General features: G+C 34.5%; 1 protein-coding gene across 1 annotated transcript; it reads right to left on the bottom strand.

Annotated features, from left to right (window-relative positions):
- Positions 1–14,533: 14,533 nt before the first annotated feature.
- On the bottom strand, positions 14,534–50,520 carry LOC128996660 (procathepsin L-like). Its single transcript, XM_054422090.1, has 7 exons — positions 50,456–50,520; positions 42,427–42,527; positions 41,861–42,013; positions 40,740–40,925; positions 29,496–29,687; positions 23,506–23,671; positions 14,534–14,882 (listed from the first exon to the last, which is right to left on the bottom strand). Exons 2-7 carry the CDS (start codon positions 42,520–42,522, stop codon positions 14,665–14,667), a joined length of 1,011 nt encoding a protein of 336 aa, XP_054278065.1. The 5' UTR covers positions 42,523–42,527; positions 50,456–50,520; the 3' UTR covers positions 14,534–14,664.
- Between the last annotated feature and the right edge of the window lie 21,569 nt (positions 50,521–72,089).

Raw genomic sequence — 72,089 nt, 5'->3', positions numbered from 1 at the left:
TCAATTGCCCGTGCTTCCGCCAGAATCCTTTCTGAAAGCTCTTGTAAGTTTTCTGGTCGATTTACATACTCTTTACTCTTAAGATATCCCCATAAAAATAATCCAAAGGGGACAAATCGGGAGATCTTGCAGGCCATTCTATGGAACCCCTTCTACCTATCCACTGATCTGGAAAAGTCTGGTCCAAATAGTCCCTTACATTTACAGCGAAGTGGGGTGGAGCGCCATCTTGCTGAAACCAAATACTTTCATCCACGGCATGCTCTTCATCCTCAGGAGGAAACTCTCTTGAAATAGCGGGTACAATAGACTCGCGCAACAGGTCCAGATAACGATCACCATTTAAATTACCTTCAATTATAAAAGGTCCAATTACCCTATATCCAACTATTCCTGCCCAAACGTTAATCTTCTGAGGGTTTTGTGTATGGCATTCTTGAGCCCAATGTGGATTTTCATCAGACCAGTACCTCGAGTTTTGTCTATTGACGTGTCCATTGAGGCTGAATGAGGCTTCATCAGAAAATACTATTTTTGTTTTAAATAACGGATCTTGGATACACCGCTGCATCATTTCTTCACAAAATTGAATTCGACGATCAAAATCATCCTCGTTCAATTCATGAATTAGCTGTACCTTATAAGGATGAAATTTTTCGGCTTTCAGAGCTTTATGAACCGAAGTGTGACTTAAACCTAGATTACTACCGAGCTGACGAGTAGATGTAATGGGATTTTCTTGAATACTCAAAAGCACATTCAGTTTCATGTCTTCTGTTACAACTGATTTACGTCGACCAGTTTTAGCTTTATTTGCTACATCACCTGTTTCCAAGAACTTAGTACAGATCTTACTTACCGTAGATCGGTTTATTTGATGATCTGGGTACAGTTCATTAAATAACTAAAAGTTTCTTGATATGTACGTGACCTATCCCCATACCCAACAATGCGGAGAATGTCAATTTTTTGCTGTGTACTTAAAAGAACCATTGGTAAACAAAACTACAGAAGCACTTGAATACACCTCTCTCTACAAAATTAACTAAACCAGAATGAGTAGATGAAACATTATCGAAAGAATATCCTTTAGAAACCCAAACAGCTACTGATAAGAAAGGGTAAATGGGAAATCCCAAGTTAGAAACCGTTTTTAAACTACGTTGTGCATCTGCATTTCGAAGGAGCTGAGATAACCAAAGCTACTTAAATTATTTCTAAAATTTCAATTTACTATTTCATAATTTCCTCTCTTACTTAATTACTATAATAATTTTTATAAAATGTCTTTTTATAATTTTATTACATAATTATAAACATAATTAATTGACATTTGGTTCTTGACCACCATTTATTTTAGGATAAACGGATTTTTTATCATTCTGCACGGGGCTGGGGCAAAATTTTGAATACGATAAAAACATCCACTTTTCAATCTAATAATGGTATCTGGAGTTCGGCTTACCCAATGTAACCCATTTAAAAGGTAAATTATGGGTATCCACACTGGATTTCGTTTGCCCATCTCGAAATTTAAAATGGCCGCCATTCTGGTTAGGGGAAAGATATCGACCTCAGGTTTACGGCATTGTATTTCTTTTGACAAACCCTTCAAAATGAGAGGTCACTCAATAGGGGTTGCTATTTAAAAAACTAAGTTACCCCCTACCCCTACCCCCCCCGAGGGGGTGAACAATTTTTTCTGATGCAAAAAATTGCGGAACCTTGGTTAACAGTCGATGCCACAAACCAAATATTTCTATCTAGTTTGGTTTAAAAAATACAGATTTGTTTCCATACTTAATTTACACACATATGAATTTGTTAATGATACCAAAATTAATACTTTACTATTAGTTTTCTACAGGAATAGCATACATATATATGCTACATATATACTGCATATATACACACATATATATATATATATATCGTTTCTTTCAATTTTATCTACTAAAAACTATTTTTACTGTGGCACATTTTGTTCTGTAAAACAGCACAAGAATAATTGTTAACAATCAATTAACTTAAACCAACCACTAACTAGACATTGCAGATTTGAATTTGTTACACCATCATTGAAGGTAAAATAAAAATGGATTTTAAAACACTCTTTGACAGGTTTTTTTGTGAACTAGAGGACTCTGAGGAGGAATAAAATTAATAATAAAGGAAATACCAAACTTAATAATGGTGTTCAAACTTTAATAAAACTATTAGGGCTGCTAGATTAGTTTCGCCGCAGGGCCAAATTAAAGTTTAACACATGCCATGGGTTTTGAAGATATAAGGACCATAATTAGGTAGGCCTACTTCAGCATTAAAAGAAATAAATAGCATTGCATTATTGTACTGTCTTTTTTCTCGAATGTTTTTAAACGTTCCATAATTTCCATTCAACAGTCAATAATTTCCCTCAAAGTTGTATTTGGTGTTTATTTATTTTTCCATCATAGGAACACAAGATTTATGTTAACAGCCGTTTCTAAAAAAATTTAATTTAAAAAAGACACTTAAAAAAAACTTAATTAGTTCTCTAAATTATAAAATTTTTCCGGTTACAGTAAGTAAGCAGACTATATGTAACAATTTACTGTTTTGAGAAAGGACAAATTAAAGGTTTTATTTGTTTCTTAACCTTTATTTAGTTTAATTCTGTAACTTTATCTGACGTCATAGACACATTAAAAGCTCACACAGAGGGGAGGTTCATCTAAGAGCCTTGTCATTGGCTGATTAGCTCAGCAGATTGCAGTTTGCTGTATCTGTCATTGACTTTCCACTATATCATCCCTCCAATCTCATCCATCTCATTGGTTATCGTTTAGTAGAATGATTAATATTGTATGGTAAAAGCTGATTCACAATTAATTCCAGGTACATATATTTCAAATAGTGGATAATCAATTTATATTACCGGACCATACTGGACCAGCAAATAAGTAGGTAAAACGCAATAATCAAACCATTAAAATCTACCGATCTCCACTGACCTACCTATATTTCCAAAGTGTTACAACTACAACGAATAGTAGTTATATTTGTTACAAATAATCTTATTTTGAGTAAAAATCTACCGATATCCATACTTTATGAGCCTGGAAGAATTATAATTTGAACACGTTCATTAATAAACGTCAAATTTCCATTGGTTTTACGACTGTGGATAGCTATAACATTAATTCACACTAAAATAGCCTCATGTTTTACAATATTTCGTGGAAATTATGTGCATATTTAAAAAATCTGATTGTTTTACTTGTATGACTTTGTTAAAAGTAATAGTGGCCAAACTTGTCAGGGAAAGGACAATTTAGTGAGTTTTCTGGCGAATATTTAATCATCCTCACTTACGCGAAGCCTTACTGATTATTTTCTCAGGGACAAGACAAACAATAAAAATATTATGGTAAATATATATTAACAAACCATTTAAAACATATACCTTGCTTTTTCATGGCTTGCTGGACCCCGCTGATCCTGATCATTGGGCTTTTAATAAATAATTCTGGCTAAAACAGCTGGTTAGTGGAAAAGCTACACAGTCTGATAATAAATATTAAAACAAAACAAAAAATAATCACTTACTACAAATCTATTTCATCAATACGATTTGTTAATTCTCGTATAATTTTTTTTGGAGTGTGTCACTTTACATTTTATCACGGCAATTATTTTGTATGATTAATAGTATTTCAAAGATCAATTATATTCACTTAAACTTTTGTTGGATGTTTAGTATATTCCTCTAAGTTGTAATACAATGTGTTTAAATCTATAAAAAGACTGACATAAAAAATTAGTGGTAAGCAAAAATGAAAAACGACAGTGATAAAAGTGACATAAAAATTGCCCTTATTCAAGCAAATCGTCGTGCGAGATGAAATAATTCCGGGGTTAAACTATGGCCTTTTTTGTCGATTGTGGAAATCATTGTTTTTGTAGCGAACATGAAAAATTAGAATTTTTACTCATAAAGCTGTTTAATTTCGATTTACAAAATAAACCTACCGTTTGAAATCTCAGTTACCAGTCATTATATTATTTAATATATTCTTATAGAATATAAAGTTTCAACACTTGGTTATGTTATCTACACTAAGTATGTTATCGTCGTATATTAGATACACCGTGCTTTGGACATTCTTGATTATCTCATTCACAAGTAATTTTATGATGCAATAGTTTTTTAGTGAAACGTATTAATTAACTGTTGTCTACTATTAAACAAATCTATATTAAATCGCATTTCACACAGTCGAATTACTTACATCAGTGTCATATTAAAACACAAATACTTGATAATGAATCAAAAATAACAAATGTTGAATTAACCTTGGTAGATTATATAAGGTAAAAAGTCAAATTTAGTCTGACGAAAATACTTTATAACATAAAATTAACTTTTTATCTTTTTCAGTTTGTAAAGCTACGCCACCAAAAACCTTTTTTATATTTTTTGGGTTTAATGAAAGAGCATAAACTGCTTGAATGGTGGTAAATATACCCGTTATTTATTTTACTTTGGTCAATCCATCAAACTGTCATGGCCTGATAGTGAAGGCTGTTACTGCAGTAGATGCCGTGTTGTGGGAGGAAGTAATACACCTTGATTTTGTGAATATAATGCATGAAAATGCTAGTTATTTCGTTGCTCTACTTGCGATTGTTCTCCCATTATCTTTAAGGGTGTTTGGTAAAAAATTTGATGTCTTATTTTTTGTTATCGTTCAATTGTACTAAAAATTAGAGATACAAATATATAAGACAAAATTTTCTATTTTGAGTAATAAGCGAGGTATGGAGCTTGAAAATAGTAAATTATTCATCTTTGATACCAATTTACAGGGAGAATGGGTAATGCGATTCTCACCAAAATTGGCATTCAGGTGTGGGAAAATAAGATAATAATCACTAGCTATTAAAAATTATAACATTTTTTAAAATTTAGTTTTTTATACAAATATTTTTAAAATTTAATTTTTTTATAGCTGTTTGTTTTTGGAGAAAACTTATCTGTACTGTATGTTGGAATTTAAAAAAATGTGAAATGTTAACTCGTTTGGGCTGTGAATTTGTACCTTTGATGCCTTCCGCTGTCGGAGCACTACTCGTGGAGAGTGTGTACACTAACACCGGGTCATTAGAATACAATGATAAACGTATTATTTTAATGTTAAAGATGTTAATAATTACGTGATGTTAAGGTATTCTACAGACCCGGTGTTAGTGTACAAACTCTCAACGAGTAGTGCTCCGACAGCGCAATGCATCAAAGGTACAAATTCACCACCCAAACGAGTTGACATATCACATTTTTTTAAACTCAAAGATAAAAATAAAATTTAAAAAAAATTTTTAAAAAAATCAAATTTTTAATTTTCAATAGTTAGTGATTACTGATTAAAATCTTATTTTTCCACACCTGAATGCAAATTTTTGTGAGAATCGCATTGCCCATTCTCCCTGTGAATTGGTGCCAAAGATGACAAATTTATTACTTTCAAGCTCTATATCTCGCTTAATATTCAAAATAAAAAAAATCTTATATATTTGTATCTCTAATTTTTAGTACAACAAAAAAAAAAATCAGACAGGAAAATTTTCGACCAAACACCCTTAAGAATTACAGAAATTGAATTGATAAAAGAATCAAACCATTCTAGTGGGTAGCAACAGTGACCAATCAAATCCCAGAGGATCCAGTTTTGTTTTGCAGTATTTGAGATAAGGTTCAGTTTAGTGTAAGCCTGTTTGTTTGTAGTTTAAAACAATTTCGAAGGATTTACTTATTTTTAGCGAATTTCCCATATAGGGAATAAGCTATTACCGTAGTACTCATGGTAAGATCTGGACGCGGGACCGATTTTTTTTTCGTTTTGAGGTCCCTAGAGGTCAAAAACACCATCCGTTCAAATTCATATATATATATATATATATTTTATATATTTATATATATATATTTTATATATTTATATATATATGTGTCCGTCAGCACGATAACTCGAGCAAAAATGATCCGATTTGGATGAAATTTGGTACAAACGTGTAAACGTACGTTTATTCGAACGAGTTCGCGATCCAGCATGATCGGACCATGGGAACGGGGGTTTACGGGGGGTTTTATGGGGTAAAAATAGGTTTTTCCTATTTTTGACCCAAAAAACATAAAATTTAGCAATTTCTTTCCAAACCATTTTGTAGAGCTTCAAAAAACAAATAATTTAGTATATTGAAGCGTTATTATGCGCCTAATAGTTACGGAGAAAATTCCAAAAAATTGTATATTTAAAATTCCCATGTTATTCTTATGGAGAATAAGTAAACTGTTGTAGTTTGCTTGTTTGTGAACATATTTTGATCAAATTTGGAAAATGTTTTTATTTCTCACTACCCATTCACATTTTACAAAAAAAAAAGTTTTACCCTCCCTGATGCAGCAAACCTAAGTACTTGTTAAACTAATTCTATTTAAATCAAGAATAAATGTTATATTTTTAAGTAGACATTTCAGTGTAAATCCAATCAGTCAAATGGAAATTCGCTTAGTCTGCAGGTTTGCTGCGGCGGGGGTATTTTTAACGTTAAATTAGTAATATGAGTGTTGACGTACGTTGGTTGCATCTTGTTAAGCTTTGATTTTTATATTTTTATTACATACCTTTTAAAAGATTTATACTCTGTCTTATTCATTTAATTATTAATCACCATCTCTATTGACCGGTATAAAAAATGAACGGAATAGAGCATTAACGTAATGACTAGTTAACCGCCCGTGCTCCGCCACGGGAATATTGTCAGCAATAAAACACACTATGATTAACAAATACTGTTTATCTTTGTATTTTATTTAGGGGCTGCTTAATTTTTTATATGAAATAGAACAGGTTTTTTGCCTGTGTAAACTATTTTATGTTAATCAAACCGATATATTAATTAAACCAAATGAATGTTTTATATTAATTCGAGTTACGTTTCAAAAATAAATAGTATACGAACTGCGCAATGCTGATAACCTAATAAGCAGCTACTTATGCTAAGGAGATAATTTGTTGAAGTATATTCCTGTATTCGTTGTTTTATTTAGCGAATTTCCCTATAGGGAAGTAGCTATTACCGTAGGTGGCACGGTAATACCTAGACCCGGGACCGATTTACTTTTTCATTTTGATGTCCCCAGAGGCCAAAAACATATATATATACGTCCGTGAACGCGATAACTTGAGTATTTTTTTCCGATTTTGATGAAATTTGGAATATATATATACGTCCGTGAACGCGACAACTTGAGTAATTTTTGTCCGATTTTGATGAAATTTGGTTTAAAGGTGTAAAGCGGGATAAACTTGAATGAGTTCGCGAACCAGCATGATCGGACCATGGGAACGGGGCTTTACAGGGGGTTTTATGGGGTAAAAATTGGTTTTTCTCACTTTTGACCCTCAAAACACAAAATTTTCCAATTTCTCTTTAGACCTTTTTAAAGAGCAAAAAAACAAATAATTTAGTATATAAAATTATTTTTGTTCGGTTATTAGAAACGGAGAAAATTAAAAAAATTTTAAATTTAAAATTCCCATGTTATTCTTATGGAGAATATTGTCAAATGTTGTAGTTTGCTTGTTTATGCACATATTTTGATCAAACTTGGCAAATTTATATATTTTGTACTAAGCTATCAATATTTTACTCAAAAACACACTTTATTAGTTTCCTTGTAGCAGCAAACTTAGGTGCTCGTTAAACCTAATGTTATTAAAATATATTTAACTGAAAATCAATTCAGACAAATGGAAATTCGCTTAGTCGGCAGGTTTGCTGCGGTGGGGGTATTTTTCATTGTATAAGTTGTTAAGGAATGATGATAGTCACTTACATGTAAATCACGCATCAGCAGTCGGTCGCATTTCACGAATCTATGACCCATTCTGTGTGTAACAGCTGTGTTTACACCATATATTTAAAGTTGGGTATCTTTGTTCAATGTTAGAGGGTATTAACGGTCCAATCCGATTTATAGACTAACACTACCAGAAATATGTTGATTAAAGTGAGACTTAGAACTCGCCATTTCAAATGCAGATTTGTATGATATTATTAGTTTTTTTGTTTCTTTTGACCCTTAATACTTTTTTATAGTCGCTGTAGCCCTGTTGATAAGATTTTCCATAAGCTCAAAATGTTGATAAGGAGCTAATTTTACCTTCCCCTTGTGACAATATATGGATAATATATTTGTGTCCCTGTTGATCTGTTCTGACTATAAATTCATAGATTAGCAGTAGTGAAAAATCCAGTTTAACGACCCCAATTCAAAAGAGTAAGTGATTTTTGTAAGAACTTCCAGAGCCCATTTAACACTATCACTATTATTTACATTTTAGTACGATGGCTCTCAACGTGTTTTGATTGTACTGGTTGTCTCTTTACGCACAGTTAATGAATGACTTTTCACCTTTTCTTTTTCTTTTTGTACTTTTTACACCCTGGGGATTATGATAAAATTTTATAACTCTGTAATGACCCGAGTCAACATTGGCATTAAATATGAAGTCGCACACTTCTTCGCCAGAACCTAAATCGTAAGTCACAGTTTCTCAAGCAACTTTTCTGTGTACTCGAAAAAAATAGTTACAGTAAAGGGTATTAGGCCACTGATAAATTGTAGTTCCACATATCCAGAGTATTCGCCATCTCGAGAAGGTAAAGTTTGGTACTGCTGAACGTCAAACAGTGGTCTTGAGTAAGATTCATCCACTATGATAAAATGTTTGTAGGTTTCCCACTCATTAGCAATTTTCTATACAACGTGTAGGCGGATTTTTCTATGATTATTCTGGTGGCCGTAGAGAAGAAATTATGTTGATCGGAACAAACAGTTTCCGTTACTATAGGTATTATTTCACGTTCCGATCCATATTCCAACTTAAACTCAATTACCACTTTCCTTTGGATCACTTCGCAGGAAAAGTAACACATTTTTCGAAAATACAAAATATACATTGTTGTTCCACGTATCCAGCGTTCTCACCGTCTCTAGAAAATAAAGATTTGCTCTGCTGAATATAAAACACTGATCTTGAGTAAGATTAATCCCCTATTGTAACATGTTTGTATGTTTCCAACTCATTAGTAATTTTCTGTAGGCTACAACATGCAAGCAGATTTCCCTATGATGGCAATAGAGAATAAATGTTATTGATTGAAACAATAAGTTTCCGTCCCCTACTATGGGTATGATTTCACATTCCAAGCTTAAATATTTAAACTCACCAATTACCTCTTTCCTTCAGATCACTTCGCAGTAAAACTAACACTTTATTCGGAAATAAAATCTACATCAAAACATAGGCTCCAAATAATGTTCAAATACATTTATAAATAATACATTGTGGTATAAAAAGTTAACAAATTCACTTTCCTTAGTTCTAAATCGTGTTATTTTTATTTATTTTTTTTTTTTTTACAAGAACTCCTAGATTATAATTACATACTGAAAGTGAGGTTATAAAAATAATAACAAATATTAACCAGCTGACGAATAATTTATAAACTGGGTATACTCTTCAATAAGAATTGTATTGACTCAACCTTTGAAGGGCTGTAGGTCGTAGCCATTAGAAAAAAACATAAAATCTAAGGAAGTTCGGCAAATCTACGCACTATTAACTTTAATTTGAGCAATAAATCTTTTAGATCGGTCCAGTAATGACTAAGAAAACAGACTAACAACTGTGTATTAAATATATAGATTTAAAAATTAACTGCTGTTTTATGAAAAAATATTATTCACATGGCCAAAATGTAAACAAATCTATGGAGGGATCTTTTAAAGGCTTCTGGGGCCTTAAAGGAATTTACTTCGTTTGTCTTTTGATAACTCATCTACAGACCAAGACCTTTCTTTGGATACCTCGACCACAGACAATGGAATAAACCATTAAAGTATTATATTGTCTGTGCCTCGACCATGTTTCTACGCCCAGTCGTTTTCTTAAATTAGTGGAGACAAAGTTTCCAATTAAATATTTGGATCCCCCATGTTTATGGGATAAATTAATAATAATAATAATAATAATAATAATAATAATAATAATAATAATAATAATAATAATAATAATAATAATAATAATAATAATAATAATAATAATAATAATAATAATAATAATAATAATAATAATAATAATAATAATAATAATAATAATAATAATAATAATAATAATAATAATAATAATAATAATAATAATAATAATAATAATAATAATAATAATAATAATAATAATAATAATAATAATAATTAATAAAATAATCTTATGGGAGAAATTCCAACTTTGATGGAATATTCAGCCCGAACTAATGAAAAAAAAGAAAAACGCTTTGCAAAACTATAGATTAGGGCCATTCTTTTGACACTTTAATCATCAAAATCGGTCTAAAAATTAGGGAGGAGTTCTGTTCACAAAAATACGGCTTAGAGATGTTATATTTAACAAATATATATATTATACATATATTCGTTTTTTTTTGTGTTTTTCGTGTTTGTGTACATGTTCTTAGTGTAATGACGAATCTAACCAAATTGGTTAGATGACTTATTGACGTTTTTGTTCAACCTGAAGATGGACTTTTTAAGTCCGAAACTATAGTAGTGTACTACTGAAGCAGGATCACTTGACGAAGCCAGGTAACATAAACCATTTAGCTTAAATTTAGTGATCCAGAGGCTACCTCATCATGGAATTGTCTTTTGAATTAAGCTCTTTGTAATGAATACCTGTTAATCGCCACCACTGACAATCGCTGCCAACTCAAATTTTGTGACAATCGCTACCAGTCTCTACCTGCGGCCGTGGGTCACCACCCTCACCGCTACGTGACGACATACCTTAACATACTCCCCTCCCTTCACTAACCAAACCACCCTATTGGGAATGGCCACTGAAGTAATACCTATAGTGCTACAATTCATTCTATGTTACAAACGGTTCATTAACGGTTCTTTGTTTACGGTACTATAGTTCATACTACTGTTGTTCGAAACAGAGGTCGACGCTGATTTTTTAATTACATTTTTAGCTGTTGTAGTTTGGTTGTAATGTAACTTATACAGCATTGTACGATAGGGGCTTCCTGCCGCGCCACACCATGCGGATTCTGCCTCTAATCTCACTTTTAATAAAGTTTAGACATTCAAGTTTGGAGGTGTACAGAAAAGTTCCTAAACTACTTAGAAAAACACGGAATACATTTAAATGTTCATAGTTTTATTCTTTGTATTCATCTAAAAATAAATATTGTTAGCTATTTTATACAAATCAATATGGCAGTCAGAATATAAAGGAGCGTTGTTTTAAGAGTTTCAAAAACGATCTTGTGACTTGATAATTCGTATATTGTAAACAAAAAGTCAGAACGTTAGCAAATGTTAATAAAATATTGATACATATTTTAAATTAATTTATATGTTTTCAGAATTTTTTTACGCCGAAAAGTTTTTGTTGTTAATGATGTAAACTAACTTTTTCTAAGAAGGTTTGGATGTTGGCTGTTGAATATTTGCATCATTGAATCATGCTCCTTCTCCTGGGTAAATTTTGACGTACTGTATATCTTTTTTTTAATAACACGCTAGTTATTATTGCAGAATATAATGTCACAAGACAATTTTAATATCCTATTGACCAATCCATTCTGTTGATGCATTGCAATGAGTTAATCCCAAGCTTCTGATCTTTTTGATAGCATAGGCGGGCAGTGTGTTAGTGAACAAAACCACGTGTACTGACTAAAAACAAATAGGGTAAGAATCAATATAAAAAATACATCAATATATATTGTGACGTTAACTTTCGAAATTGACTGTCCTTTGGATTTATCGCTAACTCTCCTTTGGATCGGAACTAGCTAATTCTGGTACGGTACTATGAAGAAGCCGTGATCATAGTATGACACACCCTCCCCCCCCCTCTTTCCAAGAACGGGCCGGACTGGTAGCGATTGTCACTGGTAGCGAATATCACTGGTGGCGATTTACAGGACACCCTTCGTAATATAATCACCTGAAAACTTGTGTACGTTTCAATCCTATACAAATCTACCTCTGTATTAACTTTGATTATATATTGTTGTCTTCCTGTTTCTCATCCTCTACTTACTTCGCAAGACGAATTATTAATTTCTTTGTTTCTGTTGCATACGTTTACATACAGTCTTTAAGTTTACGTTTTAGTAAAAATTATCTAAAAAAAATTATAAAATTCATTGGTCTTTCCTAATTTATTTATTAATACGCAAGCAGTTTTCTTTTCACAGTCATAACTCAATAACGGCTAGATGGATTTTAAAGTTTGAGGTGGCAAATTAAAGGTATTTCCACGTAGATGTGCAAATACGTCTCAGAATATTTAGAAAGGGAACCACTTAAGTACACTAAAGGGCTAAAGTTTGGAAGGCAGCGCTATCTGTTGACATTTGATCAAACTCATTTCCCTTTGTTTACAAATAACATATGGACTGTAGTTTGAAATAGTTTTTAAGGTTTAACCACAGACTGCAGGACTTAAAACTTCCAGAGCAAAGCTGGAATTTATAATATTTTGTTTCAATCTGTTAACTAAGTCAGGTTCTGGTTCATAATGAAGAGTTTAAGAATAAATATTTAATACATATTTTATTCCTTTTGTGAATGGTTAATTTGATTTACCCTACATCGTATTTTACTGATTATCATGTTACAGTTCGATTTGATGAAGTGAATGTTTAAAAGTGATTATTCGCAGGGCAGTTATCCGTTACATTACCATATTATAATATAATTTACAATGTGTATCAAAATACCAATTCCTTTATAGTGTTTTCTGTTGTTTGGTTAACTTCCTTATTTCATTTTAATTTAAAATCAAATGCCACCAGTACGACGAAGAACTGTGAGTGGCTGGAGGGAACGCGAACATGACCGCTTGCATCAACCTCTCAATTGAACATTTGATGGGTACATAGTGGTAGCACCACCGTTGTGATAGTCCAATCTCGGACAAATGGACATTAAATGTTTACATTGTAGTAGCTTACATATTTTTAAGCAAGAAAAGACTGACCGAGACACTTAAGTTTTTACTCTTTGTTGTCATAAATGAAAGGTTTGTTTACCTCATTTGTGCAATTCACAATACCTTCAGGTTCTTATTGGAAACTACCAATCTGAAAATAGGAATGTGAGACTTATATACAGAAATTATTCGGATAAAGTTCGTCAATTCAATTCTGCCTTTACCATGGTCATCTCCGAAGCTCATTAAGATGAGAAAGTTCCACAGGGGATCTACAATTTTAAGATCCGTGACACGTTTTACCACCGATTGGGTCCTCTAATTCCTCAAGAAGGTGATGATCCTGAATACGCACAGATATATAAGTAAGTACAACAATGTCATTAGAACCCAAAAGAGAACTAAGCACAATTCAAACAAAAAATGAAAAATATGTGGGAAATAGGGTCACAATGCCAACCCATTTGCAAATCTTTGAAGACTGTGGCAGACATTATGTAGGGACGAGAGCTCCGAGGAATCAAGTGAGATTTGTATGTACATAATAAGAGACATAAGAAGTGTCTTCCCTCGCTACAATGGTGCTACCTGTGTAGATGTCGCAGCAATTTTTAAAGCTAAAAACAAAGCGATACCTAGCCAAATAAATCGTATAGTTTTTTCCAATACTAATAATGTCAAACGCGTATCCATTCTAGATCTGTCGTTAGATCCAACTGCTTACCCTCTTCATGTCCCCAACCGGAGACTTGGGTTGGGAACCCTTATTTAAACACGCCTAAAACAGAACACATCAAAGAAATAATTTAACAATGCTAGAATAAGAGTAGCGATGGTTGGCGTCAAGAGAGGAATTTAGCTACATTAGGTCAAAAGCTCACTTTACAGGGTGTGGTTATCATCTACGTGCTCATAGAGTGCACCCGCCTACTATATATAAGAGATAGGTAACCAAACAAGTATGAGAGTGAATGTACATTTAAATATTGTAGATTACTTTTATATTTTTTACATCATAATATTTTTATATTTCTATAATCAGTCATATAAATTATTTTAGAGCGACTCTTTGATTAAGGTCTTACTGTTTATGTTTTTTGTTTATTTTTTACATACAAGTTTCAGTTTTGCTCGATTTCAAGCAACGTGTCTTAGTTAAGACTGAATACAAATAACATGAGCTAATAACGCTAGACGTCAGATAACGTAAGATTTACACACGGCATCAGAATAATATAGTTTAATAATTAGTTTGTTACACTTCTAAGCTCAAGAAGAAACTGTATATAACAGTGGCAAAGAATTCATACGACAGAACAGCAGAAAAAGTTGACTAAGTTGTATTTAGTCATCGTATTCAAAAACTAAAAATAATCTTAATAATATTTTAGTTTTGTAATATGGTTGATCAAATGGTTTTTGACATAAGCCTGTTCATATGAGATGTGTAGTATTGGAATGTAGGGTAAAATGTATGCATCCAATTAGAAATTACACTTTACTAATAAGTTATACTTAACTTATTATTAACAAAGTAAAGATGTTAAGGTAGCCATGATAAAGTGATGGTCTAGACTGTTGGGTGACTGGCCATTGGTTATCTTGAATTGAGGGTCTAGACTTTAGGGTAGATGGCGTGGGTGGCAATACCACACATGCCCATGTGGTGCTTGTAGTTCCTGGGCATAATCAAGTATCCATTCAATCCCCATTTGGTCCCCCAGGAGTTCTTTACCAACCAGTAGTCTCTTCCCTGTTTGTCAGTTCCGTACCCAACAGCCAACACATCGTGGGACATATGATAGGTGGTGCAATTAGGATCATGGAGCAGTCCTGGAACCACAATATTACACATTTAACATATTCAACTTTGTATATTCTGTGTTTTAGAAGCTAGCAAGGAGTTATAATCGTAGTCTTCATGATACAACCCAATTCCACAGCCACTGTTATAGTCCGTTTGATGGAACCTGTCTCCTGACCATTTGTCTACCTGGAACTGGTAGACCCCAGATCCCACGTACTAGAGGTTGAGGTGACAGGTTGCATCATACAGACTACAAATAAGTCTCATACTTACTACAATGCTATATATAACCAGCGGCAAGGCTCTGTACACGGTAGAGTGATTCTCCTCACAACACACTCGGCATGAAGTCGTCTATGTCTTGGCGCACCGCAAGAAATACAAGCTGCAGTGCAGAAGAGAGAAAATTGACAAGGACATCTGCGTAGTTGAAGCCATTGCGAACTCCCGCTAAGCGGATGAAACGTGTTCTGCAATGCTTCAAGCCTGCCTTTTTCACAAATGCTACCTATAGGGTAACCACACGGGACTGGCGTAATCTACAAGCTGTCCCACCATAGCACAGTATAGCGTTCTTAGAGCATCAGGGTTGTTAATCCCAAGGGTATATCTTGAGATGAAGCTCGACATCTTGTTGTCCTGTTTACAAATCCCATCAACGTGGTTGGAGAGGCCCATGTCGTGATGGAAGAAAACGCCCAGATCCTTTATTCCAGTAACTATTGGGATATGAACATGTGAAATTGAGTAAGATTTCAAGAGGGGATGCTTGCTGCGATGAAAGGACACACTTAAACACTTTTCAGGGGTAATCTGTATGTTGTTACTGATGCAGCTGATATGAAAATCTTCGAGTCTTAGTGGCAATGGGTCGTATATTAGGAACTACAATTACTGAACAATTTTGGAGATACATCAGCCGATAGTAAGCTACATATAGAAAGTGGTGGTCTAGGTCCTCCAAAAGATACGACAACATGAGAGTGATACTTCATGAGATCATGGCCGAGTAATACATCTGCACATAACTGAGGCAAAATTGACAACTTAAAACCATTGTACGTATGACCTTGAATATGTAAGTCTACTAATACGTAGCCTAATACTTTAGATGTTAAAGTTGTTTTAGCCATAGAAACCTGTCCACTTCCAGGTATTACTGTACTTTAATTCCGTGTTTTAAAACAAAATCATGGTTTATGTAGCTATCAGAACTACCAGTATCAATTATTAAAGAGTTAGCATGTCTACCATTTACTCTGGCTGAGACGACAGCTTTTGACAAGCAAGCAGGTCCAGCGGCAGTAATATTAGCTGTGGTATTTTCAGACGAATCTGAAAAAGCGGAAACTTTATTGTTTTGACTAAAATCTCTGTTGATAGCTTTGGATTTACATACCTTTGAGAAGTGACCTTTTTTACCACAACAATGGCAAGTGAAATCTTTTTCTGGACATACGGAACGTGGATGATACTGATGGTCACAGAAGAAGCACCTAGACTGTGCAGCAGCTAACATTTTTGAAGTTTCTGACTGAATTACATTTTCTTCCTCCTTAATACTCTGACTAGCCTTAGGAATTACATTTAGTACTTCACTAGTAGAATGATTTATGTATTTATCATAAGCCATTTCTAGAGCCAGAGATTAATTAATAGTATCTTGAAGTTCTAATTGTTTGTTTTCCAAGAGCCTGAGCCGTGACTTGTCCACCAAGCGTCCCACCAATGTCACGCCTCAGTGTTTTTTTTTTTTTTTTTTTTTTTTTTTTTTTTTTTTTAGTGCGAGTGCTGGCCTTGCGCCGGAACTCGGTCGGTTTGGGTCTGGCTGCAGACCTGCAGACTCCAGGTTTTCGGCAGAAGGCGAGCGACTGTCATTTTAACCTGTCAAACTTTGTCGTTTTCTGAAGGCAATTTTTTTCACTTCAGACAATTAATTTATTTCTACGCCAGCTAAATTTGAACATGGTTTAAGAGCGTGCCAGTCGTAAGATGAGGTCCCGGATGGGAGGCTTGGTTCTGCTGCTGTCTTCGGAGAGGGTCGCCCGGGGGAACATACCATCTTCTTCCTCCTCGGGCTGCCAATGGCCCAGCTTCTCCGGGGACCATTAGGCCACCATCCGCCTTCTACCACCACCGCTTGCCACCAACAAGGACTACTGTGTATTGTGCCGCCAAGAACCGCAAGTGTTTTGGACTGATTAAAATTTTTAAAGATTCCTATTTAAAAAGGGGGCCCCAAAATGATTTATCACTATAGGCTAGCTATTTATCAAAAATAGTTATTACACCGTTATTTATCTTTATAGTATTTTTATTATTTATTTATTGTTAATCTATTTAAAGTTTAAAACTGATCAGTTACCATCCTTTAATTGTTAGGCCTAACTTTTTCCCAGTTACCAGAAAGTATTATGTAAGTTCAGAGGGATAGACATAAATTCTTTTTATTTAAATATTTAAGAAAAGAGATTATTTAAAAGTAAATTCTTTGGATGGTTACCTTGTTTTGTTGATTGTTTTTGTTGAATTTTTGATACATTATAGGCTTAGTTCACAATTTGTTTGTTTGTTGTTCACCCACGGCCTTTCACATTTTAGTTAGGGATGTGGGGCGACCACTCGCACTGTCACTATGGGGGGGCATGCTTCCACTAGTTGCTCGTCTGGGGACGGTGCGAGGGGTCGGCTCAAGCCGTTGTCGAATGTCAGCAGATAGTAAACCATTTATTTATAAATGCATCTCGTATGTAATCTTATCGGTTTTGTTCTGAAGTTACAGATTTGAATTCACAGTCTTTGCTTAATTATTTCAAAGCTTGGACATATTGTTGAATGTTTTCATTTGAATTCTGTTTTCTCGTAGCTAGTTTGTGTCTTGCAAAAATTACGTTAATAGCTTTGCAATATATCTCTTTTAATGTCTTGATAGCTGCTTCGTATGTTGAACATTCTTCAATGAATTCAAATGTCTTATAAGACACAGCATTGATAAGTACTTTAAAAACATCTTCATTTGAGACTTTAGCAATGTCAACAAAGTTTTGGAAAGTCTATATCCAGTGAAAAAATTCTTTTTTTGCAGTTGGAGAATCCGGATTGATATCTAGAAGTTTTGGTTTCAGTATTTTCTCCATTTGATTTGTTTTCACTCAAATAAATTGTTGAGATAATGAATAAACCTTTTACAAATTCTAAGGCTTTATTTGAGTAAAAACCAATATTACAGAATAACACAAATAAACTAGTTAAATTTGCCTAGTAACCAGGACAGCTGATCAAAGTGTAATATGACGGATATTAGAAATCATCACAGCACCATCGACTGATTCCATCCAGGCTTTTTGCACCATGTGGCAGTCTTCTACTGGGGAAATTTCGGTGAAGATTTTTAGATCATCGGCAAACAATAGAGCATTAGTTTCCACAGCGTCTACAAGATCATTGATAAAGATGTTAAACATTCATGGGCCTAATATGGAGCCCTTAGGGACGCCAGAAGATTGAGTAAACTCTCCAGATCTCTTAGACCCAATATTTACTAACAGTACTTGGAGTTTTTGCTTTGCGTAGTTTTCAATCACCCTGATGGAACCAAATCAGTCGAAGACAGGAAAGGTATTGTCGGGTACAATCGTGGATGCGGGAGAGAATACTGAGCTGAGATAAGATGAGAAGAGATTGCATTTGTCCTCAGCACCTCTTGCCTGTCTGACGTTTAGGTGAATCAGTTAAGGGATGGTCAGTGACTTCTTCTTAGCACCTAAAAACCCTTCTCTCATACAACCCCATATAACCCAAAAATTTGGGGTTCTCTTCTTTCATATAACCCCAAAAACCCGGGGATTGGAGGAGATGTTGTTCTCAAAATTTGATAAATATTCCTGGTAGCATGCTGTTCATAGGTTACGACACATATCTCTCAGACGAGCGAACTGGTGATAATGTGCGGAGTTATGGCTGCCCTTAAATCTTTTTTGTGATTTTTTTTAGAGAGGAATATCGGATTTAGTGCTTAGCAAAAGACTCTGAATTAGGTTTGCGTCGTGGGATTTTGCTACATCACCTTTTGCATCTTTTGCGGCCTCTTTGAGTTCGAAGACGATGACGTTTTTGCTTCATCTTTGACGCTCCTTGAGCTCGGACAAAGTTTCATCAGTAGAGTGTGACTCAGTTGCAGAATGCGTATCTTTACGTTTTGGTAGCTTCAACGATGGTAAGACGGGACTCAATTTTTTTTTTAATTTTGGTGGACACATTTTTTAATTCATTTGTATGGTCTCGATGCCATAAGTTACAATCTTCAGTTAATTTTTGGCTGCTAGGGTAGAAATTTTATCTAGGATTACATCTAATTTTCTGTTAACGGGAGAAACACCCATGTCGCAATTGACTCTGCTACAGAACCATGGCTTACTGACATCGTTTACTTACGTATTATAGGTAGCTGTAGACATGGAGATACAATTTTGTGGAACCGACGATTGCATTTACTGTTGCACTAGTAGTGGCAATATGGCGGTTTTACCTCACTTTAGGCACGTTTTTCCCATAAGAATAACATGGGGATCATTTTTAGCCACTTTTTAAAAAATCCAGCTCTCGGCCTATACAAGCCTATATAAATGTTCAATACCATTGTACAACTCCATTACTATTTGAATTCCACATCCATTCACATGTATATTCTCAAAATCGGGCGAGGTTTGTACGCGAACTCGGGCGCGCTCCCGGCTCATGGCGCAGGCATGCTCCCGATCGATGGTCGGGCTCCTGCTTCTTGCCTCTAGTGGCGGGCTGTGAAATGGTATCTTTTGCGGAAATCCATGAGTTCTGGCTACTTGGTAACCCAAGCCATTTGACATACAATAAATCACCCTTTCTCCTAATTATCTTCTCTACCAAATACATGTCTTTAACAACTCCTCTGTATAGAATCCTCCTCTGATTATATTACCTTTTTCATCTTTCAAGATACAAGTCACAGGCTTTGTATTCTTAACTTCTGCTATTATAAATAGCTCCCCTGTTGAATTCGGGGTATATCCTTTACTAAAAACATGTTTATTCTTGGAAATGCTTATGCTATCACCTACCTTATATCTTGGCTTTTTAACTTGCACTACTTTAGAAGTCAACCTCTCATGCACATATTTACTATTCTTAATACTCACTTGGTTAGGCTTTATTCCTATAGATCTATGCACCTTATTATTATATTTTCGAATTAACTCGATTTTCGAATTTAATAACCAATTCTTTAAGGTTCTCTGAAACCTCTCTACAATTGTAGTCTTAGTTGTAGAAAAAGTGTGATAGAGATTAATATTTAGTTTGCTGAAATATTGATTAAAAAATTATTTTCCATTGTCAGATTGAATGTTTTTTAACCCCCTTTGGTAGAATGGTTTTAATGGCTTCTGTAACTACTAACCCTGTCTTATTCTTTGGTGGAGCAGCATGAGCTTTTTTAGAAAATGTATCTATTAAAGTTAAGATATATTTAATGCTGGACTTTTAACCATTTTGCCATATCTCAAAAAGTTTTCAAGATATAAGTAAAAAAATATTTTCCATTGTCAGATTGAATGTTTCTAACCCCCTTTAGTAGAATGGGTTTAATGGCTTCTGTAACTACTAACCCTGTCTTATTCTTTGTTGGAGCAGCATAAGCTTTTTTTAGAAAATGTATCTGTTTCGGTGTTGTTGTATGTTTCGGTGTTAAAACACCATCGTCAGCTTCAGGTACATATGTATAGTTGATCAGTAGTTAACATCGTCAGAAGATAAACATTGAACGAACTCGAATAAATACATAAAGTAATTAAACATTTAGGAAACAGGCCTGTTGTAACAAAGTATGACCGACCACACAAGGGCCAGACAAGACCAGCTTATGTTTATTAATTGTGTGTGAGAGAAAGGAATTTTGGAAAAGGATCAGCTGTTGTAAGATGGACGGAGCTATTGATAAGTGAATTAAAAATGGAGTAGGAACTGAACTGCAGTTTTTCGTTTAATATGGTCCCACAGGTACTAACGTTGTTAAAACTTTTGTATTTTTCATACTCCTCTAGAGTGTCGGCCTTTTTCGCTTTTTTGCAAATGTGTTGAATTTCCAAGCTGTCGTCAATATTTCCCATAGTATGATTGGAGTCTATTAAATGTTGTGCGACGGTGGATTTTTGTTTGGTTATGCTGTAAACTGGCCAGTGCTCTTTAAACCTTGTTTTGAAACTTCGTCCTGTTTGGTCAACATATATACTAGAACATTCAGCACATTTCAGTTTATAAATGCCAGTTTTACAATGTATGTCCTTTGCGGTCGGTTTTGAGCCTAATATATTTTTTAATCTGTTGTTAGTATTGAAGGTCAACTTTATGTTATTTTTCTTTAATTCTTTCCCTAAGCAATCATGTATGGTCTGAGAATAATCAACTATGCGTTGATTATTCTCAGACCATACATGATTGCTCTAAGTTTTGCCTAATATTTAGATTTTCCGGCAATGTGGTCCTTCATATGTCTAGGAATATTGTTTTTATACTTTCACAATATCAAAAGAAGGTACAGTTTGGTGAGTCTTTATTAATATTAAACCCTCTATATTAAACCCACTTTCAAAGTAGCCAAGCATTTGGAAACTTTTTTAGTGTCCCTAGTTAACCTTGAGAGTAGTTAAAGCCTCAAAAACTCTTTTGAACTAAGTAAAAACATGGCAAATATTGAGGTAAAGACACACCACACAGTAGCTTCTTTTGATATTGTGAATATTTACACAAATGTTCCTGTCGAAGAGACAATAAAGTGCATGACCATCTAAAGAGCCCCTGCCTACCAACTTACGCAATCAATGAGTTTTTGTTATTACAGTACTTAAGGAGGTATTAAAGCAAAACTATTTCTTATTTGATAGTAAAATGTATCACCAAACTGACGGATTGGCTATGGGTTCTCCCTTAGCAGGCATTATATCCTACATTTATCTAAATCACTTAGAAAATAAATACATCATGTCAAGCACAAAAAAATATAGGAGCTAGATTTTGTTTTATAGATGATAATATGTTGATGATACTACTGTATTATTCAACGGCAATTTAAGGCAGCTAATCTTACTCCTTAACTATTTCAATAGTCTGAAGCCCAACTTAAAATTCGCCCTTAAAAAAATTTAAGATAGCAACAAACTGAATCTTTTAGATTTTACAATTAAATAAACACAAAAATTATATTAATTAATTTAAGACAACAATAGATTTAACTTTGAAATTTTCTTCAAACTGACGACTACTGACCAAACAATTCACACTACTTATTATAACCCATATTCCCAAAAGATGGGTGTTTACAACGGTATGGTCCATAAACTACTGACTGTACCACTGAACAATGAACATTACCAACGTGAAGTAGCTATTATTAAACATATAGCCTTAGCAAATGGTTTTAAAAGTAATATTATGGACGGACTAATCCAAAAACATAAAAATAAAAACAATACTACTAGACATATTAAGGACAACATTGCCGAAAAACCTAAATGCATATGTGTTGATTAATCTCAGGACATGATTGCTTGGGAAAAGAATTCAAGAACATAAAGTTGACCTTCAACACTAATAACAGATTAAAAAATATATTAGCCTCAAAAACGACAGCAAAGGACATACATTGTAAAACTGGCATTTATAAACTGAAATGCGCTTAATGTTCTAGTATGTATGATGGCCAAACAGTACGAAGTTTTATACAAGGTTTAAAGAGCACACACAGACTAGTTTCCAGCATAAACAAACAAAAATCCACCTTCGCATAACATTAATAGGATTCAATCATACAATGGAAAATATTGACGACAGCTTGAAAATTCTACACAATTGCAGAAAAGGAATAAAGATGGACCAGTTCCCACTCCAATTTTAATTCACTTATCAATAACTCCATCCATCCTACAACAGCTGATCCTTGCCAAATATCTCTTTCTCTCTCACGCAATTGATAAGCATAAGGTGGTCAGTCTGTCCATTGCTACCTGGCCCTTGTGTGGTCGGTCATACTTTGTTAGAACAGGCCTGTTTCTTAAATGTTTAATTTTTTTTGTATTTATTCGTGTTCGTACTGTGATTTATCTACTGACGATGTTAAATACTGATCAACTCTACATAAGTACTTGAAGCTGACAATAGTGTTTTAAACACCAAAATATGTTCTGAATCGACATATTTTATTGAGAAGTGACGGGATTACGTACTTAATTCAGTCTTGCATTATGTCCATCAGCACAGGGGCTACATACATGGTTTTTAAGATTAATAAACATAATAATTAAGATCGAGTTTCAAAATTAGTGTAACCGAGCGGTCAGACAAGTTCAAAGCCGATGTTTGTTTTCAAGTGGGCCTACGAGGACTGTTTTCCACAGTAGCTCGGACTCATTAGAATGTTAGTAGTCTGACGTCCAATCTGTAGTAAATTACAACTTTGATACTTAGTTTGATCTACTCCAATAGTGTTGGTATTATTGTTACTGCTATTTTTGGGTAAAGTACTGATTAAGAAACTTATTACCTGTAATAACTCTATAACTCATTATGTACAAACTCAAATGAATATCAATGAAAAGTATTTATAATTATTAACGTTACCACCCGTGTAATGTTGGAAGGCTGGGAAACGGGCGTCAACGCTGACAGAAATGGGTCCAATCTTAGCCACTGCCTGCTTTAAAGCCTTCTCCTTTCCACACACATCCACGTGGCCAGAGCAACTAGCACCCTTGTTCTTAGCATTGTATCTGCAATCTTGCTTTATCTGTAAAGTAAATATTTATATGTGTAACTAGTGAGCAAAGTTGCACTTTGCTGCACACGAGAGCAATGTTTACAATGTTGTCGGAATGATCTCGAGTGCAGCAAAGACCTTTTGCACTCGTGTTATACATTATATTTTTCCTACAGTCACTATAAAGCATATAAATAATTATTCTTTCAAACACTATACAACACGTTTAGAGGTTCAGCTGGCAACACAAATAGGTGCCCTAGAGAAAGTAGTCACCGGTCCGTATCACTCCGCTATTTTTCCTTGGCAAGCAATGTGCTCCGCGACTTGAGAAAATAGTTCCGTATGTTTTTGTAATTTTAAGTGGTTTCCGCCGTACGCGCCTAAAAATGTGCTTTAAAGGTATTTTCTTGTTTATTAAGATCGTAGTAATGTGTTAAAAACGTTTAAAAGAAAAGTCCAGAAAGTTCAGAAACACTGAAACAATAAACACGAAATGACAGGTTAAGTCGTTGTTGTAATAGTCAATCAGCTGCTCATAGTATTATTATCTTTCAGTGTTGCCAACCTATTTCCAAGCTTACACGGATTACGTGCATAATAGACCCACGCTGTTTTGTGTTGTTTCGTTAGAATCCTGATGTGTGCCAAAGTATAAATCGTACGACAAAGTATAAATATGCAGTAATTAGTTGCTTTCTGTACTATAAACAGTACAAGGAAGCCAACTTTGTCGGGTGACTGTAGGAAAAGTTACATTAATATTACTAATGTTTGGTGTTTTACGTCATACATATGAGTATAATACGAAAGTAATTTTCGGTACGAAATTTAGCTTTGTGTGTATAGTATCTTGACGGTTTTTGAAACAAGGCGTAAAATAAAGTTAAACGCATTAGCTAAAAATAGTTTTTCAGCATTTTCTAATGTTTATATAAAGTCGGGACCACGAAAGTTTTCAGTTGGTGGCAGCCAATCACAAGACAAGGCTGGTGCGACGTTGCCACATCGCCCGTTGACAACACTAATTAATATTTTCAAATCTGCTGGTTTTATTAGATTTGGCAACATCACACGGTTCTCATTGGTACATTCAAAACCAAATGGTAAATAGGCTCCTCCCTCAACTGCAATTTTTCGTGGTCCCTACTGTAGAACTTGTGTCAAGAAAAACACTTTAGGCAATAGTGACAAAATATAGGTCTACTCTAAATGCATCCAACCAGTCTTGGTATCTATACATATAAAAGGCAAAGCCCTCACTGACTCACTCACTCACTCACCCATCACTAATTCTCCCACATCCCATTTACCTAGGAGGCTGAAATTCGGTACACCAATTCTTTGGGCATTAAATAGGAAAACTAAGTAGTTTTTATTCTGAGTGGGCTTTCGGGCTCCGCCCCAGTGGCTCCTGGAGTCAACCCTATGATTTTTCATATTTAAAAGGAACTAGTTAACCGCCCGTGCTCCGCCACGGGAATATTGTCAGCAATAAAAGAAATAATAATTAACAAATACTGTTTATCTTTGTATTTTATTTAGGGGTTGTTTAATTTTGTACATGAAATAGAACTGATAGTTTGCCTGTATAAACTATTTTATGTTAATCAAACCGATATATTATTTTAGCCAACTGAATGTTTTATATTAATTCGAGTTGCATTTGAAAAATAAATAGTATACGAACTGGGCAATGCTGATAACCTAATAAGCAGCTATTTATGATATTTAGATAATTTGCTCAAGTATATTCCTATATTTGTTGTTTTTTTTTCATTACATTTGTTGTATGGAATAAAGATAGTCACTTAGCCTACATGTAAATCACGCATCAGCAGTTGGTCGCATTTCACGAATCTTTGACCCATACTGTGAGTAAAAGCTGTGTTTACGTCGTATTTATAAAGTTGGGCACACTTTGTTAAATGTTAGAGGGTATTAACGGTCCAATTTGATGGAAAAGGAGTCGTGGATTTTAAAACTATGTAGACTACCACTACCAGAAAGATGTTGATTCAAGTGAGACTTAGAACTGGCCATTTCAAATGCAGAATCTGACTTGTATTATATTCTACTCAAATAGTTTTTTGTCTCTTTTGACCCTTAATACTTTTTTTATAGTCGCTGTTGATAAGATTTTCCATAAACTCAAAATGTTGATAAGGAGTTCATTTTACCTTCCCCTTGTGGACAACATAAGGAAAAAATATTTGTGTCCCAGTTAGTCTGTTCTGACTCAAAATTCATAGATTTGCAGTACTAAAAAATCCAATCTAACGACCCCAATTCAAGAAAATTGGTAATTTTTAGAAGGGACTTCCAGAGCACATTTAACACCATCACTGCTCTTTACCTTTTTGGTTCGATGGTTCTCTACATGTTTTTTTCGTTCTGTATGTCTCTTTACGCCCGGTTAATGATTACCTTTTCTTTTTCTTTTTGTACTTTTCACATCCTGGGGTTAATGATAAAGTTTAATAACGCTATAATGACCCGAGTCAACATTGCCATTAAATATCAAGTCAGATACTTCTTCGCCAGAACCGAAATCGTAAGCCACAGTTTCTCAAGCAACTTCCCTGTGTAGGCCTACTCGAACAAATATAGTTAGGGTATAGTTCACTGATAAATTGTAGTTCCAAATATCCCAGCGTACTCGCCATCTCGAGAAGGTAAAATTTGGACGTCGAACACTGATCTTGAGTAAGATTAATCACTTACGATAAAATGTTTGTATGTATACCAATCATTAGCAATTACCTGTACAAATTGCAAGCGGATTTCCCTATGATTGTTCTGGTGGCTATAGAGAATAAATTATATTGATCAAAACAATACCCTAGTAGCACAAATATATATTAAATACATATGAATAAATATATTTAAAATCTGTTTTATACATCTCAAGTGTGTATTAATGTCAATTTTATATAATATTTAAAATATATTATATATATATATAAAATATGTTTTTCCCTAATTCGTTTCTTAAACGGCCGCCAGTCGCTAGCACCCTTTCCTAGCCAATCATTAGAGATTTCTATGATCACATTCATTGTAACATATTGCAATTTACCAAATAAAACCCATCAACACTTTTTTTCGTTTGACCCAAATGTAGCTGCCGAACATGTATACTGCCTCTTAACCATATGTGTAATTTTTTCTTTACGTGCATGAGGGAGTGACACCATTCAGAGTACGTATTATTATTAACTTAATTTTAACGCTTTCACAATAGCAATTATTATATAAAAAATGCTTGTATAAATTGATAGACACTATAAAAAACAAAAAGATGCAAATAATTTATTTGCTAATTATAAAAGATTATAGGCTATAGCCTATATTCTACAAATATATTATTATTTTATTAATAAAAATAAATGACGTGTTTCAAAATATATTTATAAATACTTTAAATATATAATATAGTTTCAAAAATATTTTATATATATATCTAAAATATTCTCAACACATAATTTTTTTAAATATTTAATAGGAAAAATATACATATAAAATATGTATATTATAGATTTTAAACTTATTTGATCAATATATATTATTAATCTATTTTATATATTCAAAACTTATATTTAATTTATATTTTGCATTGCTTTATGGTAATATTTAAAATATATATTTGAATATATCAAACTGTTATTAAAGATATATTATTTATATATTTTATTCAAGGTTCTATGAAATACAACTTTAAATATATAAAATATTTATAAAATACATATTTGTGCTACTAGGGTAAGTTTCCGTCCCCTACTATGGGTATTATTTCACATTCCATACTCATACTTAAACTCAATTACCACTTTCCTTCAGATCACTAAGCAGGAAAACTAAAACATTTTTGTGTCCCAGTTAGTCTGTTCTGACTCGAAATTCATAGATTTGAAGTAGTGACAAATCCAATCCAACGACCCCAATTCAAAAGAGTTGGTATTTTTTGTAGGGACTTCCAGAGCACATTTAACACCAACACTGCTCTTTACCTTGTTAGTTCGATGGTTCACTACATTTTTTTCGTTCGGTATGTCTCTTTACGCCCGGTTAATGATTACCTTTTCTTTTTCTTTTTGTACTTTTCACAACCTGGGGTTAATGATAAAGTTTTATAACGCTATAATGACCCAAGTCAACATTGCCATTAAACATTAAGTCACATACTTCTTCGCCAGAACCGAATGGTAAGTCACAGTTTCTCAAGCAACTTCCCTGTGTACTTGAAAAAAAATTCGCTGATATATTGTAGTTGCACGTATCCCAGCGTACTCGCCATCTCTAGAAGGTAAAGTTTAGTACCACTGAACGTCTAACACTGATCTTGAGTAAGATTCGTCACCTACTATAAAATGTTTGTATGTTTCCCACTCATTAGCAATTATATGTACACCTTGCAAGCGGATTTCCCCATGATTATTCTGGTGGCCGTAGAGAATAAATTATATTGATCAAAACAATAAGTTTCCGTCCCCTACTATGGGTATTATTTCACATTACTCAAACTTAAACTCAATTACCACTTTCCTTCAGATCACTTTGCAGGAAAACTAAAACATTTCAAAAATAAGTTAACAAATACACTTTCCATGACCAAAATCGTGTGTTTATAAACAGAAACTCCAAGTTTAATAATTGCATACTGAAAGTGAGGTTATAAAAATAATAACAAATGTCTGACAAACATTAAACAGCTGACGAATAATTTATAAACTGTGTATTATATTCTTCAATAAGAATTGTATTGACTCGACCTTTAAAGGGCTGTAGGTCGTAGCCCTTAGAAAAAACGTAAATTCTGAGGAAGTTCGGCAAATCTACGCACTATCCCCTTTAATTCGAGACATAAATCTTGTAGATCAGTCCAGTAATTACTGAGAAAACAGTGTTACAACTGTGTATTAAATATATAGATTAATGAATCTTAACAGCTGTTTAAATTACCTAAACAAGTTGGTTGTGTTCTATGATTTTCAATAGCATTAAAGTTAAAAGGATTACCAACAGTGTGCAGCACTATTATTTTTTTATGTATTTATGACAACAGCTAATTTGCAACCAAAAGGTGAGTGAGCGTAGTGAACGAACTTCAACCTGGAGGCAAGTTAGCGTAGCGAACGAGTTAACCTGAAGGCAAGTGAGCGCAGCGAACGAGCTCCAACTTAAAGGTGAGTGAGCGTAGCGAACGAACTTCAACCAGGACGTGATTGAGCCATGCGAACGAGCTCATCTTGAAAATTAGAAGTTAAGCGGGACAAAGCCCGCCGGTACAGCTAGTTTATATATATTGTGTTGGTATGGTTTAAAAAATTTTTATTCGAAAACATGATTTATCATTATTTTCAATGAGTCTAAAGACAAGAACAATTTCAACCAGAACATTAGGTAAGCTAATCTAGTAGCATATCTCAAGACCTCTGTTTCCGGGGTCTCAGGTTAAATTCACTCGAATTAACAATTACTTTTAGCGATGCTAAAGTGTCATGTCCTACAACTAGCCTAAAGTAAAGTATAAAACGATATCTGGCTAGTACTAGTGTCCTAGCATGTAAAGGTAGAACATGAACACTATCTAGGGGACCATTAACTGTTACTGCACCCACCAAACAGTTGGTGAGTCGGTGGCTCAGTCGGTAGCGTCGCGGACTTCGGGCCCAAGGCAGTAGTGTCGTGGGTTCGGATCCTGGTCACTGCCACAAACTTTTATCAGTACAGTTCACCTTTGTACTGTACCGGCTCACCCCTTGCTTTGCTTGATCTGTAGTCTATGTGGACGGGCAAATGCAAGGTTAAAAGAGGCCATCAACCTCTTAAAAAAAAAAAAAAATCAGCTTACCTTTCCCGTGTAGGGGTAGGAAGCCTCGGTGTCGATTCCCTGGTTTTCCTTGATGTATCTGAATGCGGCATCCGTATTACCTCCTTCACATCCTGTATTACCTTGAAGCCAGCTGCAGTCAACCAGATTCTGTTCACTCAAAGACACCAGCTTCTTGGTCTTCAGGTAGGTCAGTCCTTCCAAACTTCCGATCTGAAACGATAGAATGCATTTCGTCAGAATTTTAGGAAGAAATTGGTTTAAAAGTAGACTCTAATATTTTCTTGTTATTCATTGTGACCCTTGGTTGGAATATATAATTGATAAAATGGAAGAATTACCTTATCCAACCACAGTTGCTAGTATGACAACTAGTTTCGTTCCTTAGAACATCGTCAGGTCATTGTATGCAACCACATCATCAATGTATTAATACATTGTGGTATGTCAAAAGATTCTTTAAAACACTGTCAGAATCACAATAGTAAAAACTAGCCATGTTGATCAAATTATTAAAATTGAATAAAAAGTGATAAAACTGGTTAAAACTGTAAAGGCTGGCCAGCACTCTCTTATCACTGTCACTGACTAAATAAAACTGACTGAATCATGAGGTGTCTTCATCTCCATCTCTCTAGTGCCACCTGTATTTCAGTTTGTTTTGTTCTTCTTATTTGATACTACTTTGATTGTAGCTTGTCAATATATGTATCAAATATAATATTTGACTGGAAGGAAGTCTGATAATTTAAAATGTTGAATGAGTCGAGTTTTTTAGCTTTGTAGATGGTGAATTCTTCTTTGACATCAAGCTTAAAACTTTTTGGTAATACTTCAACTAATCCCATGTTCTTATCAATAGATGTGTAGTTGTGTAATGTTCGGCATAACTGGATAGCTGATGTTGTGATCTTTTAGGTATATGTTCTTTAAATCTTTGTTTGTCAAATCTTCCAGTTTGGCCGATGTAGTACTTTGGACAGTCGTCACAGTTAATTCTATAAATGCCTGATTTTTCATAGTTGTTTGTGGCAACAGGCTTGGGGTGGAAAAACTTTTGGAGTGTATTGTTTACGGAATGTGCGACAGTCGTATTGTTTCTATCAAATATTTTGGTGATGGCGTTGTTGATTTGTCCATAGTACTGTATTTTAATGTATTTCTTCTCTGACTTTTCTTTGTTGATGTTCATGTTCCGCTTTTTCTTTTGTATTATGGAATCAATCATTTGAGGTTTGTAACCGTTTACTCTGGCGATATGCTTGATAGTGAAGTATTCCTTGTTATAAGCTTCTTGGCTCAAAGGTTATGATAATGGTATGATATGGTATGGATATGATAATAGTAACAATCTACTTTTAATAATTTGTTCAACATGACTAGTTTTTAATATTGTGATTCTGACAGTGTTTAAAGAATCTTTTGACATACCACAATGTATTAATACATTGATGATGTGGTTGCATACAATGACCTGACGATGTTCTAAGGAACGAAACTAGCTGTCATACTGGCAACTGTGGTTGGATAAGGTAATTCTTCCATTTCATCTAATATTTTCGTTTATTGAGGTAAAAGGTATATTATTTGGGAGGCTACTGCCGGCATTTTTATTTTCCGAAAATAAGTTTTCACTTGTCCTTGTTTCACACTTACATAATTAATATCATGCACTGGTCAAATTTACCTAAAATTATACTAATCAAAAACACACACTTAATAAGTAATGCTTCTCTGGCATTACGTCATCATAGATGACTGCAATGACGCAATGTTCCCTGTTTGAGATCAGCTTCTTATTTTAATCTTTTCTTGGAGATCAAAAATTGTAACTATAAAAAACATTATTTTACGTCATTGCCGTCGTATATGATGACCTCGTGCCAGAGGAGCATTACGGCCTGTACTAATGCACAATTAGGTTGACAGCTTACGAAAGAAAACCTTAAGGCTCTATACTACTACGATTTGACATAATGTTAAGGCTTGTGCCTTATATAAATATACTAACACAAAATAAGTGGTGGCAATATAGCGGTTTAAAGCCACCTCAAAAACTTTTTGGCCCAGAACTTTTAAAATTTTTGGCGAAAAAAATGTCCAAAGCCCCAGGAGCTTTTTTGGCCAATTTTTTAAAGACCCAGCTCTCACACCCCTATATAAATTTTCTACTTTTAGCGAATTTCCCTATAGGGAAGTAGCTATTACCGTAGGTCTCATTGTAAGACCTAGCCCAGGACCGATTTACTTTTTCATTGTGATATCCCCAGAGGCCAAAAACACCATTCGTAAAAATTTATATATATATATATATATATATATATGTGTGTGTGTGTGTGTGTCCATCCGCACGATAATTTGAGTAATTTTTGTCCGATTTTGATAATATTTGGTTTGAAGGTGTAAGACGGAATAAACTTGAATGTGTTCGCGAACCAGCATGATCGGACTATGGGAACGGGGATTTATGGGGGGTTTTATGGGGTAAAAATAGGTTTTTCCCATTTTTGACCCTAAAAAGATAAAATTTCTAAATTTTTTTCTAAACCATTTTGTAGAGCTTATAAAAATAAATAATTTAGTATATTGGAGCGCTGTTGTATGCCTAACGGTCACGGAGAAAATGCAAAAATAGCGTAATTTGAAATTCCCATGTTATTCTTAGGGAGAAAATAAAAACTGTTGTAGTTTGCTTGTTTATGAACATATTTTAATCAAATTTGGAAAATGCATTTATTTCATACTAAACTATTACATTTTACAAAAAAAAAAATACCTTTTCACCTTCCCTGTTGCAGCAAACCTAAGTACTCGCTAAACTAATTCTGTTTAAATAGGGAACAAATGTGATATTTTTAAGGAGACATTTTAGTGTAAATCCAATCAGGCAAATGGAAATTCGCTAAGTCTGCAGATTTGCTGTGGCGGGGGTATTTTAATTCTGAAAAACATGTCTGGAATATGGCTCTATTTTGCCACTTTTTTTAAGACCCGGCTCTCGTCCAATACAAGCCTATATTAATGTTCAATACCATTGTACAACTTCATTACTATTTCAAATCCACATCCATTCACATGTATATTCTCAAAATCGAGCAAGGTTAGTACGCGAACTCGGGCGCGCTCCCGGCTCATGGCGCGCTCCCTTGGCCATCCTTAGTGGAAATCCATGAGTTCTGGCTACTTGGGAATCCAAGCCATTTGACATACAATAAATCACCTTTTCTCCTAATTACCTTTTTTATCAAATACATGTCTTTATACTTGGTCTTTAACAACTCCCCTGTATAGAAGCCTCCCCTGATTATATTGCCATTTTTATCTTTCAAGATATAAGTCACAGGCTTTGTATTCTTTACTTCTGCTATTGTAAATAGCTCCCCTTTCCAATTCGGAGTATAACCTTTATAAAAACATGTTTATACTTGGAAATCCTCACACTATCACCTACCTTATATCTTGGCTTTTTAACTTGCACTACTTTAGAAGACATCCTCTCATGCATATATTTACTGTTCTTAACACTCACTTGGTTGGGCTTCATTCCTATAGATCTATGCACTTTATTATTATATTTTCGAGTTAACTTTGGTAGTAAATCCAACCATTTATAACTCCCCTGGGCACTAAATTCCCTATATAACCGATTCTTTAAAGTTCTCTGAAACCTCTCCACAATTGCAGCCTTAGTTGTAGAAAATGTGTGATAGTGATTAATTTTTAATTTTTTATTAGTTTGCTAAAATATTGATTAAAAAATTCTTTTCCATTGTCAGATTGAATGTTTTTAACCCCCTTTGGTAGAATGGTTTTAATGATTTCTGTAACCACCAATCCTGTCTTATTTTTTAGTGGAGCAGCATAAGCTTTTTTAGAAAATGTATCTAGGCTATTAACGTTAAAATATATTTATTGCCAGAATTCTCTCTAGCATAGTTTTGTATATCAATTTAATCTATTTGTATGGTTTCGTTTATACCCAATACTTTAACCGGACCTTCTAATGAAATTCTTTATTGCAGGCTTATGAAGTTTGTATGCAATTTCATTCATTTTTTATAACATCACTCTTTCCTTTAACTGTAAATATATTAACATTAACCCCAATCAATAGATTATCTTCCATTCTTTTAAATACATAGTTTTCTGGTATATATGGTCTATTATATGTATACTTAAATCCAGTCAAAGATGTGGGGTCAGCAACTAACAAATCAGGAATGTATTCCATAAAATATTTTTTTTTTCCATACACAAATTTCGATCCATCATAATGCATAGCTTTTGACATTAGACAAATATCATCCGAATGTTCCCCCTCTGGTAGATTCCTTATAAATAATTTTTGGCATCCCAACAATTATGTTTTTTATTAAAAATTATAGTCTGTTCTTTTGTAACACAGTCAGTGTCATCAATGGCAGGTTTAACACGTACTAGCCGTTTATTATTAAAATCCCAATAGCCTGCTTCCATTTTTGGAACTTGTGAAACATTTACAGCATCTTTACTATCTGTACCTTCCATCAAATCGCTAAGTTTCTGTTTCTTAGCATTCCAAACACCATTCTCTGATTCTAAAAATTTATAATTATTATCGTCTTGTACAAATTTTCCATCTTTTCGTATTAAAGTCTGTTGTAAAGTGGGCACATCATTTAAACTTTCACCTTTTTCCACATTAGTAATTTTCTGTTTTTTAGCATTCCAATTTTTATTCTTAGATTCTAAAAACTCATATTTAGTTTTACCTTGTAAAAAGACATCACCTTTTCTAGTTAATGTCTGTCCCAAAGTTGATACATCATCTACAAACTCCCCATCTTTACCAATACATTACCAATTTTACGGTTTAAACAATTCCAACTATCATCTTGTAAATTTAAAGTAGGTTCACTACTAGCCCTGGGTTCTGCAGGCTTATCATATGGATTATATAAACGATAAAATTTATCCATAAACATATTTTTATTTAATAAATAATTCCACTTTCTCTCAATTCCTCAATAATGGAATCTATTTCATTATCCACTCCTGAGTTACCGGCTTGGCGACTTAGCCAAAGAAGTCTTAACCTATCTACAAGCTCATTAGGATCATCCGAATAAATTTAGTCAATTTTATTACCTCACTTGTCACAAACCTTCACCAACAGATTTATATAGAGGTTTAATTATATTACGATATTTAGTATGTCTATTACTTGAAATTGGTGCACCATCTTTGTAACTCTTTAAATGTCCGTTTGAAGCTTCCAAAATCTCTTTATAATTTTGCAAATCAGCCGGAGTATAATCCTCAGGTTCTTTTAAAGTTAACAATTCCCACAAACCTTTTATCCCCTTGTAGGTTTTATTTGCAACTGTAACATCATCATTGGCAATATCAACTTCCTTATTTCCAATAAAAAATGTATTTGCTTCTCGTCTAATATCAGATGTAGTGTCTGTCATACTACTTTTGCTGAGGTAATTTCCTATATAGTCTGATGCTAAAGGACCAAAATATAATTTCTGTGGGGTGGATGTAATATGTGGTTGTAATGGTTGTAATCTATCTACCAAATACATGTCTTTATACTTGGTCTTTAACAACTCCTCTGTATAGAAAACCAGCCTCCCCTGATTATATTGCCATTTTCATCTTTCAAGATATAAGTCACAGGCTTTGTATTCTTAACGTCTGCTATTTTAAATAACTCCTGTGCCCAATTTGGGGTATAACCTTTACTAAACACATGTTTATACTTGGAAATCCTTACGCTATCACCTACCTTATATTTTGGCTTTTTAACTTGCACTTTAAAAGTCAACCTCTCATGCACATATTTACTATTCTTAACACTCACTTGGTTAGGCTTCATTCCTGTAGATCTATGCACTTTATTATTATATTTTCGAATTAACTTTGGAAGTAAATCCAACCATTTATAACTCCCCTGAGCACTAAATCCCGTATATAACCAATTCTTTAAAGTTCTCTGGAACCTCCCCACAATTGCAGCCTTAGTTGTAGAAAACGTGTGATAGTGATTAATATTATTTAGTTTTTTCATTAGCTTGCTAAAATATTGATTAAAAAATTCTTTTCCATTGTCAGATTGAATTTTTTTAACTCCCTTTGGTAAAATGGTTTTAATGGCTTCTGTAACCACTAACCCTGTCTTCTTCTTTAGTGGAGCAGCATAAGCTTTTTTGAAAATGGATCTATTCACGTTAAAATATATTTATTGCCAGAATTCTCTCTAGCATAATTTACAATAGTTACTCACTTAAAATATTTATCATTGTTATTGTTATTAAGTTATTATTCTAATAAAAATATTTGTCATGGTGTTTGCTATTTTTGTTTTTTATTGTTTTCTAGGTCGGTCCATGTGCCATTTATTGTATAACTTTTATCAAACCTGGCAAATGTATTTATTTTATCTTTCCCAACAAGCATAACCCACTACACTAAAGGCTATGTGCTTCCAAAAAATGACGGTAAATAACAAAAAGAAGATATTGGACAGTAATAAGACCCCTATTAATATTCGGTGCACCGAAACTCCCCCGCTAGGATGGCAGGTACCTGAGCCCACCAGGTTTGTCATACTGCGTAATGACTCACGAATTCCACCCTCCACCCTCTACCCCCCTTCCTAGCACCAATGATGCAGGGTGTCTATTGGTCAACTACATAACAAATAATAGTGAACTACAAAATACTTTACGCCATACTTCGTTATTTTGACGAACTTCCCAAGCAAGGATTTAGTCCAGAAAACAGCTGTTTGCCACCAGCTTATTCAAATGGGGTTTCATTGCGTACTACCATAGATAAAACATACTCCCGTACTACTATACTGCAATGAGTTTTACCGGACACCAATCAGCTGATTATACTGTATTTAGTTGGCAGTGAGTGGTTATAAACAAAAACATGACTAGTGATTTTTAGACCTTTAGTTGGTGGAAAATAATAAGGATTTGTGCGGATTTAGTAGTATGGCAAACTATCGTACGTAACTCGTCCAAAATGTGTGTACCGGACTCGTATGGTAATCCCGTACTCGACTTCGACTCGCACGGGAACGACCACACTCGTCCGGTAAACACTTATTTTCAGGACTAGTAACGTAATATACTATTACCCCAAAATATGTTTTTCAGTTTTGCTTAGGTTTTCTAACCGAGTAGTACTCAGTGATTCTGTGCGATAGTTTTATTGCTTAGTTAAGTCGTTCGTTCAGCAAAGTTAGCTATGCAACAGGTTATTTGTGAGCGAGGGCAAGTAGACTTGGTGAAAGACAATTATGATTTTATTCTTGAAGAGTTTTGAAGAGTGGAGAAGAAAGGTGGCATTGTAGCCAAAAGAATTGTAAGGCATACCTTGGATTATGGAAAACTATTTTCCAGAAGAAAAGTTACAACAAAGTAATGTTCAGAAATTATGAACTAACAATTAAATATCAGTTGGTGCACCAAAACTCAAGAAAAACACAATACAATTTTTAAAAACAAGTTACAATGTTTTAAGAAGTTAAATAGCTTGTTGTAATGGGTATTACAGTCCAAGAACCTTGTATTACCGTATTACTTAAGAGGGGTGTCTTGCTTAAAATCCGGTAGTTCTAAATATTTGTAAACTTATTCGGGATATCGGCCAAATTAATAATCTAGGTTTGTGTCCGCGTGCGAAGACCGCAACCTTAACGTAAGTCAAAACAATCGCAAAATTTACGACTTGCTGTAATTCTTTGATGATTTATTTTGAAGACGTTGTTTCACTCTATGTAAAATGTTTCTTAAAAAAAAATATTTCTAGTTTATGTTGTTATCTCAGGTTCTCAACGAGACACAAAAGTTGTTTTGATCCATTCACAAAACCGTTTACACTTGGCGCATTATACAGTATCTTGACCCGTGGCCTACTCCAATGCCGCGGAATCAGAAAAATCAATTATTGGGGACAGTAAATAAAGTGTAAAACAATTTGAACAAAATGTCAATTTATAACAATATAATAAAGATTTAAATTTACTTATAACTGGTAAACTTCTTTTTATATGTTAGGCTAGTACAATCTGTGGATCAGCTGTATTATTCTTATACGAATTTCACCATACACTCCAAATTGCTTATTGGGTTTCAGCAAAATCTGATTCTAATCACTATACAAAACTGTAATAAATAAATGTAAAGTTTTTAAAATTAAATTTAATTTGTAAATGAAATCCTCTATTGAGTATACAAATCCTGTTATTTCTAACCTTAATGTTATGATAGCCACTTTACGCTTTCTTTTGAGGTAATTTTAGTTTGTGTTCCTTAAAGCTACACAATGAAAAAAAATAAAGTTGTCCTGGTCTTATAATACCAGGTAGGGTAATAAATCTTTCCCTAATAATAATAGATAATAACAGTGGAATCCGATTATAAAATGAGTCTTATCGCAAGCGGACGCATATTTTCTAGTTTCTAGACATGTTCCATTCCTGAAATAAAATGTATTCATAATTGCCTCCAGGATTGAATATTGACAATATAAAATAGGTTTAAATACCTTAATCACGTCATCAATCCTAAATTTGTCTGGACGACTAGTTTCGAAACCAAGGTTTCATCGTCAAGCCTGTTTCTTCATTAAATCATTGGAACACAATGTCATCGTCAATACACAAATAGTCAACACATAGCACACACGAACACGGGTACCATATGAATAGGAATACATTTACATAAAATAATCCAGACGACAGGGGATTACAGTGGCAACAATAAGGTATTTAACCTCTAGAAAAATAACTCTAGTTCAGAACTACTTCACATTTAATGGAAAGTATTATCTACAAGAAGACAGTCTCGCCATGGGCTCGCCATTGTCCAGTATACTCTCTGAAATAAACCTTTACAACTTTAAAAATACAAATAACCTCTCTGCCAACAAAAGATTTTCAAAGAACATCTTATTTTATAATAGATACGTTGATGACACCTTTTTGATTTTTAATGGTAATTCTAGGCAGCTACAACTTTTGAATAATTACTTAAACTGTATCTCACAAAACATCATATTCACAATTGAAATTGAGAATAACAACTCTTTAAACTTCCTAGATCTCACTTTGAACAAAAGCAACGTCAGCATCGTCTACAAAATATACAGAAAGCCTACAACCACAGATCATACCATCCACGCATCCTCTAACCATCCGCAATCGCACAAGATGGGCGCTTACACTTTTAAAAATTCCCATGTCCCAGACTGACTACGACAACGAATATGCATTATTAAAATACATAGCCGTCACCAATGGCTACAATAGTAATATCATTGACAATATCATACGTAAACAAAAGAACAGAAAACAACTGCAAGAACCCAACCAAAACTTCGTCTCCATGGAATATGGTAGCAATTTGCACTACACCCTAAAAACGAATTGAAGAAACACAATATTATCTTGGCCAGCAAAACTACCAATAAATTAGAAAGTTTTTAAAATCAACCTACTTCAAAATTAACCGATTCTAACAGCCAAGATGACACCAGAGTCTACAAATTATCATGCAGCGACTGCCCAAAAATGTACTTAGGACAAACAGGTCGTTCATTCAAGAAAAGGTTTAACGAACACCTCCCCAAACCTAAACTGCGAACTCAACATTCTAAGTTCGCTGAACACCTGAACAACGAAAACCACAACGTTAAAATGGCTGTAGCAATAACCTAAATATATTACACAGATGCACGAAAGGCTCCCCAATGAATGTCCTAGAAAGCTACGAAATTTACAAATCAACCAAACACCATCCCCACGACATTCTAAACGAATAATCAAATTTTGGCCGTAATATAATATTTGACAGGATTGAGGATATCGATAACGGCAGAGCTCGTAATCAGCTGATCCATCCCCCCCAAGGTCAATGTCACCAGCGCCTTGACCAGACGACAGGAGTCGGGTAGTTGCATCGAGTCCGTCACCGCGCGTGTTATGGCCGGCCACGCATTATTTTATGTAAATGTATTCCTATTCATATGGTACCCGTGTTCGTGTGTGCTATGTGTTGACTATTTGTGTATTGACAACGACATTGTGTTCCAATGATTTAATGAAGCAACAGGCTTGACGATGAAACCTTGGTTTCGAAACTAGTCGCCAAGAAAAAAAAAATTAGGATTGATGACGTAATTAAGGTATGTAAACTTATTTTATATTGAAATAAAATGTCTTTACAAAATCCAAAACAGGTTTTTTTATGAAAAAAGAGGTATTTTCATGATGATTGCATCAGTAGTATTTTTGTTATGAAATGTTAAAGTCTCCTGTTTTTAGGAAAACGCCGAAAACCCTGTATATTTTCATTCAACCCGCTGAAAGGTTAAGTTGAAGCTGCATAAACTATTTTAAATCAAGACACATAATCTGAGAAATAAATTTGTAAAAATATGATGTACAGTAACTTGTATCTTTCTAAGTGTACTGGTTACTTTGCAATAAAAGCTCAAACTTGAGTAACTATACTTTTTGACTAGACAGCAGGCACTCTCTCTCCTGAGAGATGTATGAAGGGTTTTGGGAGAATCTCCGCATTCTAAAATGACAACGAAAAATCTCTCCCCGCTATTGCCTCCCCTTGGATTCCAGGAAGGACAGCGGGGGAATATCGGTGCGTCGCTGGGGTGGCGGGATTACGGGTCGCGGCGGAGTTTCGGTGTCTACCTGGATTTTGCGGGGGAGTTTCGGTGCGTTCTTAATATTATAGAGTTGTTTTTCTACTTTCCTCGTCTTTTATTATTTTGTTAAACTGGTATTACAGGAATTTAGTAACGAATAAATAGCACTTTTAAGTCATAACCTTTTGTTTTATTTTTTTTTAATTATGGATCGAACCCATCTTGCACCGAAGTCTGGTACGCTATCCACAGGTTAAGTCTGACAACGCACCAACAGTATCTGGATCGGAATTTTTATTAAATCTGAAGGTCGCTGGACTAATAAAAATTAAAACCGTTTATGAAGCAAGAACCATTTTTATTTGGCCAAGGAAACGGATGTTTTAATAAAGGGTGACATTACTCAATAACAAGACCAGGGATTGGACCATTCCGTTTTGACAAAAGTATAAAAAAGTGCCCTTTCCCCCAGTCCTCCTCCCATGCTTTCCTCCCCCCCCCCATCAGTAGTTTCTTTTTTTTGACAGAGCGTATACAAAAGTTATATTTTATCTGTTAGTTATACACTCAACTTACTACACACCAGGTAGTACCACTTACCGCACTGAAGGCCCAGCAAGCTCCACAAAGGCCTTGGTCCTTGACAGGGGTTACGGCTCCCTGCTTCCTCCAGTCAACATTCTGGGGAAGTTTCAGATCCTCATCGAACTCAAACTTATCTCCACTTTTCTTGTAGTCCTTGGGCAGCCTGGATTTGTTCATCGTCTTGCTGAACTCGTCGTTGGTCTAAACGCAATTTAGTAGTTTTAAAATGCCATTGACTTTTGAATAGTGAAGTAGAAATTCAATTGATATGGTGTAGCTGAAGGCTTTGGATGGTAATATTTGTTTTGGGGCCACTTAGAAATCCAAAAAGTTGGTTTTTGAAGTGATTTATGTGTGTTTTTTTATATTCAGTTCAATCGGTTCAAAAATCTTTATTTAAATAATACCTAATACAATTTGATAACCAACCATGTGTTAAATCTAAAATATCTTATTAACATTTTTAATACAGTTACAAAGTGCACGGAAAGTCTTAATATTTTGTTACTTTTATCCATAAATTTCCTCAATACCAAATTGGTTTGTACTGTTGTGAGCTTAAGCGGTCACAATAAATACTTAACTTATAGTCTATTACTATCATATCACCACATATGTCCATATAGCAAACCATTCCCATACTGTGATACCGTAGTCATAATGTAACAAAAATAGTATTAATATACTTTAATCCTAAGTTTAAGGATAAATATATGCCACATTACACTGTTTTAACGAACTTCCCACGCAAGGATTAAGTCCGGAAAACAGCTGTATGCCGCCAGCGTAATCAAATGGGGTCTCATTACTTACACTGTAATGAGCTTCTATCGGACACCAACCAGCTGATTATATTTGGCAAAGAGTGATTGAAAAACATAACCTCTCTTAGATGATATGAGTAGTGATTGATAGTCAGTGGTAATACGTAAAGATTTGTAAAATTTTTTTTATTGTTCAGTTAGCTTAGTGTAGTATATGCACAAAATATTGTACATCACTCGTCCAAAACTTTTTACTAAACTCGAATAGCAATTCTGGACTTGACTCATCTCGCACGAGAACGACCACACTCGTCGGGTAACCACCTATTTTCAGGACTAGTAAAAGTAATATAGGCTACTATTACATCTCACCATGTCAGCGAACTGGTTGACTCCTACGGTGAAGGTAACTTCTCCTCGCTCGTACTTCTTGTTATGTTCACGGAAGAAGTTGAGGTTCTTCATGAAGATTTCCTTTCTAGTCTGCTCCTCTTTCTCATCTCTGTACACTCGCTCATATGCGATCTGATATGGAAAATTATTTACTTCCCCGATGTATTATTATACTTATGTTGATATAATGAAAGGTAAAAGTTGCCATAAAATTTCATTGAATGAGTTTATGCGATATCAATTAGGTAATATCAGCAACTTTAAGAACTAGATAAATCCAATTGGTGTTACTTACATAAGCTTTATTTAGTTTTAAAAGTGGTTTTTGGCATTGCATCAACAACTCCAATCAACTTTTCTTACATACCTAATAACATCCATGACGTAAACACTAACAAAACGAAAAAACTAATTTTAAGTTGAAATAATTGATGTAAAAGTTGGTCATTTAGTGGCAATCTAAAATCACCAAAAAACCCCAAAAAATACCCTCCCAAATTTTGTTTTTGGCCGTACTTTGATCAAGAAATATGAAGGTGCCTTACCTTGAAGAGCTCCCATTGGTACTCGTCCTCCTCAGAGTATGTGATGTGTTGGGAGTAACCCAAAGCAACAATTGCGAACAACAGTAACAGCTTCATCTTGACTAAAAAGCAACATTGATATAATCTACGAATATTTAAAAAGTTGTGGTTAAAGTAACCCACTGACAGATTTTGCTGATGTGAATTAGTAATTTATGTCCAATATGAAAAGTTTTAAGCCAATTAAAGCTAAAATGACGACTTGCTGTTCACTATAGCATATTCTGTGTCTCGTCGACCATCCTAGTAGAAAAAAAACAAGCAAACAAACAATCTTACATTTACTTAATCGTACTGTCCATATGAATAACATAGGCCTAATAATGTTTTATCTAAATTTTTTTTGTATTTCCTCCTTAATCATTGTTATAACCATAAACATGTCATATCTATTTTTTATTTAAATAATATTAGTTTCACGAGTACTGTATATAGGTTTGCTAAAAAGGAAAGTTATGAAATCTATTTTTGAAATGAAATGAAAATGCTTCTTTATTGAGGCGAACTTAGGACCACATGGTCCTTTCTAACCTCTAAATGTTAACCTCTAAAAAACTAATAATAACAACAAAATAATAACAAAAAATACAATAAAGTTTGTAACATAGCTAGTAATAAAATTGCATAAATCTATTCATCTTCCCTAACATCCAGTCACACACACATACACCCTCTGCTGCATCTGGGCCTAACGCACGCCATCCCGCCAAGCCACGGCCATCCGGTCAAGGTAATATTCTTTCAGCGCCACCAACAGTCGGGATCGGTTTTCTATAGATTTCATGGGCAGAGGTATGGAGTTCCATAGGCGGCAGGCTGTTACTAAAAATAATTTATTATAAACAGTTGTTCTATGATGAGGAATGCGAAGCGTGGACGAGCCAGAGCGGGTATTCCTTGGTCTCTTCCATTCAAAAATTTAAAATTCTTTGCAAGATAATTTGGAATTCCAAGATTGGTGACTGAATGGGTAATGGAAAGTATTCGTATTTTTCTGACGTCCTCTAATTTCAAAATTGATTCATTAATGTAATAGGGTGTGACATGGTCATCACGCCTAAGATTGAACAAGAATCGAACAAAATAATTTTGTACACGTTGTAATTTTGTTGCCAAAGCCACAGTCATATCATTAACCACGGTGTTGCAGTAGTTGAAGTGTGGAAACACAAGTGATTTGACCAGTAAGAGTTTAATGTGAAAAGGTAGAAGTCGTTGCATCTTCTTCAGTGTGTGAACAGCGGCAAACACTCTTTTACAAGTGCTTACCACCGCGTCAGTCCAGTCCAATGTGCGGTTTAGAGTCAAACCAAGACTTTTTACTTTGTCCTGGTATTGCAAAGTGGTACCGTTTACAGTGATTTTTTTGTAAAATGTCTAAGTCCACTTTGTTGAGTAACCGTGAGTGACCTATGATGATTGGCTTTGTTTTGTCAGGATTGAGTCCAAGTCCGTTCTTTTCTGCCCATTGAACAATTCTGTTGATGTCGTGTTCATCATATTTATAGTTTCATTTGCATTGCTCACTTTAAAATGAGAATAGATTTACAAGTCGTCAGCGTACAAATGAAACTTTGCGTGGTGTAGAACTGTACTGATGTCATTGATGTAAATGGTGAAAAGCAGAGGACCAAGAATTGAACTCTTGGGAACTCCGCAGGGAACATGTCTCCAGTCGGACGTCAAGTTTTCATGAGAAACACACTGCTTTCGGCTCTGAAGATATGATCTCATCCATTTTAATGAATTATCAGAGAAACCTAACAGTTTGAGTTTGGCTAGAAAAATGCTATAGTTTACGGTATCGAAGGCTTTACTAAAGTCAAATAATGTTAAGATAGTACATTGGCTACGATCCATAGCAAATCGTATGTCATCAGTTACATGAAGCATTGCCGTTTCAGTACTGTAAGATTTACGAAAACCTGATTGAAAGCTATTGAGGATGTTGTTTTTACCAAGAAGTCAGAAACTTGGAGTGAATGACTCTTTCTAGTGCCTTAGAAAGAGCGGGAAGAATGCTAATTGGTCTGTAGTCTTGCGGAAGCGATGGGGATGAGATTTTATTCAAGGGACGGACAAGCGCAGACTTCCACTTTTCTGGGAAAATACCTGATCTTAGTGAAGTATTAAATATGAAAGTTAATGTTAGGAGGAGAGCAAACAAATGTACTAACCCTGTAAACTCTTTTAAATAGTCTTTAATCACCTACCTTATTCGGTGTATATAACTATTACATTGTTTGATGTTTGCATGCACAAATTAAATTCGTAAAGCACTCTTTTAGGGGGAAAACTATGCAAGTAAAAAATTTAAAATTTTTACCAAAACATACAGCATAAAATGTTTTATGTCCAATTAAAGCATACAAATAAATAATGAAACATCATTTAATTTTAAAATTGATTGATTTATTCTGGCCTGGTTTAGCAGCCTAAACTTACTTGAAAATAATTCAGTCTATACGTACATAGCCGCTAGAAGGTAGTCATGACCTACCTTCTAGAGGCGCCGTACGTGTCCGATGCCTATCACGCGTGTTTTCGTATTTTTGTTTTGGCCAATTTATGTTTTAATGTTTTCGTGTACGTTTATGTGTTATTTTTGTGAACTTTAAACCTTTTGACGACCATTCCATGGATTAAATCAATGTACGTTTGACCTGAAGATGTGTTTTTACAACATGAAACGGCTGAAGTCAATTAACTACAAACCAGGATCACTTGACGGATACAGGTAATTTAAACCTTTTATTGAAAAATCATTGATCCAGAGGCTATACCATAAAAATGAAACCAGTATTTTCATTTCTTTTTTTACTATGGATATTTAGGTGTTTACTTAATTTGTTTGTGGTTCTGCATAAGAGTGTGATGTTTTGTTTTTTCATAGATTTAGATAGTATATTGTGCAATGATTTTCCATATTCTACTGAGATAAACTTTTTCTGTTCAGGGGGAGTGGTTTCAATGCGTTTTTCATTCCTGTTCTTTTTCTTGGAAATTATTTTGTTCACCATTTTACTTTCATATCCATTGGCCACTGCTATGTATTTTATTATATTTGTTTCAGTTTCAAAGTCGTCTGGATCCATGGGTATTGATAACAATCGATGAACCATACTATTGTAGGCCGCTAGTTTATGGGAGATGGGATGGTAAGATGTAGAGTGGATTGTGTGATCAGTAGCGGTTGGTTTCCTGTAGATGGAAAATTTTATATTCTGGCATTCTTTTGTCAATGTTAAATCGAGAAAACTTATTTGAATTATGGAGTTCCCTCGACGGGTCATCATGTCATCGCAAAGCTCTAAACAGTGCATCACTTCACTGTACAGGTCAAAAACAGCAAATACTTGCAGCTTTCTCAGCATCATTGAATGTGGCGATTTTGGAGTTTCGAAGTGAAGTCTTTTAGCGAAGTCTCCCCTTCAAAATGCACCACTATGACGGAAAGTCTAAAATAACTTTATTTTACCCCTTCTCCCAGTAAATCCCTGATGTTTGTTAGAGAATGGAGTAAGCAGACCGATATTTTTGTCAAGTAAAAAAAGGTTTTTAGTCAAAGGGGGCATTTTTAATAGAACACAATGTTGCGACATTTATATAGAAACTATTTGCGAGGACCTGTCTTCATGGTGGAACGGTGGAGGTACATGAAAATTCGTAAGTAAATATTTATTTGGTGTGCCTACATTTTATTAAACGCAGTTTTAAATGAATAAACAATTGTATACACAAGATATTGGAAAAAGCTAATTCAATAAAATGTCGTGATGAATAACTTCTTTATCAGTATTTTGGGTGTTATTAAATATACTGAAAGTAAATATAAATACGTCCAAGAGATTTGATTAGATTTGATCTACTTACGCAACAACATAAAAGTGTACCTTATTTTTGTTTGGTTGCATAATTATTTTACATTACAGAGTTGTTATTATTTCAGCGATAAAATATCTATGCATGATAATAAAAATGTTTTTTTGTGAATTATAAAATGTGTTTACGATATTGTTTTAACGATTAAACCAAATTAACCACAACCGAGCAAGGCTCGGTCCCCCGGTACTTAATTTTTAACTAAACTAAATCTAAACAGCAAAGAAACCTAAACTGTACCTAAACATTTTATACAACAGAAAAATAAGACTTTGACTAATTTACATAAGACCTTTGAAATTATTAGAAACATACAATATTTCGTTCCAAAAAATAAGTTATGTAATATTTTTAGGTAAGCTATTAGTATCGGTATCTATCAGTATCCCTAGGAATTAAAACTCAATGAAGCCTGCCCCATTACCGAAACTCATTCGCTGAAATTTCTCATGATGACTAATGTGACTAGACGTTCTAACTCACAAAACAGTAAAAAAAAATACGAAGCAAATTTATAATTTCACAAAATACTAGATATTTAAATTATAATCCCTTTGATATTTGAACAAATATTTTGAGGTCGTAAATACCTCTTCAGCGGCTGTTTGAAAAAAACTAAATTAACCTTGCTCGTATGGCGGGCAAATCCAAGATGGCCGTTGGCTTCCACGGACTCCTTTGGAAATACATTCAAAACCAAATATCTAACCTCACAGTATACTAGTAGTCTAGTCAAGGTATGAGGTGTAGAGTGAGCGTGAGCATTACTAAGCGATTCTTTCAGAAACTTGTTCAGGGGGCTTAGGGTGTTAAAATACCAAAAGTCCTGACTCCTAGGTGCTGAGCCAGGGTTTGGAGGGGGAAGAGGGGAGTTAGAGGTACGCATTTTGGTTTTTTTTATTATATCTTGAAAACTATCAACTTTTTGTATACTATACTAAATAATAAAGTTTGAGAAGATTAATTTTCTACAAGAAAAGCATATAATGTGTTTATTTAGATTAAACATTTTACGAGTTATTACTAATTTAATTAATATCTTAATAAAATACTCCTTCCATAAGAAATGCATGTAAATTAGTATGCAAAATTGCGCAAATCCTATCCGCCCAAAGGTAATATAACCGATATTCTGGAAATCTTGGTAACATTTCCAGCAATTTGACACTTAAATCAAAAATTTTTTTCAAAAAGTAAAGTGAGGGTGAGCGTTTAAAAACGAGATGATTTGAGGTTTTCTTTTAATAATTCTAGATGCAAAAAACACCAAAACACGACATTTTTGTTACCTCGCCCTCGCCTTAATTTTAGATCAATTTTAGCGAATTTCCTATATATGGAATAAGCTATTACCGTAGTACTCATGGTAAAACCTGGACCCGGGACCGATTTATTTTTTCTTTATATATATATATATATCTGTGTGTGTGTGTGTGCGTGTCCGTTAGCACGATAACTCGAGCCAAAATGATCCGGTTTTAATGAAATTTGGTACAAACGTGTAAACCTACATTTATTCAAACGAGTTTGCAAACCAACATGATTGGACTATGGGAACGGGGTTTTTTGGGTTAAAAATTGGTTTTTCCCATTTTTAACCCTAATAACACAAAATTTCACAATTTCTTTCCAAACCATTTTGTAGATCTTAAAAAAACTAATAATTACTAAAAGTACTCGTTAAACAAATTATATTTAAATAGGGAATAAGTGTGATATTTTTAAGGAGGCATTTTAGTGTAAATCCTATCAGGCCAATGGAAATTCGCTTAGTCTGCAGGTTTGCTGTGGTGAAGGTATTTATGATTAGAGTGTGAAATTACTGGAAATTTTGTCAAGATTTCCAGAATATCGGTTATATTTCCATTGGGCGGATAGGATTCGCCCCATTTCGCAGACTAATTTACATGTATTTCTTATAGAATGAGTATTTTAATAAGATATTAATTAAATAAGTAATAACTCGTAATCTGTTTAACCAAAATAAACACATTATATAATTTTCTTGTAGAAAATTTAATTTTCTTCAATTTTATAATTTAGTATAGTATACAAAAATGTGATAGTTTTCGAGATATAATAAAAAAAATCGTACCTTTACCCCTCTCTTTCCCACCCCCCCTTTCGCCCCTCCACCCCCCCTTGCTCACCACCTAGGAGTCAGGACTTTTGGTATGTTAACACCTGAAGCCCCCTGAACAAGTCTCTGAAGGAATCATTTAGTTACCTGCTCACGCACTTTACCCCCACTTTTGGAACATTCATTGACTGGACTATAGATATTTACATTGTAATCACTTTGGTGTTTGAAAAACTATTTTTGGATGATAATTAACTCTTCAGTAGCTGTTTGAAATTATCGAAGATGGCCGCTAGCCTTTAAGAACTTTTAAACTCGCAAGCATATTATCATATTATACATTTAATTCAGTGCTTTTTAATGTTACTGGTAATACTATATTAGTCTATCAAGCACTCTCCAAACAGTTGTTATCAGAGACAGTAAAACATCTCAGGCTCCTACCGATGAATGGGCATTGATAACTACAAACACTAGCCGTAATCCTGTTAGACAAATTGCAAAGGGGCTGCCGACGGGACCAGTGGAAGTGCGGATTAGGAGACCATACTTTAAACCGGGACCAGTAGAAGTGGGGTACCTGACTTACGGGACCAGCGGAGTCTGCCCCGATTGGACAGGGGAGCTATTTACAATAGCAGAAGCTAAGAATACAAAGCCTGTGACTTGGGCTTATCCCAACTCCGCGCAGTGGTCAGAAATCTGCCAAAACCGACTGTCCAACTCCGCGCAGTAGTCACTTCGGATCCCTCGCGATACATGTTCAACTTCGCGCAGTGGTCAATTTTGGCTCTCACAGCCCTGACGGCTGATAGTTTGTTTTTGAAGTTTGAATTTGTTATAAATGTACACAGTTTACCACTGTACGAAGCCCCAGTAACTAATAAAATTAAGTTAAACAGTACAAAAGAGAATATTTATGTTTTATTTGAATTTGACTATTATTAACCTAACCTAACCAAACCTAACCTAACATGTCACATGAATAAAGTAGCGATGAAAAAATAAAAGTGCAACATTACTTTTGGGACACATATTATATATGTATAATATTTTGTATTAAACCTTTCATATCTCATCCGAGAGTACAACAAGTAAAAGTTAAAGATTGATGAGTAGCGTAGAGATTAGATGGGACCAGCGCAAGGAGTTAGGCTGTACACTAAAAGTGACCACCGCGCGGAGTTGGACTGGACCCTTCGGGGGCCATAAAACTTTTCGTCATCTTAAATCTGACCACCGCGCGGAGTTGGGCTATCCCCTGTGACTTATATCTTGAAAGATGAAAAATACAATATAATCAGGGGAGGATTCTATACAGAGGAGTTGTTAAAGACCAAGTATAAATACTTGTATTTGGTAGAGAAGGAAGGATAATTTATTGTATGGCTTGGGTTCCCAAGTAGCCAGAATTTATGGATTTCTGAAAAGGATACCTAAGGGAGCGGCATGTCAGTGCGTCACCGCTAAGAACGAGAAGCGAGACGCGAGAAGCATTTCCATGCCCGCGGCCGAGAGCGCGCTCGAGTTCTTGTGCAAACCTCACACTGTGCAATCGATGTTTTGTATGGGTTTGTATAGGCCGAGAGCAGGGTCTTTAAAAAATGGCTAAAAAAGTGCACCCATGTTATTCTTATGAGGAAAAAGTGACTAAAGTGGGGCATCTTTCCTATATTGCCCCTACTTTACATTTACACTTGTATGGAAAATGAACTAATGAATGGTATGAATGGTTTGATAAATGAACTAATTAGCTTTTTTAGCTTGATTTTGAAAATATATAGGTGATAAGTGATGATTAGTAATATTTATAAAGTTGGACATTTGTATAGGGATATGTAGGCAAAGATCAGGATTTTTTTACTGGCCTAAAGATTATCCCCATATTATTCTTATGGGAAAACCACTCAAGCATCGTCTCTTTCCTGTATTGTATCTACTAATTAAAATTTAAAAATTCAAATAAATTGCATAAAAAGCCTGTGCATTGTAACAAACGGATTACACTAAGACTAAGTACTAACTCACCTCAGTTCTCCAACAAATACAACATAACTATAATTTATCTTTGCAGCCAATTTATAGTCGTGCTGAGTGGATGAGATGGGTGATAAAAGATCAATCAAAACTAAATTAGCATGACGATGATAAGACATTGTTGTTTTAAAATTGTCTATTATAAGTTTAGATAACGAGATAAATTACTAATTAAAGTGAAAAGAACTACATATTTTTTATGTTCAACAATTATTTAACAAACTAAGTCAGAAAACAAAAATACTTTTTACGTAAAGATAATCTCTCAAAAAACTTCTCTTTTTGCCTTCCGTTTCGCTGATTCAAAAAAGCAGCTGTTTGAATTTTTTTTCGAAGTCTTGATTAGGCTATTAACGATTGCTTCGTAACGATCTCGATTAATATCGAGGGCATATCGAGAGACAAAGAAATATTACTGTCTGATATGTGCAAGACCTACGAATGCGACTTCCTCCTAGTTCAAGAAACACACCGGGTCATTTTAAAACCTAGACCCAACATAGAGGGAATGAGACTGATTCTAGAGAGACCTCATGATCAATATGGTAGCGCTGTTTTTGCCAGGCCATACATTGACATCACCTCAGCTTCGCTGACTGAGAGGAACAATACTGAGATACTAACGGTCAGGACACCACAGTACAGTGTCACCTCTTTGTATAAGTCTCCCGAATCTCAGTATGTATTTACAGAGCCCGCTAATCTATGCTATGATGACATTAATTTAGTCTTAGGGGATTTTAATTGTCAGAGCATTGCTTGGGGATACATAGAGACAAGTGAAAATGGGACAAACTTTGAAACCTGGGCTGAGGCAAATGACCTGCAGCTCATACACGATCCTAAGCTCCCTTGCTCCTTTAACAGCGGTAGATGGAAGTGGGGTTATAACCCTGACAACATCTTTGTGAGCAGCAGGATTGTCTCACAGTGTGAAAAGTAGGTGATCCGATTCCCCAAACTCAACACAGACCTATAGTATGCATCGTTAGTGCTTGTAGTGATTGTATTTAAGATTGACACTGGTGCAGATGTTAATATTATTTCCACCAAAGATCTTGATAGCTTATCTCTACCTAAGTGTTTTGAGGTTCAACCATCAACAACCAAGCTTGAGGGTTTTTGTGGGTTCAAAATAAACACAGTGGGGGAAGTAACACTGCCAGTTACAGTGGCTTCTAAATTGTACAACATCACATTTATTGTGGTTGATTCTGAAAAGGAGACTCCAATAATAGGACTTAATTCATCTATTGCAATGGGCCTCATCAAGAGAATATCTATTGATGCAGTAAGCAAAATACCCGACGTACAAACGCTGGTTGAAGAGAATAAAGATGTATTTGTAAACCGAGGTTGTTTTCCTGAAGTACTGAAACTGAAACTTAAGGAAGGGGCTGTTCCAAGAAGTTCACCTGCCCGTAGAATACCTAACAAATTAATGGATCGTCTTAAGCAGAAGCTGGATTCTTTGGTATCAAGAAACATGATTGAGAAATGTGACTATGGAGAATGGGTACACAACCTTGTTATAGTGGAAAAACATAAAACTGGAGATTTTGAGAGTTTGTTAGACCCAAAGGAATTGAATAAAAGTTTGATTCGAGACTATGTTTTAATCCCATCTCTTGATGAAATAACCACTAAGTTGGCTAAGAAAAAATACTTCTGTGTGTTTGATTTGAAGGATGGGTTCCATCAAGTTCCCTTTGATTTAGAGTCATCAAAACTGTGCACATTTAGCACTCCGTTTGGCATTTATCCTTATTTACGAGCACCATTTGGTCTCTCAGTTCTTCCAGAGTACTTACATGAAACAACATCAAAGTTTTTCAGTGATGTTAAGGGGGTTGTAATGTATTTTGACGATATGCTGTGTGCAGCAGAAACAAAAAAGAGTTGTATAAAATTGTACTTAAAGTTATCAATGTGGCAAGGAAAAACCACATTCAACTGAATAAGGATAAAATTCAATACTTTGTTGAAAAAGTGCGATTTTTAGGACAAGAATTTGATTGTAATGGTGTTAAACCTGACTGTGAAAGAATCAGAGATATTAATGAACTGGAAATACCTAAGAATATGTAACATTTTAAGTTTTATGGTCCCTCATTTCGGACGTAGAACTGATCACTCTACTGAAAATTAATACCCTAGCGTCAGCGCGCACGCTTAGGCCGATAATTCCCATAGAACTTGGATACTGCTTTTCCCGCCAGAATCATTATGCATAGAAAATGACAAACGCCAAACCTCTATTCATTCTCTTGAGCTACCGACCTTATCTGCCTCACTCAACCTTTGTACTCTGCAAGTAGTTACTGGATTCTACGAGCTTCACATCGTCTGGCCTACGTTAAGGCGCGTTCACACATGGCGACTTTACTCGCTGCGACTAGAGTAGCGGCTACTAATCGCTATGTGTGAACAGTAAGTAGCGGCGACTAGCACTCGCCGGCGAGTAAAAAATCACTCGCGAGGAAAGTTGGACATGTTTAACTTTTGGGGCGAGTAGTCGCCAGTAGCTGACCTTGAAGTGTCACGTGGTACACTCGCCGCGAGTGGTAGCAACCCTGTCGCCCTGTGTGAATAGTGTTATCGCCGACTAGAAGCCGGTAGCTTGCGATCTGACGACTCGTGGTTGTGTTTTGCTCCTTTTAATAACGTTTTGTCAGTTTATACGGATTCTATACTAAAGATGGCCGATAGTGTGAAGTGGAGTACTGACCAAATTGTTACTTTCCTGGAAATTTACAGAAAGCATGAGTGTTTGTGGGACATTAGGTCACCTGAATATATCCTTAACACAGATACTCAATACACGTCTCAAAGTCTCTCGCCTTCCTACAGACATTTTCCACAGCAAACCCTACTCACAACGAATCATCGAACTGTACTAACTACTACAAATCGCGATGTGTGAACAGAGATCGAAAATTTGCCGGCGAGTAAATAGCGGCGACTAAAGTAGCGGCGACTAAGTAGCGGCTAGTTAGTCGCCATGTGTGAACGCGCCTTTACTGTTCCAGTGTAGTTGAGTCATCCAGTCATCGTCGACAACAGATCGCCATATTGCTTCATTCTACTGAATTTACCCTCGTCTCTGCTAGAGGATTTTTGCACTTGTTTGGTGCGAAGAGGTAAGGCAGATCGCATTAAATTATACTTTTAATCAACTGGTAATCAGCCAATTAGTTCAAAACTCGTTCTGTCTAAAATTTAAAATGTTGCTTAAGGTAAAACAGTAGCCTATTATGCCTGCCCGGTTCCTGCAAATGTAGTTTTGTCATCGTAAATTTGACCTTGTACTGTACTTTTGTAAATTAATTGTAACTTGTAAATTTGAATCAATTGTATATTCTTGTGTTTGTCCGTTGTTAATGAATCGTGTGTAGTAAATCGCTAATAATTTGAGAAACTTCATGTTCATGTAAAGTAACCTGTTAGGAATTGAATTTTCATGTAATAATGTTTTGTACAATTGTAGACGCAATACTCTGAACTATAATGTGATTTTATCTTAACTGTCCTAATTGATGCAAATTAGTAGGCAAGTAAAATAGTATTTCGGAACCAATTACCTTGTAGACAACTGTTCGTATTTTATATATTACTGTGTAAAATATTCAAATCAGCTGATCGTTCGTAATACTTAATATTCAAAACTGTGGCTATTATTGTTTCAAATATTAATTATAATTGTTGATTTTATTCTTACAGCGTAATGAAGGGTGTTGTTTATAACTTGTGTAAAGGTAAAGATTTTATTTATATGTTATGTTTAATGTAAAGAAATTGCCTTTGTCAGATATATAGCTTTTTAATATTCTGCTGATTTTGCAATTCAAGACGTTATTTAATTCAAGACGATCACTATGAACCAAAGTCAATCCGGTTAGGCATAATTTTGTTATCTTAGGATAACTGTAAATATTCATTTCAGATGTAAACAAACTTAGATAACTGGTTGCTAGATTCATTCATCGTTTTATTTGTTTTAAACTTGTATATTTCCAAACAAAACTGGTTTTATAGTATTGCTGTTGTCAAATATTTATTCATGATGAATTTTATAGATGTTATTCACTTTTATGTTGTTCAAATATTCAATAGTTCTAATGACTAAATTTTGTCTGGTTATGGCATAGTACTATTCATGTAGGAATTTAAAGCTAGGCGCCCACCAGGCAACTCAGCGGGTGACGCGGCGCGGAGAAAAACTTCCGTCCGCTTCTCCAGGGTTCGCGCCCACCAAGCAACTCTAGCGGAAGCGCGGGGCAGCGCTGAGAATTATTCTTTTGGAGGGGATGCACAGTGCACTTCGATTCGGACCCGAACACTCCCGAAGGGCTCACGATACTTTCCGAAAACACCCGAATGAGCGGCAGACGAGGGGCAGACGCCGTTTCCGTGCCTCTACCCCGCGCCCACCAGGCAACTCAACGGAGGCGCCGCAACACGAGAGGAAGAAATTCTCCACCGAATTCTCACTGCCGGATTCGAGAAGAAGTTTTTTTTCCGCGCCGCGTTGCGCCACCCGCTTGGGCGTCAGTCCATAAGATAACATGGCACGGATACGTGGCAACTTTTTTCCACGGCGCCGCGCCGCGCCGCGTCACCCGCTGAGTTGCCCGGTGGGCGCCTAGCTTTATAGGGTTTTCTGTATTGGCTGTCTCGACTGAATCTCTACGTACTGCCGTCTACCTACTGCTAACTACTGTTGCCGCACTTCCCTGTCTCTCTCTCTCTGGGTGTGATACTACTGGGTTGCCGCACCACGGCCATTGTTGTGCACCGGACGGCCGGACGGTCCTGGAATTCCCGGCTCACACGGACGCATTCTTACGTCACTATCTCCAGATACCGATAAGTGATAGAAATAGTTTTGTATTTTTGGTTGAGCTCAATCTAAACATTTTAACTGGACTTGGACATTCATTTAAATTTTGGTTTCGACTGAATTATATTTGTATATACCTACTTCAAGAGTTTTGTGGCCAATCTCCTAGGAACTTGGACTTTCAGCGTGTGGTAGAGATTCTCCATCTACACTCTAATTGAATATATATATACCTATTTATCTTGTTCGTGCATATTTGTTGTATATTTATATTTTGTATATTTCTGTGTATTAATATGTTTTCCAGCATGGTGGCCACCTGCAGTTCATTGTGATTATTATTGAATTTGTGTTTGTTTAAACTGATCTTTTATTGAATTTAATATTGAGGGTAAAAATAACTGGTTTTGAACGTATCTATTATTGAATCTGGATAATAAGAAGAAACTCACTTGCTTTAGTTAAATCTACTATTGAATTTGAATATCAAGGGTTATATACAACTTGTTGAACTTAGGTATAAGATTTGTTTGGATTTAGATTATCCTGGAATATTAACTCAAGGTTGAGTAACTAGGTCTCTGGTGTTTTCTATGGCCTAATTGTTTGAATTTATTGGTAAAAAGGGTAATAAAGTAGATTTATACTTTCAATTGTGTTCAAGTTATTGTAGTCCAGAGTTTTAGCCTAGAGTACGTAATTCAAAACACAATCTTTTAGATTTTAAATTAAAGTTTATAAATAATTATTTGGTGTTGAGCCAGGCAGGGGTAATAACTTTCAATACTCATTTTAGTTGATACTATCAAGATTTTTATCAAATATTTTGCTATCTGCCTTACTGTGTGTTGCTTCGGGTGGGTTTGTTCCCCGTCACGGCCCTGAAGAATTACACAGAACGGGGTGGCGCCCTAAAACATCAATTTATTTTAACAAGTACCACGGCTGGGCAGATATTGAAATTATTGTTTGGAACTTCAGCTCACCCCACCCTTCTCCCTGAGTAATAGCCGGACACTTCTGCTTTTTGCGGCTGCAAATAAGACAGAACTTCAACGAATTTTAGGCACTGTGAATTATCTTAGGCCTTTCATTCCTAACTTAGCAGAGCACTGCTCATTCTTTCAAGATTTGTTGAAAAAGAATGTAGTTTTTCAGTGGACCCCCAAACACAGTCGTCATTTGGACAAACTGAAGGAAACTATTACATCGGCTGCTTTACTATCTTTACATCTTACCTTACATCTTGCTTTACATCTTGCGACACACTATCTGCACTGAAAAATAATATTACGCATTGCCGGGGATAGCTCAGCCTACGATGGCTGGGTAAAGTTCCAGGGTCTGCGACAAGGTCAGGGAAACCACTAGGCCAAAAGCCGGGTCTAACCGGTATAGGACTGGCTCATACACGGGCACTGTGAACAAGTAAAAAACAAGTCACCAAAACAAACGTGCAATAATCACTAACAGGCCTACGCCGATTCTCCACTCTCCTAGGGGGTCGTTGCTGACTACGCAACTCGGGCTTCGTCCTAAAAACTATTTTAACTATCCAATAGTCAAGCCCAGAGTGCCTAAAACACAGTGAGTTACACGACGACTTGCCAATAAAAACCACAACGCGAGTTACCACCAGGCGGGGGCTACTAGGCCACTATAATCCAATACACAACTCTAATGCCCAAGCTAAGAATCAGACAATTTACTCAATAATAATACCATATAATAATACAAGTGCACTATAAGCAGAGTGACTACACCTCTAGCAGCTGGTCTCAACAAATACCAAGCTAAACAAGCAAAACTAGATGTCAATTGCACTACTATTAAATTATTGAGCTACTTAGTAGCAGATAAATAAATACTAAATACGATCCAAACTCTAGATAAATATATTATCTGATAGCCGGTACTCCGCTATCCAAGCTACCAAGATAACGTGTTGGATTACTAAACAAGCTGTTCAGGTTAAATTAAGTTAATCAAATGATTAATCAACAACAACCCTACTACTACTACTGCTACTGTTACTACCAACGTTACATCACTTAGCTGGGCTTCTGTTAATAGGCTAATATTAGCTACTAGCCTACTGGCCACGTGCTCCCAACTACGCACGCTAAATCGTGCAGCCTAGGTTTGTCGGGCCTCGGAGTTATTAGTAATTTAACTAACTCTTGGTACAACGCAAAATAATATCTACTACAGTCAATAAAATATATTATTTGCGCTCTAGCGCCTGCCCAGAACCGTCAGGAATATACTTTAATATTATTCCTGACACCTGTAAATACTAACTACAATCAGGCTTTGACCAGCACGGTTGCAACTCTAACTCTCGCAACCAAATCAGAGATGAATGTTTTAAATGTCAACTATCAACTCTTAAACCAAAATATAATAAAAGTCGTCCACTCACCACAAGTGGGTCACAACACCCAACTCGACACCTACACTCACTGTCACTCGTCTCACCGTACCACCAACGTACACGCCACTCGTCTCCACAGGACACCAACACTCGCCTCCTCACTCTACAAGATCCACCACTAGAATGTCCGTCCTAGGCTATCCTGAAAATCTAGGATATCCCAGGCTTATCGGCACTGATAAGCCGGGTCAAAGGGCGCTCGCTAGCTTCGCCGCCGCCGCTTGCTCACCTCAACAATCGGTGCGCGGCTAAATAGCAAAAATATACCCCCCTAGGGAAAATAACTCGTTACATAGTCCCTTTGATTTTGACTCTCCAATAACTATTCTCTTGGTTGTTCCTTGTCCCAAAATGGGAAGCCTGTTATGTTTGGATCCAGGTCACTTACCGAAAGTGAAAAGAACTACTCACAGATTGAGAAAGAGCTACTCGCAATTGTATATTCTTTTGAAAAGTTTCATAACTTAGCCTATGGACACTTCAGCATTGAAGTACAAACGGACCATTCTCCTTTGCTATCAATTTTCAATAAGCAAATTCATCAAATAAAGAACAATCGTTTAAGAAGGTTGCGGCTGAAGTTACTTAAGTACTCATTCAGTGTGAATTTTGTTCCAGGAAATAAACTATATGTTGCAGATCTTCTTTCAAGACAATGTGCTCCTACAAAATCAAAAGAAGATGAAAGTATGTTGGATGTTGTTCACTCAGTTCATGAAGTTACAATAAATGTAAAAACAATGGATCAGTACATAAAACTACAAATGAAGACGAATCCTTATACAAAGTTACGCAGTTTTATCAAGAAGGTTGGCCCAGCAAAGTTTCGCCGAATAACCATGAACTAATGCATTATTTTAGAATACAAAATGACCTAACAGTTCAAGATGGACTAGTGTATTTCAACGAAAGGTTGATAGTGCCACCATCTATGCGAAGGTACACTTTACAGACACTCCATGAAACTCACTTGGGATTCAACAAGTTAAAGAAGAAAGCTCAAGAACTTGTTTACTGGCCTGGATTATTTTCAGATTTGAAAAATCTTATTGACAGCTGTGCTGCTGTGCTACTTGCGATAAGTTTATGCGAGCAAAATGTAAAGAGCCCCTTCAACCTCATGAAGTTTTTGACATGCCTTTTTACAAGGTAGCAGCAGACATAGCCGATTTCGACAATCAAAGTCATTTAGTGTTAATAGATTATTACTCAAGATGGATTGAAGTTGAGCGTATTCGAGATAAAAAAGCAACAACTGTCATTGCTGCATTGAATCCAATTTTTGCTCGTTTTTGAATTCCAAGTATTTTGGTAAGTGACAATGTCCCATTCAACTCTCAAGAATTCGTTGACTCCAGTAAATTGTGGAAGTTTGAAGTAAAGTTTACTAGTCTCTATTATCCTCGCAGTAATGGACTCGCGGAGAAAGCAGTGGGCATAGTTAAGTCAATGTTTCAAAGGTCAAAGCATGAGAAGTCAGACTTCAGTTTATATCTTCTAAATTATCGGTCATCTCCAGTTGCGAATCTTAGGTATTCTCCTTCGCAACTACTTCAAAGTAGAGTTCTGAACACTAAGTTACCTGTAATACCATCAAAGCTTAAACCACAGATTATTGATGATAAAGAAGTGACAAGCAATCTTGGCCAGGGTATGCAGTATAATAAAACAGCACTAAAGAAAGCCAGTGTTTTCATGAAGGGACAAAAAGTATTAATCAGGAATGTTTCCAACCTTCAGTGGGAAGAAGGTATAATAGTTGATGTGCTGGGAAACAGATCATACATTGTTGAAGTAAATGGGAGAAAGTTGCGTCGTAATTCGTGGTATATTCGACCCTTCATTGAACGTACCAGAACCAGGATAGTCAAAGCTCCAAAAAAATAGATTTGTGAAAAGGGGCATGTTTGGTTAAAAGTATTCCTTGATCTGTTTATAATCATATGTCATATTATGTTATTATTGTTATTGTTTACATTTGATTTATTTATAAGTTGTACACAGATTGATTTTAGTAATAAAGATACTTTTGTTAAATATGGAACTTAGTAAATTCTATTAAACAGTCAGTTTAATCACATCAGTGTCGTTTTAAAACACAAAATCTTGATAGTGAATAAAAAGTTACGAATGTTGAATTAAACCTTAGTAGATTAAATAAGGTTAAAAGTCAAAAGACTGGCTAAGATATTTCAAATAAAATTTCCTTTTTAACTAGCTTAATTTCTTGCTACGCTACCAAAAACCTGTTTTATTTTTTAGGTTTAACTAGCTGTTACCCACTGGCTTCACCCCGTTTGACATCATAAGTAATAATACAACTATTGATTGGTTAAGGTAACCTGAAATAAACAAAATACAGTAACAGAAACAAATAATCATACCTGATGATAATAAGGTAATAAATTGAAAGAATATCATACAAATAAGTACAGCTGAGGTATTTGTAACATTTGGTATATGGGTAGTTCCCTTCAGAAAGTAATTACGACCTTAAAGGGCAGTTTATGACATAATGGATAGTTTTGCGCAAGGTTTCTTGTCATGACAAACATTTTAAGTATATGGTTTATGGGGGTGTGACTTGTAGTTTTCTCAAAAGTTCATCGGTACTTTTGGCTTTATAGATACATGAAAGAGCATAAACTGCTTAATGGTGGTAAACACACCAGTTATGTATTTTACTTTCGCCAATCCATCAAACTGTTATGGCCTGATGGTGAAGGCTGCTACTGCAGTAGACGTCGTGTTGGAGGAAATAATACACCTTGATTTTGTGAAAATAATACACAAACATGCTAGTTAATTCCGTTGCTCTACTCGTGATGGCCCTCCCATTATCTTTAAGAATGTCAGGAATAGAAAAAGATAAAAGAATCAAACCATTCTAGTGGATAGCAACAGTGACCAATCAAATCCCAGAAGATCCTGGTTTGTTTTGCAGTATTTGAGATAGGTTCAGTTTAGTGTAAGCCTGTTTTTTTTGTAGTTTCAAATAATTTCGAAGGATTTACTTATTTATTTTAAACGTTATATTAGTAATATGAGTGTTGACGTACGTTGGTTGAATCTTGTTAAGCTTTACTTTTTATATTTTTATTATATACATTTTAAAAGATTTATACTCTGTCTTATTCATTCAATTATTAATCACCATCTCTATTGACCGGTATAAACAGGGAACGGAATAGAGCATTAACGTAATGATTTATTTTAACGCTCTAACATTGCAAATAATATGGCATGTAAGCGATTTTGGTTTCAATGAGATTACAAAGTAATTAATCGAAGATCGTAGTAGAATGATTAGCAATCCGACTTTTTAATAGCTTTTTTTAATAATTTTACTAATTATAAAATTACTTAGGCAAACCCAAATTAAATAACTGTGTTGAAATTTTACTTAAGCATAAAACGGTCAAGTCTTTTGATGCACTTATAATACACATAAGTGTAATCATGATCACCTAATCTAATCTCAATGGTATAAAAGTTAAAACATAACAGTTTTAAGCTATTTATATTAATTTTAATTATTTTTGCACTTTCAATATTCAAAAATGTCTATTATTATTAAGATTTCACCATATAAGAAAAATATGTTTGGTAATTAGCAAAAGAGAAAAATATCGGCATAATAAATTCTGAAAACCGATGAGCAACTTGATTTTTTTTTTTTAATAATACATTAAAATAATACGTTTATCATTGTATTCTAATGACCCGATGTATACAATTGAACGATAACAAAAAATAAGACATCAATTTTTTTCCCAAACACCCTTAAAGATAATGGGAGGACAATCACAAGTAGAGCAACAAAATAACTAGCATTTTTATGTATTATATTCACAAAATCAAGGTGTATTACTTCCTCTCACAACACGGCATCTACTGCAGTAACAGCCTTCACTATCAGGCCATGACAGTTTGATGGATTGACCAAAGTAAAATACCTAACTGGTGTATTTACCACCATTCAAGCAGTTTATGCTCTTTCATTAAACCCACAAAATATAAAACAGGTTTTTGGTGGCGTAGCTTTACAAACTGAAAAAGGTAAAAAGGAAGTTTTATGTTAGAAAATATTTTCGTCAGACTAAATTTGACTTTTTACCTTATATAATCTACCAAAGGTTTAATTCACCATTCGTTATTTTTTATTTATCATCAAGTATTTGTCTTTTAACACGACACTGATGTAAGTAATTCGAGTGTGTGAAATATGCGATATACTGTAATATAGATTTGTTTAATAGTAGACAACAGTTAATTAATACGTTTCACTAAAAAACTATTGCATCATAAAATAACTTGTGAATGAGATAATCAAGAATGTCCAAAGCACGGTGTATCTAATATACGACGATAACAAACTTAGTGTAGATAACATAACTAAGTGTTGAAACTTTATGTTCTATAAGAATATATTAAATAATATAATGACTGGTAACTGAGATTTCAAACGGTAGGTTTATTTTGTAAATCGAAATTAAACAGCTTTATGAGTAAAAATTCTAATTTTTCATGTTCGCTACAAAAACAATGATTTCCACAATCGACAAAAAAGGCCATAGCTTAACCCCGGAATTATTCCATCTCGCACGACGATTTGCTTGAATAAGGGCAATTTTTATGTCACTTTTATCACTGTCGTTTTTCATTTTTGCTTACCACTAATTTTTTATGTCAGTCTTTATATATATTTAAACACATTGTATTACAACTTAGAGGAATATACTAAACATCCAACAAAAGTGTAAGTGATTATAATTGATCTTTGAAATATTATTAATCATACAAAATAATTGCTGTGTTAAAATGTTAAGTAAAACACCGAAAAGAATTATACGAGAATTAACAGATCGTATTGATGAAATAGATTTGTAGTAAGTGATTATTTTTTGTTTTGTTTTAATATTTATTATCAGTTGAGATGGGAACGCTACTTAGGTGCATAATTCAACCCTAATAACTGTAGGATGAGTGTAGAATGAAGTGAGAAGATCTGTGTAGCTTTTCCACTAACCAGCTGTTTTAGCCAGAATTATTTATTAAAAGCTTAATGATCAGGATCAGCGGGGTCCAGCAAGCCATCAAAAAGCAAGGTATATGTTTTGAATGGTTTGTTAATATATATTTACCATAATATTTTTATTGTTTGTCTTGTCCCCTGAGAAGATAATCCGTAAAGGTTCGCGTCAGCGAGGATGATTAAATCATCACCAGAAAACTCACTAAATTGTCCTTTCCCTGACAAGTATGGCCACTATTACTTTTAACAAAGTCATACAAGTAAAACAATCAGATTTTTTAAAACATGCACACATAACCTCCACAAAAATTGTAAAACATGAGGCTATTTTAGCGTAAATTATGTTATAGCTATCCACAATCGTAAAACCAATGGAAATTTGACGTTTATTAATGAACGTGTTGAAATTATAATTCTTCCAGGCACATAAAGTATGGATATCGGTAAATTTCCAACAACAACAAGTACAACTATAAAAACAAGTATAACTACATTTCGTTGTAAGTGTAACACTATGGAATGGTAGGTAGGTCAGTGGATTGATTATTGCATTTTCCTACTTATTTGCTGGTCCAGTATGATCCGGAAATATAAATTGATTATTCACTATTTGAAATATATGTACCTGGAATTAATAGTGAAGACTTGTGAATCTGCTATAAATACCATTACAATATCAATCATTCTACTTAACGATAACCAATGAGATAGATGAGATTGGAGGGGTGATATAGTGGAAAGTCAATGACAGATACAGCAAACTGCAATCTGCAGAGCTAATCAGCCAATAACAAGGCTCTTAGATGAACCTCCCCTCTGTGTGAGCTTTTAATGTGCCTATGACGTCAGATAAAGTTACCAAATTAAAACCAACTAAGAAACAAATAAAACCTTTAATTTTCCCCTCTCTCAAAACAGTAAATTGTTAAATATAGACTACTTACTTACTACTGTAACAGACAAAAATTTTATAATTTTGAGAACTAAATTAATATTTTTTTGCAAGTTTTTTTTCTTATTAATCACTTCTAGAAACGGCTGTTAACATAAAACCTGTGTTGCTATTATGGAAAAATAAATAAACACCAAATACAACTTTGAGGGAAATAATTGACTGTTGACTGGAAATCATTGAAAATATAAAAAAATCCAGAAAAATAAGGCAGTCCAATAATGCAATGCTATTTATTTCTTTTTGTGCTGAAGTAGACCTACCTCCAAATTATGGTCCTAATATCTTCAGAACCCATGGCATGTGTTATACTTTAATTTGGCCCTGCGGTGAAACTAATCTGGCAGCCCTGATAGTTTTAATGTTTAATCACTTTTATTAAGTTTAGTATTTTATTTATTATTAATTTTATTCCTCCTCAGAGTCCTCTAGTTCACGATAAAACCTGTCAAAGAGTGTTTTAAAATCCATTTTTAATTTACCTTCAATGATGGTGTAACAAATTCAAATCTGCAATGTCTAGTTAGTGGTTGGTTTAAGTTAACTGATTGTTAAAAATTATTCTTGAGCTGTTTTACAGAACAAAATGTGGCACAGTAAAAATAGTTTTTAGTAGATAAAATTGAAAGAAACGATATATATATATATGATATATATATATGATATATATATATGATATATATATATAGATTTATATATATACATATATTTACGTCCGTGAACACGATAACTTGAGTAATTTTTGTCCGATTTTGATGAAATTTGGTTTAAAGGTGTAAGGCGGGATAAACTTGAATGATTTCGCGAACCAGCATGATCAGACCATGAGAACGGGGTTTTACGGGGGGTTTTATGAGTTAAAAAATGATTTTTCTAATTGTTGACCCTCAAAACACAAAATTTTCTAATTTCTCTCTAAACCTTTTTTAAGAGCTTAAAAAAACAAACAATTTAGTAGATCAAAGTGTTTTTATATGGTTATTGGTAACGGAGGAAATTAAAAAATTGTAAATTTAAAATTCCCATGCTATTCTTATGGAGAATATTGTGAAATGTTGTAGTTTGCTTGTTTATGGATATATTTTGATCAAACTTGGCAAATTTATTTATTTTATACTAACTTATTCATATTTTCCAAAAAATACACTGTATTAGTATCCTTTTGGCAGCAAACCTAGGTACTCATTAAACCTAATGTTATTTAAATAGGTTTGGTTAAAAATCTATTCAGACAAATGGAAATTAGCTTAGTCAACAGGTTTGCTGCGGCGGGGTTATTTATTACATACATTTTAAAAGATTTATCCTATGTCTTATTCATTCATTTATTAATCACCATCTCTATTGACCGGTATAAACAAGGAACGAAATAAATCACTAATGTAATTTTTATATTGTTAGTCCGCTTACGCTCAAAAATCACAATAATATGACATTTAAGTAATTTAGGTTTCAATGAAATTACAGAGTAATTAGGTGAAGATCGTGGTAGAATGATAAGCAATCCGAATTATTTAATAGGTTATTTTTTTATAAATTTACTAATTATAAAATTACCTGGGCAAACCCAAATGGAATAACTGTGTTGAATTTTTACTTAACCATAAACCGGCCAAGTCTTTTGCTGCACTTATAATACACATGTAATGTAATCATAATCAACCAATTTTATCTCAATTGTATAAAAGTTGAAACGTAGCTGTTTAAAGCTAATTATATTAATTTTAATGATTTTTACTGCCTTCATTATTCTAAAACGTGCATTATTATTATGAAGAAAAATATATTTAGCGATTAATTAAAGAGAAAAATATCAACGTAATAAATCCTAGAAACCGATGAGCAACTTTTTTTTCAAAATAATAAAATTAGAGACAGATATCAACATTTGACTGGGTGACATGATGTTGCGGGTTCATTTCACGTTCATTGGCTTCAGTAAAAAGATTCATCAATCACTTTCCTTGATCACATTTTCAACGACAGAGCAGATGTTCCAGGCAACACCACTGTTCAGTTGAAATACATCAATACACCAATATACCGTTCAACAAAATGATACAACGGTTCGATTCATAAATTTACCTATATTATTTTAAAGTGATTCTAAACACTTTAAATTGTGAAAAGATAAATTAGCTTTTTGAGTTTACAGGCAAATGCATCTTTACGATAAAGATTTAATGATACATTTCCTACAGTCACCTGACAAAGTGGGCTTCCTTGCACTGATTATAGCACGCAAAGTAGTTAATTGCTGCATTTACTTACTTTTGCCACGCTCATTTTATTTTGCGGCAATATTTTTTTGCTGCAGTCCAGTAAAAAACTGGGTGCTGTTATTAGGCATCAAGATACTACGACTACATTCAGCTGGTGCAACGTTTCCCATTTCGTTCAACAGTTGGATTCAACCTAACCTAAAAACAGTTGTATGGTGCTTGAAAGACTAATTATTGATATAATTTATAGTCACTGTAGGAAAAATATAATGTGTAACTCGAGTGCACATAATACACAAATAAATACTGTACAAATATTTGATATGTTTAAACCCGTTGAAGCTAAATACAAACAACGTACTGTGGATGCACTCGGTGCAATTGTACATGCACCAGCATCACACTTAACATATACAAGTACATCTACAATCAGCTGTTACCTCAAGCCTACCTAGAGGACTTGGCTCATTACCATTGCAAATACACATAAAGCCTTGCAACTGAATTACTGTATCCAGGCTTAACTAATGTCCCAACCAATCACTTTGATAGAATACAAATATAATTGGGATAGAATTTATTTTATGGTGTAACTTGGATCAATATTTTAGTAAGGATATTTTGAAGTACGTGAAAATTTTTTGACGATTTTGCTTAGCATTTGAAAAGAATCATGGGAAATAAAATACACATGAAACACTCCTTGCTAAAACATGTGTAGATATATATTAGTCAAGACTGTATTTTTATTTTCTTACTTGAGGTCGTCCATTGGTAAAAAACTCGAACGTAAAAATGTGTTGTACAGACTTCTCTATTTTCAACCCACCCTGTAAATAAAACATGTGATTGGAATTCCATCCACCTTTTTTATTTCCTGTTTATATTTCGATGTTATTTCGTCACCAGCGTGGCAACCAATAAGGTCAATGTTATTTTTTTTCTTAGCTTCATTTTTTGAGTTTATATTTGAAGCTATTTTAATTCATAAAGGGATTCTGCACATCTACAGAAAAATGTCTTTCTAATAGTATGATTTATGATAATAGATTTTCCCTGCGATGCACACGAGCTGAGAAAAAAAGTTTTAATGAAACATGCTTGCTTATTATTAGAAAGTAAATGAAAGAAACGTCTTATAACACTTAAAAGAGTTATAACACTTTTTATAATCTATTACTTTCAATCTAACAAGTCTTTTAACACTTTTTAAGTGTTATAAGACGTTCCTTTTATTTACTTTCCGTAAATTTAATAACACGAACAATGTTGATCAAGAAGTTGCTTATTGATATATAGATACTATTAGTGCATAATTGGGCTCCAGGTGGAAATAATTTTTTCCTGGAAAGTGGACATTATAAATATATTAATTTGCTATAAATAGTCGTAAATTTATAAATTTTAACCCAAAATTTAAGTATTGAGAGCACCACTCAACATTTTACATATATATGTACAGTTATGTTGATTATATCTTTGAGAATAACCATGTTAATAATGAATTAAATAAGTTTGCTACCAATCCTGCACCGCCCCAGACTTTTTTTATGATGGCGGTATTTAAAAGTGTGTGTGTTTTATTTTATTTCTGTTTTCAACGAATTGTCGGCTTTGAAAATATTGTCCATGCAACAAAACATAAACGATACTGGAAATTTGAATCGTTGAATTATTTGCCTGCATTTTAAAATACTGATACAAGTAGGGAGGATTTTTTATCAGGTGTAAATAACGTTATACAAACAAATATTGCCGATTATAAATTCTAATTCACTTATAAAGTATTGCTTAGCAACAATATGAAGACTATAAATATTGTATGACGTAGCAGAATAGCAGCTAGTGAAAGCCGTTCCATATATATATATATACACATAACAACGTTATTATAAGAGTTATAAGAGAATCAGCAGCTGAGGAAGGAAGATACCGTATAATTTACTGGCTAAGTTACAAATGTTGGAAAGTTGCCAGGTCGAGCGAAACTTTCTTTAGGTCATTCTTATATCTTAAATTATATTCAGGGTGAAAATGAAGTCGACGACTCTAAAACTTAAAAACGAAAAGAGATATCACAGCCAAATTTGGTAAGCTAGTTTTTGTGGAGACGGTGATCGGATGTCACCTATGATGCCAATAGGGAGCAAGTTTAAAATCTTAAACATATAAAAAATCATAATAGAGATATGCATGCGCGTTGAACTAAAGGTCTTTATTATTAGAGTACAATGCCGAATGTTTGAGCTCATAGGAACAACTGAGTCAAAAATGGCAGTCATTGTTTTGTTTTTTGAACTCTCTCCAGAAATCTGCTGCAATATTTAATTTTCCTTGCAATCACAGGTTGTGATGCCGTCTCTGCATTTCATGGAATAGACAAAATACCCCCACTGCAGCAAACCTGCAGATTAAGTGAGTTTCCATTTGCCCGATATGATTTTCAATTAAATCTATTTCAATAACATTGTTCTTAATAATTAGTACCTAGGTTTGTTGCTATGGGGAGGACAATAAAGTGTTATTTTTTATTAAAATATGAATAAGCTAAAATAAATTAAATTTCCAAGTTAAAGAAAAAAAAATTGTATTTGGAAAAACATTACCAGCCTTCTATAAATTGAGAAAATTTTTTATTTTTTGGTAAACAAATGAAAAATGCAAATTTGGCTCAAATTAAATGGAACTGGTGGAAAAAAGGCCTCCCGTAATTGGACTGGAAAGGGTTCAAATGTAACCATAAACGATAAAGATAACCAATCATAGTGTTCAAAATGGTTCAGGGAGAAATTGGAAAATTTTATGTTTAGAGGCGCTAACATGAGAAAACACAATTTTTACCACAAAATCCCCCCAGAAAACCCTGTTCCCATGGTCCGATCATGCTGGTTTGCGAAATCGATCTAGTAAACGTAGGTTTACACGTTTGTACCAAATTTCGTCAACATTGGGTCATTTTTGCTTGAGTTATCGTGCTAACATCCTTTAAAACGTACGCGTCTACAACGCAGTTAAGGTTTGATGTTATGTCATATAGAAAATTACAGCAAGATATTTGGATTGATTCTAACGTGATTGCGAACCAGCATGATTGGACCATGGGAACGGGGTTTTTAGGGGGAATTTATGGGGTAAAATTTGGGTTTTCTCATGTTTCACCCTCTACACATAAAATTTTCCATAATCTCTAAACCATTTTTAATACCATGAAGATCTTGAATACCATAAAAAACAAATAATTTTGTTCATTGAAGTATTTTGTACAATTATTGGTTACCGAAAAAATTCAAAAGTTTTAAATTTATTATTCACATGTTATTCTTATGGAGAATGAATGAGTAAACTATTGTAGTTTGCTCGTTTATGAATATATTTTGATAAATCTTTGAAAATGTATTTATTTTAACCTAAGCTATTAATATTTTAATAAAAAAACACACTTTATTACCAACCACGTAGCAGCAAACCTAGGTATTAATTAAACTTAATTTTATTGAAATAAATTTAAAAAATAGATTTGAAAATCAAATCAGGCAAATGGAAACTCACTTAATCTGCAGGTTTGCTATGGTGGGGGTATTTAGTCTATTCCATGAATGCAGAGACGGCAGCAAAACCTGTGATTGCAAGGAAAATGAAACATTGCTGCTGATTTCTGGAGAGAGTTGAGAAAACAAAACACTAAACAATTTTTAATTCTTTTAGTTATTAACGGCCATTTTGAAATGACGTAATCAAACTTAACCATTGAGAACCTGGGATTAGATATCGTATTCAAGCACTTGTATCCCAAATTTCATTAAAATCGGTTCAAGCATTTAGGTATTATAACCAATTCATAGGCGTCAGCATCCTCTTTCGGGCGCCATATTGATAACATCATTACGGGCGACCGAGGTCCTAAAAATTTAGGTCTGTGCGGTTTACCATTGTTGGTCTTATATTTTATCACCACCCTAAGTCACGGGATCGCCACCAGAACTGAAATATTTTTCTGCTACCCATCCCCACCACTAAGCTGTCAGTGTCAAGTCAAGAAGACGATGGTGAAGAACGAGTTAGAGACCCTGACGACTACATGGATGGTGATGATGCATCAGTTAAAGAGGTGTAACTACCAGTTTCTTGGTTAATTTTCCTCACATCATTAGCATATGAGGGACCATCTCATAACTCCAAGGTTTCACAACTCCAAGTGATCATAACTCCAAAGTTTCATAAGTCCAAGAGATCATAACTCCAAATTATATTTAATCCAAAGTTTCACAACTACAAGTACCCGAAAAGGGATAATTTCATTACTCCAAGAAAAGTATAAGTGCAAGTGATCATAACTCCAAAGTTTCATAAGTCCAAGATATCATAACTCCAAAGTTTCATAAGTCCAAGTAAAAATTAAACTAGAGTCTCATAACTCCAAAAGTTGAGTGGAGTCTCATATCTCCAAGTGAAATGTGTAGTACAGTCAGCGCCACAAGTTCCTGCGCTGTCCGCTCCGCTGTAATACTGTCAGCAGCCTTTGCCGCATCATTGTATCCATATACCTACCGTCGCCTGTCAAACGATTATGTAATTTTGTTATATACTTACAGATTAATTAATTGCTATACTTCTTACTTCTATGCTAAAGGTACTTTAACCTTTAACTACTCGCGCGGGTTTTACTAACGTATGTACTCGCGTGGGGTGTTTTTGACACCCCGTTATTACATATTTGTTATAATTGTATTAACACTAATAATTGGTAAATAACATTTTTTGTTGTTATTTAAGTTTATTTTACTGTATACTGTTTCCAATATGAAAGAGTTATTTATTTTAAGTTATACAATGTAAATAATATATTTCTTTTACCAACTGCAATTTGTGTGTGTATTTGGTCAAGTTTTGCATATAAACCATTTGTTGTATTAAAAAATATGTATTTTGTCATGGAACTGTTTGATATTGAATAACTAGCATATTTACTACCCGGAAAATATATAATTTTTAAAAGATTATGTTATGTCTGTGAATGGTAAAGGTATTATTTTTCCCTAAAATGTACTACTAAAAAACAGTTTTTAGGGGGGGATCGTAATACACAAGTTTTGTGCAAACAAATTTATTTATATGTCGAAAACACTTGTTTGTTATCGAAATAAATGTAAATAAAAAATGTCCTTTCATTACTTTTAGAGTCTTGCGCAAAAAGAACAACATTACCTTATACAGGAACTTGTACTTTTTACGAAACGTTAACACTCGCGTGGGGAGTTGAAAACACCCTATACTTTGTAATACACATGTATTACCAAGTGAACACTAGAGATCGCACGGGGACTTTGGATGAGAAACGTTCCTGTGTTTCACAGTTTTAACTTTACATTTCAGGTAATTTACACTAGGTGTACAATGCAGTTGTCTGCTTGCAATATTGAGCAGATAGCAGGGGGGGAGGGGTGCTTAAATCCAAACACTCACTGAATACAGTTATAGCTCATATTTCTTTATTCACAATTTAACGTTATAACGGCTTATGCAATTTTTTTAACAATAATGGGCGTGTAAGTGTACATTTTTATCCACTTTCCAAAACTTGCTCAACCTAACCACCTTGCTGGAGCAGCTCGGGCACTCGCCGAGAATTCCAGAACATGAAAGGATCCATAATGTCATATGGGTTCAAGCTATGACCAAATGTTACAGGACCACTTTTGTTAGCTGTGTTATTGTTCTACACCTTTTAATTTTCTACTCTTCTGTAGAGTCATTATTAAAAGAATTAATTAATATTTTCGTAATGAGCGACATTTCCTGCCTGTAGGCTAAACGAAACGTGATACGTATATCTAATTAATACGTGAACACGAAGTTTGTCGGTTGAACTCCTCCGTCATTTCTTAACCGATTTTATCCATTGACGTACCGTATCATTGGAAAAAGCTGTCGCGTAGATTTGCAAACTGGCCTTGAACTGGATTTGAAAAAGTCCCTTGGGCTCTTCCCCAGTGGCTTTAAAGGTTCCCATGTTATCCTTATGAAGATCATAAATGTTTAAATTTTGATCAGCTGTGTAATTTAATTGCTATCAATATTTAGGCTGCATTTCAAAGAAAAGCGTCATACAAAAATTAGATCTTTAAAAAATTAATCATTGAAA

This window comes from Macrosteles quadrilineatus, unplaced genomic scaffold (genome assembly GCF_028750875.1).
Source record: "Macrosteles quadrilineatus isolate MER2022 unplaced genomic scaffold, UCM_ALF_1.0 Scaffold_6__1_contigs__length_79288215, whole genome shotgun sequence".
NCBI lineage: Eukaryota > Metazoa > Arthropoda > Insecta > Hemiptera > Cicadellidae > Macrosteles > Macrosteles quadrilineatus.
This window is presented reverse-complemented; position numbering and strand designations above follow the sequence as displayed.

Bases quoted from the DNA above. Each gene is read 5' to 3' on its own strand.
- LOC128996660 (XM_054422090.1), bottom strand. From the start codon at position 42,522: ATGAAGCTGTTACTGTTGTTCGCAATTGTTGCTTTGGGTTACTCCCAA. The intron at 40,926-41,860 runs GTGAGATGTAAT...AATTGCGTTTAG, and splicing joins TCAACCAGTTCGCTGACATG to ACCAACGACGAGTTCAGCAA. The intron at 14,883-23,505 runs GTAACGTTAATA...TTGTGGTTCCAG, and splicing joins CTTCCAACATTACACGGGTG to GACTGCTCCATGATCCTAAT.